The sequence below is a fragment of the Pistacia vera genome, unplaced genomic scaffold (genome assembly GCF_008641045.1).
Source record: "Pistacia vera cultivar Batoury unplaced genomic scaffold, PisVer_v2 Contig303, whole genome shotgun sequence".
In the NCBI taxonomy this organism is placed as follows: Eukaryota; Viridiplantae; Streptophyta; class Magnoliopsida; order Sapindales; family Anacardiaceae; genus Pistacia; species Pistacia vera.
Genome location: NW_022196117.1, coordinates 288997 through 350565, shown reverse-complemented (window position 1 = coordinate 350565; position 61569 = coordinate 288997). Strand labels below are relative to the sequence as shown.

Genomic DNA, 61569 nt, shown 5'->3' with positions numbered 1-61569 from the left:
TCTGTAATTTAACTATCTTATTATTGTTTATTTATGCAAGCCTATCTTATTGGAGATGAAGAGCTAGGATATGAACTTCAACTGGAGTAAGGCAACTAGTGATGGCTAATGTCTGTCTGTTTTTTTTTTCTATTTGATGAATAAATTCCCAGTGCACTTGTGATGGAATACTGTCTATTTTGTGTTTGTCTTAATTGTTCACTTAAACCTTTTTCGTTACAGGATTTTTTACTGTTTTTGTTAAGTAATGATGTTCAGTTAAACGTTTGTTGTTTTTTTTTAAGAAAAAACAACATATTCCCACCCAAGGTTTGACGAAATCCTAAGTTGGTACCACAGGTTCCATTTATTCCAGATTCTCACCCTTAAAGTAACGGGAAATGGTTAGATATAATGGCTCAGGGGTAAATCGGTCATTTCACAGAGGAGGCGCACATTAGCAGATCGTTGCCCCTAACAAAAATCCAGCGCACGTTAGCAACATCACCGCCGTCGTTTTTCACTCTTTTCCGGCTATTCTTCCACCCAAAAACACCATTGTCACCACCATTCGAACCTTCATCCTCCCCTCTACAAAACCATACCCTTGACAACCCCTCATCGCTCGCCGATCTCCAGCCACGACAGCAGCCACATGCGACTGGTTTTCGTCGGTGTCCACCGGTGAATGGCCACTAAACGGTTGCTGGGACTTAGGGGTTTTGTAGATTAGGAGACGCTGGTTGCAGTGGTGACATTGAATTAGATTTTCGTCGCCAGAATCCGGCGAAGAATGACGAAAACCTAAGCTTGACGACACCGGCGATCGGAGGGCCCAATGAGTCGGGAACCAGAGGGGTTTTGGATGACGGATGATGGGGAAGGTGATGGAGGTGACCAGGGGTTTCGTCGGCATCGAAAATACCCTAGATCTGGTGAAAACCGAGACGGTGCACAATCACTGAGGGTGTAATTGATGTAATTTCAAAATAAGATGGTTAATTTTATAATTTTAGTAATTTAGGGGTTAAAATATAATTTATTAATTTAGGGTTAAAGGGCATTATGGTAATTACACTTTCACTATCCTAAAAAATGTTAACAGTGTTATTTTAAGGGTGAGAATTTGGAATAAATGAAACCTGTGGTACCAACTTGGGATTTCGTTAAACCTTGGATGGGAATATGTCGTTTACTCATTTTTAATTTACACTATCCTTTAACTAACGTCCCTTGGACGTTACCGTTACTAACGTCTAATTAAATATTAGTTTGGTCTATCTTTATCCTATTAACATTCTTATTTGATATAGTATTACATGATATTTAAATTTTTCACTTCAAGCTTGTAGTAAGTCACTAATACATTAGTTCAACTCATTTAAGTGCGTCATGACGTCTTTGATGAGTTAAGCAGAAAGAGGCTAGAAGTTTTCAATATTTTAAAGCATCCATGACCATGAATATAGTCAAGCTCTGGCTCAGTCTCATCCTTGTCCTTTCGTGTGACATGCAGTTAATCATGGATCGAGATTTGGAGCGACTGGAGGAGCAGTTCTGCAGGTTGATGTCCCTTGGATATATCAAAATGGCCAATGTTTAAAGGTAATTCCATGGAGAGGAGTTTAAGACTTTTAAGGAAGTCATTAGCGACAAAAAGAATAAGGAGGAGCTAAAGTCAACAAGAACAAGGAACTAGACTGGCTAGAGAACGTGTAAAAGTTGGTTGATCGTGTGAAAGAAGATATTGGATGAGATTTGCTATCGGAGATACGTAGTGTTTCAAACTTTTTGGGTGGGAAATTTCTTAGATGTTTCCACCTTTCTTTATCAAACTCTCAATTATTTCTATTATTCTCTCATCACGCGCTTACCACCAACGGGAGAAATGTCTACGAAACCACGCCAAGTTACCAATGTGTTGGCTTGACTTCGGACCCTCACACCCCACGAGTAGCATCACATCAACACTTGATGGTTTCAATGAATCATGATGGACTACAAACACTTTGTCCCAAAACTCACATGGGGTGGGTGAGTGGGTCTACCATAGTGATCAATCATTCAATAGAGAAGCAGAAGTTTTTTCTTTTCCGATTCCCACCCCACAGTTGTTGACACTATCTACTTGTATTTTTTTCATTAATTACACAATCTATTATAATTACTCATTAATTGGTAATAATTAGCACATTTACAAATGTGGGTTTGATTTTAATGGACAAGTTACTGTTTACTTCATGACTTTATTGCCATTCACTCCTTCCTTATATAGAATAACTCTCCACCCATTTCTCTCGTAACTCTCTGGCTCTCCCTCAAAACTCTCTCAAATTTGATTTACTTTAAGGTGTTGAGGTACGTACATTACAAGTATTTACATGCAACTTTTATTTTCGGTTGATTTATTGGTTTATATTCTTGTATTTTTGTTCGGTTCAAATTTAGAGAAGCTATTAATCAATTTTAGTAGAGTATTTGAATTAACTAAACGGTGTTGCTGTTAAAAGACATACCAGTACAATCAAATCAATTTTAAAGTAGAATGCAGGAGATTGAGAGAGAGCAAGAGTAAAAGATTTGGTTAATACTTTATTTAGAATGCATTAATATATATGATGCGTTTGTTTTCCTATTTTTGTCATATCCTATTCTTATAATCAATGTTCTGAAAACCGGACTGGACCACCCGATCAGACCGGTTCAACCGGCAACCGACGGCAAATCCGGTCCGGTATATATAAAAAACCGCTATTTTGATTTAAACCGGATTGAACCGTGGTTGGACCGTCGGAATACTGCCGAATCGCAGTCCAATCGTAGCTAAACCCGCCGGATTCCGACATCTTTTGACGGAGAAAACACCCCTATTCTACGGACGGCATCTCCACAACCAAACCCATCCATTTTCAATCGCCGTCGTCCAGCCTTCGTCGATCGCCGTCCACCTAAAGTCTACGCGACGTCGAATTTCTTTTGTTGATTTCGGCGAGTTTCGACGCCAATGGAACTCCCTAGCACCACCATCGGAGTTGTCGGCACCTACACATCAAAAGCCCCAAGATTCCAGCTTCGATTGGCTGTCGATCGTCGCTGCCACCACCACTCACTAGAATCTTTGCTCGATAGGGGTGTTTTAGATATATTTCAAACCTTAAGGGAGTATTATAGGGGTGTTTTTGATGAATTTCAAACCTTCAGGGACTAAAAGAAGTTTACAAATTATGGTCCAACCGACCGATCCAACCGGTCAAACCGAAAACCGGACACTTGAATGGGTCATTGTTCGGTCCGGTTTTCAGAACATTGCTTATCATTTCCAAAATACACATTTGTTTCCTGATTCTAAAAATACTATTATATTTTCTTGAATTATTTTAAACCCCCTAAGTTTATTAATTAAACTAAACACCCCCAAAAAAGTTTATAAATTGATAAAAACACCTCCATCCACCCACATTTGCCAAATTCCGGCCACCAGTATCGAAAGATGGCCGGAATCTGGTGTAATGGTGCACTACCAGCTAGATCTAGCCGATAATGCGTCGATATAGCTTTTTCAAACCAAATCCGTCGTGAATCTGATCGGAAGAGGCCATATCTATGGCCAAAGATCTGGCTGTTAATAGTCAGATCTTTGGCTGTAGCTAATCGTCAACGATGGCCAAGATATGACCATTGTTGACTATCAACGACAGCCAAGATATGACCATTTTTTACCATCAATGATGGTCATATCTTTGGACGTCATTGACGATCAAACGCGACTAGATCTGGCTATCAATGGCTAGATCTAGCCGTGGATCTAGCTGGTGGTTGGCTGCCGATATTTATTGGGTGAGTGAGGGTGTTTTTGTAATTTTTAATGTTTTTATTATAGGGTGTTTAGTAAATTCACAAACCTAGGGGGTGTTTTTGTTCATTTTTAAATCCTATCTCGTTATTACCACCCAACTCATTCTTTTTCAAAAATACTACCCAAAATGCTAAAATAAATGCTCCCTCAAGTTTTCCAGTAAACGAGGAGTTCACTACTTGATTCCATTTTCCCAAGTTACTCTAGTTTCATTTACAACAATCCTATATTGTATTACAGCTACGTTCATGATCACAAGTAGCTTCCTTCACTACAACAAAAAGGGCTTTTAGCTACAATTTTGTTAGCGACGATTTCAAAATTCGTCGCCAAAGGTAACTATTAGCGACGAAATATGAAATTGGTTGCCAATAGTTTCGCGGAATTTCTAATCCTCGCATGAGATGGCGGGAAGCAAATTGGCGACGGACTTAGCGACGACATAATTCGTCATACAATGTTTTTGCCAACGAAAATAAAAAAAGCGACGCCCAAGTTTTTTCGCTACGGAACTATATGTCGCCGTGGATACTTTTAAGAGACGAAAATAATACAAAACATAGCCAAAAGTATTTAGCAACGCAAATGCATGGCGCCATAAAATGTTTTTGGCGACGAACATATATAAAGCGACGCCAACGAAGTTTAGCTACGCAACAAAATGCCCATCGTAATACCTTTTCGGCGATGAAAATATAAAAAACAAAGCAGAATCTATTTGGCTACGCAACAAATTGTGCATCGGGAAACGTTTTTGGCAACAAAAATATAAAAAATGACGCAAAATCCATTTGGCTACGCAACAAATTGTGTGTCGGGAAATGTGTTTGGCGACGAANATCTAAAGCAAGAAGGATATGAGTTTGTCCTTGGACATCAAGTGAGGGAATTGCAAGTCGTGGATCGAACATTTCCCTTAGAACTAAATTCATATTGGAAGATAATCACGACAACAAAAAGGGTTTTTAACTACAATTTTGTTAGTGACGATTTCAAAATTCGTCGCCAAATGTAACTATTAGCGATGAAATATGAAATTGGTTGCTAATAGTTTCGTGGAATTTCTAATCCTCTCACAAGATGGCGGGAAGCAAATTGACGACGGACTTAACGACGACATAATTCGTCATACAATGTTTTTGCCGACGAAAATAAAAAAAGCGACACCCAAGTTTTTTTGCGACATAACTATATGTCGCCGTAGATACTTTTAAGAGATGAAAATAATACAAAACATAGCCAAAAGTATTTAGCAACACAAATGCATGGCGCCATAAAATGTTTTTGATGACGAACATATATAAAGCGACGCCAACGAAGTTTAGCTACGCAACAAAAGGCCTGTCGTAATACCTTTTCGGCGAGGAAAATATAAAAAACAAAGCAGAATCCATCTGGCTACGCAATAAATTGTGCATCGGGAAATATTTTTGGCGACAAAAATATAAAAAATGACGCAAAATCCATCTGGCTACGCAACAAATTGTTTGTCGGGAAACATGTTTGGCGACAAAAATATAAACAATGATGTAAAATCCATCTAGCTATGCAACAAATTGTGCGTCAGGAATGATTTTTGGCGACGAAAATATAAAAATGACGCAAAATACATCTAGCTACGCAATAAATTGTGCATCGAGAAACGTGTTTGACGACGAAAATATAAAAAACAATGCCAAAAACGTATTGTTGTGAAAAAAATTTGGTGTCAATTTTCTTAAAATCATTGCCATTAGTTTGTTAAAATTTAATTTTTAATATAATTTTATATTTATATGACAATAACTGAAAACATAAAACTAATCAGTAATTAATAAAAGAAATCAAAATTATTATTATTATTATTTATTTTGTAAATACGAAAAGCACCATGGGGTAAATTGNAATGGAGCACCCGATGGACCGATCACTAGCAAAATAGGATTAGGAAAAATCTCAACAACCAATAGGAAGAGGGTAATCTCAAAAGTGAAAAGAGATAACATAAGGGGGGAAACCAAATTCAAAACTAACGGTAATAAGTCAACAACATTCCCGTCGGGAAAACAACCGAAAATGGCAGAAATCCGACAAACTCCAAAAACCAGAGATAGGAGAATGGAGGTGGAGAAAGGAGTGGGAGGGGGGAGGTGGCTGGTGGTGAGCAAGTTGAAATGCATGGAGGAATGTGAGGTGCTAAGTTTGATGATATGTGTGGAGGAAAGTGACGGATGAAGGTGAGAGGAGGAAGGTGGATAAGGTTGGATGGTAAAGATGGAGGACGGAGGTGAATGTAAGAATGATGGTGATGATTGAGGGGTGGCGAGTGGAAAAGGGTGAAGATGGTTACAGGTGAGGAAAGTGGAGTCAAAAGTGGCGGGTGGAAATGGTGTAAAGGTGAAAGTTGTTGGGTTAACTAATCCTTAAGAGAAAGGAAAGGAATTTCTCTCACTGGATTTACTAGTTTTACTTGTTCTTAGGTCACAGCTCTATCTATCTATGGTATATTATATGAACTAAATTAAGGGAAAGGGAGAGGATAGAAAAGTCAAATTAATAAAGTAGGTAAAATCCTAAAGTACAAGAAAAGATTTTATATAAGACTTTTTCATGAAAAAAATTGGTCTTTTTTTTTTTGGTTTTTTTTTAATTTTAGGCCTATCCTCAAGGTGGCTAGGTCCACCAGTGATTATCTTTATTTATGATTCTTGATCAGATTTTAAGAGAGTATTTTTTACAGTGGGTCTTAGAGCATCTCCAATGGTGCTTTTTATTTTAAAAAGCATATTTCATATAAATAAAGAACATCATTATTAACTTCTAAATATAAAGAATAAAATTTGTATTCAAATCCAATGGACTATTTAAATTAGATTTAATAAATATGAGAGAGACTTAATAGGAGGGGGAATTAATAATAAAATGCATAGAAACTTGTTATTTATTAAATAAAATTGTGATAAAGAGTGAGATTTGACTCTTTAGATGTAGAGAGTCAAACTCACTCTTTAATTTATATTTAAAGAATAAAGAGTTTATTGGACTCTTGTTTTTATTGACAAATTCTTCATAATAAAAAGTTTGGGTCAAATAAAAAGTTCTTTGGAGATGCTCTTACTGAAAAGCAGAATACCTTATGTTACTCTTGGTCTTTCAATCGATTGATATTACTTAAAACAGAATTATTTGGTTGTTATAAGTAATGAAGGTGATCCTGCTCACTTGTGAAATATGCATAAAAAATGGATGAAGTTAAATTGTTTGGGGTGTCAAAGAGTCTTTTTAGTAGAAGAGTAGAAATTGCTTTGAAATTGAAAGGTGTTGAATATGAATATATAAAAGAAGACCTATCTAACAAGAGGCCTTTGCTTCTCCAATACAACCTCGTTTATAAAAAAGTTCCTGTAATTGTTCACAATGGAAACCCAATCGTCGAGTCTTGTTTTATTCTTGAATACATTGATGAAACATGGAAAAACAATCCCACGCCTCCCACCATATGGACTAACTTTATGCTTGAAAATAGATGCATCACCAACTTTGTCATTTTCATCAAAATTACGATTTGGTCGGTTGACTTTAGTCTCAATATCATGAAGATATATAGAACAGAGTGTCAATGACTCATTAACAATGTATGCCTCGACAATAGAGCCTTCGGGTCTTGCTTTATTCTTTAAATAAGATTTATAAGTTCCTAAAACAATTTCAATTGGATACATCTATCGAAATCCAACTGGAATGAACAGCTACATGAACCATGATATCAAAAAAGGTCAGTGGAAAAATCCTTTCTAATTTACAAAGTATTAACACGATATGTTCCTCTAACTTGTGCAACACATCCTTTGTAATTGACTTTGCACAAATTTGTTGAAAAAAACAAGATAACTCCACCAGTGCAGTATAAATGTCACATGGCAAAAATTTCCTAATGCCAATGGGAAGAATTCGTCGAAGTAAAACATGACAATCGTGACTTTTAAGTGATCCAAGTTTACCATCTTTAACACTTACATTTTTTGATATGTTAGCTGCATAACCATCAGGAAATTTAATCGTCTTAAGAAAGTCACAAAAGTCTTTTCTATGTGGTTTAATGTATCTATCACCAATTTTCACCAAATGCAATTCCTTCCTCATGTTCATATCTTGCAAATCCATTTTAGCTTTATTAGTATCCTTTGATTTTCCATCAATGCACAAAATTTTCCCAACAACATTATCACAAATATTTTTCTCCACATGCATGACATCTATATTATGTCGTACTTTTAAAGAGGATCAATATTCCAATTCTAAGAAAATACTTTTTTTTATCCAATTCAATTATGCTAGTGTACGTTTTCGCTTTCTATCTTGATTACTTGTGTTGTTTCCCAATTTCACCATCTCAACACTTCTTAATTGATTCAGAATATTGATCCCTGATAACTCCCTCAGTGCCGCTCGAGTTTCTAGTTTATTATTGTGTAGTCAACTCCGTCTCCATGCATGCCCAGAATGTAAGAATGTCGATGATCTGTATAACATATCTTACTTCTCAACTGCGTAGATGAAGTCTCCTTGTTACATACTGGACATGCAATATAACCTTTAGTGCTCCAACCCGATAAAGTTACATATGCTGGAAAGTTGTTAATTGTCCATAAGAGAGCAACATGCATTTGAAAACTCTTGCTAGTTGAAAAATCAAATGTCAACGCACCAACTGACTATAACTCTTTGAGTTTTTCAATTAATGGACATAAAAACACATCAATTTCTCTACCAGGTGATTGTGGCCCTGGTATAAGAAGAGACATCATCAAGTATGACTCTTTCATACATTTCCACAGTGGTAGATTATAGGGTACAAGAATAACTGGCCACATGCTATATGAATTAGACATATTACCAAAATGATTAAAACCATCTGAAGCAAGTCGTAATCGAACATTTCATGCATCACTAGAAAATGATGGATATAAACTATCAAACTCTTTCCACTCCTCCCCATCAGCTGGATGTCGAAGCACACCATCATTAACTTGCTTCTCATTATGCCACCGTATATCAACCGATGTATGCCTCGACATAAACAATCTCTACAATTTCGACTTCAATGGAAAGTATCTAAGTACTTTATGTGGTATCTTTTTCCTAGTGCCATTATTCAATTTATAACGAGATTCATCACATACAGGATAATTTTCCAATTTCTCATTTTCTTTCCAAAACAATGCACAATCATATTTGCACGCATGAATCTTTTCACATCCAAGTCCCAGGTCATGTAACATTCTTTTAACACCATAGGTGTTTTTTAGCAAACTTGAACCTTCTACTAATACCTCATTCAACAGTGTAAGCAACATATCAAGTGACTTGTTGCTCCAAAGGTTGAGAACCTTCAAATGCATTAGCCTAACCACAAAAGTTAAAGCAGATAATTTACAACCCGGATACAACTTCTTCCCTGCCTCACTGTATAAATGATCAAAAGGTTCATGCTCATTATTACTATTTCCCTCATCAACTGCATCTGCTTCTACATTCATGTTATCGTGGTTGAAACTAGTGGAGGTAGCAGGGCGACAAACATCACTTAACACATTTAACATATCATCATTAACGTCTACACCATTTGAAGTTGGTTGGTCTATGTCAGTAGAGTGCATCAGATCGGTTGACTTTCTTACAACTTCAAATAGACCATCTCCATGAAAAATCCAATTTTCATATGTCCTTGAAAATCCATTCATAAAAAGATGTTTCTTAATAACACTGATTGACTTAAAGAAGGCATTAAGACACTTACGACACGGACAACATGTGTTCCCATCACTATTAACATGATTTCGAGCAATTTCAATAAATGTTCGCACACCGTTGGCATATTCAATTGACAATCTATTAGGATGATGAATCCAACTCTTATCCACCTATATCATACAATTAGAAAGATTATCAACTATCCACCATACATAGAGAACAAACTTGTTCAGCTTGATTAGAAAATATAAGACACGAAACAGAATAACCGTTCGCATATTGGGGGAGAAGACTGAAATAATATTTGGGGAATTTAAAGAACAATGAAGACATCTAATAATACTGATTTAAATTAATTAATGTTTAATTCCTACTGGAGGAAATTTATTAAGTTATTATCTAATCCACCATTGAAAGATACAAGACATAAACAAAAGCTAGCTTATTTTGTATGATAAGACTTCTGTTTATTTTGTGTAATACCAGCATTTATAATGTACTACAAGGACCTTTTTTTTTTTTTTTTTTTTTGGTGACTTTTCCAAAACGGTGATTCACACTAGTCTACTTCTGCATATATAGATTGGTAGTTCATGTGACAATCCCATGTTTGTTTGAGTTGATTGAGGCAAAGTAGGAAAGTGAGATATTTTCATGTATATACTATTCAATTAATGCCATTTACAGTTTTTTTTATTGCTAAAATTACTATATTCCTGACAGAAATAGCAAAAAAAAAAAAAAAAGGGCAAACAGTACTCCATCAGAATCAAGCAATTGTAAACATTTTGTGCATATACAAGACATAGCTCCACATTCAAATCTAAACATCTAAAACTTTGTATGCTTATATCTCAACCATTTTAATTGATAGAGTTTTCAAAGTGAAAATACATAAAGATATGTTCGTCAGGCTCTCAAAATATATGAAGAAAATGTGCATAAAAATCTAACCCAAGAACCCCGCTAACCTAACCAGCAAGAGAAGAAATAACAAGAGCCAAAAACTATAAATATACATATATGAGAAAGAAATTTTATACGCAGGGAGAGAGATTGAAGTTTCCTACCAGTGAAGTTTGGTCGATCTGTGCAGAGAAGAGATTGAAGTTTTGTGCATTAATGACAAAGCAATTTCATACACTGGAAGAGAGGCGTATAAGCAAAAGAGTTTTAGCAGAAGAAGGGTTTTTAGCAAAGGAAAGCTTGACTGGTTTTCTGCCCCCAAAATGGTGTAGTAGCATGTTTTGTAAATGCCAAGTGGATTCATTAAGAAAACCGTTATTCTATTTAGATTAGGAAAATGATTATTATTGGATCCAACCAAAATACAGGATAATATAATAATTTAAAAACTAATTATATTTATACCATTTTTTAAATAATTTAAATTATATTTCTACTATTTTTTAAAATAATTTATTGTATTTCAAATATATTGTAACACTATTTTAAAGTTATTGTAATTTATCATAATGCCTATATTACTCGTGACAAAATAACATTTGATAAAATTAATTTTGTCACAATATAATATATTTCTTGTAGTGATTATCACAATTATACAAATTAAATTTGGATGACAATAATAAATATTATTAATTCTCAACATCATTTTCAACTTATATATCTTTACTTTCAGTGGTACAATTTTCATCACTCATCTAATTTTCACTATCATCATTTATGAAATGAATATCATCATCACTAACTCTACTACTTGGCTCAACAAATTGAACAACCTCTAGTTCCACATCCACTCTACAATGTTCTTTGATCTTGTTCATTAACTTCCGCATCAATATCAAAAATAAATTTATCTGAATTACGCTCTGATCAGTTGAATTCGGTCTCAATATCATAAAGATACATAGAACATAATATCAACTCATTAACAATGTATGCCGTGGAAATAGAGCCTTCGAGTATTACTTAATTCTTTACATAAGATTTATAAGTTCTTAAAGTCATTTCAATTGAATACATCCATCGAAATCCAGCTGCAATTGCCAAGGTTTTAAAAACCCGGCCTGGACCAGTTGGTCGGTTCAACCGATTGAATCGGGAACCAGTGATCAAGCTGAGTCAGGTCGACTAAAAAACTGGAAATATTAAATGACCTAGTTTGAACCGCAGTTGAACTGATTTTTTTGCTACGAACCACTGATTCAACCCAGCAGCTGAACATCTTCATTTTTATTATTTTTTATTTTTTATGACGTAGAATGTCTAGCGGATGAATTCATAGAATGGGCTGAACGTCAAAAGTCCATGCGTAAAGCCCAAAGGGCTTAAATGAACATGCCTCATTCAAACGACCATTCTTTTGATCTGGGAAGAGTTACGAGGCATGTAAGATACCGTTGGAAAGCTTATTTTGAGCCTGTCGACATGGAAACCTGATTTAGCCGGTTGGAGGTCATTTTTGAGGTCAAAATTCACCGTTTTGGAAAAGTCACAAAAAAAAAAAAAAGGTTCTTTTTGTACATTATAAATGCTGGTATTACACAAAATAAATATAAGTCTTATCATACAAAATAAGCTAGCTTTTGTTTATGTCTTGTATCTTTCAACGGTAGATTAGAAAATAACTTAATAAATTTCCTCCAGTAGGAATTAAACATTAATTAATTTAAATCAGTATTATTAGATGTCTTTATTGTTCTTTAAATTCCCCAAATATTATTTCAGTCTTCTCCCCCAATATGTGAATGTTTATTCTATTTCGTGTCTTATATTTTCTAATCAAGTTGATCAGTTTGTTCTCTATGTATGGTGGATAGTTGATAATTTTTCTAATTGTATGATGTAGATGGATAAGAGTTGGATTCATCATCCTAATAGATTGTCAATTGAATATTCCAACGGTGTGCGCACATTTATTGAAATTGCTCAAAATCATGTTAATAGTGATGGGAACACATGTTGTCCTTGTCGTAAGTGTCTTAATGCCTTCTTTAAGTCAATCAGTGTTGCTAAGAAACATCTTTTTATGAATGGATTTTCAAGGACATATGAAAATTGGATTTTTCATGGAGATAGTCTATTTGAAGTTGTAAGAGAGTCAACCGATCTGATGCATTCTACTGACATAGACCAACCAACTTCTAATGGTGTAGACGTTAATGATGATATGTTAAATGTGTTAAGTGATGTCTGTCGCCCTGCTACCTCCACTAGTTTCAACCACGATAACATGAATGTAGAAGCAGATGCAGTTGATGAGGGAAATAGTAATAATGAGCATGAAACTTTTGATCATTCATATAGTGAGGCAGGGAAGAAGTTGTATCCGGGTTGTAAATTATCTGCTTTAACTTTTGTGGTTAGGCTAATGCATTTGAAGGTTCTCAACCTTTGGAGCAACAAGTCACTTGATATGTTGCTTACACTGTTGAATGAGGTACTACCAAAAGGTTCAAGTTTGCCAAAAAAACATCTATGGTGTTAAAAGAATGTTACATGACTTGGGACTTGGATGTGAAAAGATTCATGCATGCAAATATGATTGTGCATTGTTTTGGAAAGAAAATGAGAAATTGGAAAATTATCCTGTATGTGATGAATCTCGTTATAAGTTGAATAATGGCACTGGGAAAAAGATATCACATAAAGTACTTAGATACTTTCCATTGAAGCCGAGATTGTAAAGATTGTTCATGTCGAGGCATACATCGGTTGAGATACGGTGGCATAGTGAGAAGCAAGTTAATGATGGTGTGCTTCGACATCTAGCTGATGGGGAGGAGTGGAAAGAGTTTGATAGTTTATATCCATCATTTTCTAGTGATGCACGAAATGTTCGATTAGGACTTGCTTCAGATGGTTTTAATCCTTTTGGTAATATGTCTAATTCATATATCATGTGGCCAGTTATTCTTGTACCCTATAATCTACCATCGTGGAAATGTATGAAAGAGTCATACTTGATGATGTCTCTTCTTATACCAGGGCCACAATCACCTGGTAGAGAAATTGATGTGTTTTTACATNAATAACTTAATAAATTTCCTCCAGTAGGAATTAAACATTAATTAATTTAAATCAGTATTATTAGATGTCTTTATTGTTCTTTAAATTCCCCAAATATTATTTCAGTCTTCTCCCCCAATATGTGAATGTTTATTCTATTTCGTGTCTTATATTTTCTAATCAAGTTGATCAGTTTGTTCTCTATGTATGGTGGATAGTTGATAATTTTTCTAATTGTATGATGTAGATGGATAAGAGTTGGATTCATCATCCTAATAGATTGTCAATTGAATATTCCAACGGTGTGCGCACATTTATTGAAATTGCTCAAAATCATGTTAATAGTGATGGGAACACATGTTGTCCTTGTCGTAAGTGTCTTAATGCCTTCTTTAAGTCAATCAGTGTTGCTAAGAAACATCTTTTTATGAATGGATTTTCAAGGACATATGAAAATTGGATTTTTCATGGAGATAGTCTATTTGAAGTTGTAAGAGAGTCAACCGATCTGATGCATTCTACTGACATAGACCAACCAACTTCTAATGGTGTAGACGTTAATGATGATATGTTAAATGTGTTAAGTGATGTCTGTCGCCCTGCTACCTCCACTAGTTTCAACCACGATAACATGAATGTAGAAGCAGATGCAGTTGATGAGGGAAATAGTAATAATGAGCATGAAACTTTTGATCATTAATAAAGTGAGGCAGGGAAGAAGTTGTATCCGGGTTGTAAATTATCTGCTTTAACTTTTGTGGTTAGGCTAATGCATTTGAAGGTTCTCAACCTTTGGAGCAACAAGTCACTTGATATGTTGCTTACACTGTTGAATGAGGTACTACCAAAAGGTTCAAGTTTGCCAAAAAAACATCTATGGTGTTAAAAGAATGTTACATGACTTGGGACTTGGATGTGAAAAGATTCATGCATGCAAATATGATTGTGCATTGTTTTGGAAAGAAAATGAGAAATTGGAAAATTATCCTGTATGTGATGAATCTCGTTATAAGTTGAATAATGGCACTGGGAAAAAGATATCACATAAAGTACTTAGATACTTTCCATTGAAGCCGAGATTGTAAAGATTGTTCATGTCGAGGCATACATCGGTTGAGATACGGTGGCATAGTGAGAAGCAAGTTAATGATGGTGTGCTTCGACATCTAGCTGATGGGGAGGAGTGGAAAGAGTTTGATAGTTTATATCCATCATTTTCTAGTGATGCACGAAATGTTCGATTAGGACTTGCTTCAGATGGTTTTAATCCTTTTGGTAATATGTCTAATTCATATATCATGTGGCCAGTTATTCTTGTACCCTATAATCTACCATCGTGGAAATGTATGAAAGAGTCATACTTGATGATGTCTCTTCTTATACCAGGGCCACAATCACCTGGTAGAGAAATTGATGTGTTTTTACATCCATTAATTGAAGAACTCAGAGTTATGGTCGGTTGGTGCGTTGACATTTGATTTTTCAACTAGCAAGAGTTTTCAAATGCATGTTGCTCTCTTATGGACAATTTACGACTTTCCAGCATATGTAAATTTATCAGGTTGGAGCACTGAAGTTTATATGGCATGTCCAGTATGTAACAAGGAGACTTCATCTACGTGGTTGAGAAGTAAGATATGTTATAAAGATCATCGACGATTCTTACATTCTGGGCATGCATGGAGACAGAGTCAACCACACAATAATAAACTAGAAACTCGAGCAGCACCGAGGGAGTTATCAGGGGGTCGATATTCTGAATCAATTAAGAAGTGTTGAGATGGTGAAATTGGGAAAGAATCCAAGTAATCAAGATAGAAAGCGAAACGTACACCAGCAGAATTGAATTGGACGAAAAAAAAGTATTTTCTTCGAATTGGAATATTGATCCACTTTAAAAGTACGACATAATATAGATGTCATGCATGTGGAGAAAAATATTTGTGATAATGTTGTTGGGACAATTTTGTGCATTGATGGAAAATCAAAGGATACTGATAAAGCTCGAATGGATTTGCAAGATATGAACATGAGGAAGGAATTGCATTTGGTGAAAATTGGTGATAGATACATTAAACCATGTGCAGCATACACTTTGACACTATAAGAAAGAAAAGACTTTTATAACTTTCTTAAGACGATTAAATTTCCTGATGGTTATGCAGCTAACATATCAAAAAATATAAGTGTTAAAGATGGTAAACTTGGATCACTTAAAAGTCACGATTGTCATGTTTTACTTTGACGAATTCTTCCCATTGGCATTATGAAATTTTTGCCATGTGACATTTATACTGCACTGGTGGAGTTATCTTGTTTTTTTCAACAAATTTGTGCAAAGTCAATTACAAAGAATGTGTTGCACAAGTTGGAGGAACAGATCATGTTAATACTTTGTAAATTAGAAAGGATTTTTCCACCGGCCTTTTTTGATATCATGGTTCATGTAGCTGTTCATTTACCACATGAGGCAAGACTTGCAGGACCAGTTGGATTTCGATGGATGTATCCAATTAAAAGGGTTTTAGGAACTTATAAATCTTATGTAAAGAATAAAGCAAGACCCGAAGGCTCTATTGCCGAGGCATACATTGTTAATGAGTCATTGACATTCTGTTCTATGTATCTTCATGATATTGAGACTAAATTCAATCGACCAGAGCGTAATTTTGATGACAATGACAAAGTTGGTGATACATCTATTTTCAAGCATAAAGTTGGTCCATATGGTGGGAGGCAACTAAAGCAGTTACCACAAGCAGAAATTGATAAAATACATTGGTACATTCTTAATAATTGTGTGGAATTGAGTGATTATTTAGAGTAATTGATATTTTGCTAACCTTATGAATTTTTTGTTTTTGTGAGGTTTTTATTTTGTCATTTTATATGATATGTTCTAACTTTGTTTAATCTTTTGTTGTATCTTATGAAAAAATGTTTAGTGAGCACATGCTTGAATTAGCAAAAGAAAGTGAAGGCACTAATATTTCAGAGGTGGAAATATTGAAAAGGCAACAAAAAATGTTTCCTGATTGGCTTGAACATCGAGTATGTCGTCGAACATTTTGGAGTCTTATTATTATTATTATTATTATTTTTATGGTTTTCAACTTTTATATTGATCATATATTTTAATCAAATTTTTTTTTTTTTTTTTTTTTGATAAATGTAAGTGTTACATTCTCAAGGAGCAGTTGAGGCTATTGATGATTTATATTCATTAGTGTGTAAGGGTAATAGACGAGTGTCTAAATATACTGCTTGTATTGTTGATGGAGTACGATTCACTGTGAAAGATCACGATGATTGACTCACAACCCAAAATAGTGGTGTTTTAGTGTATGAGGAACTTGAAGATGATGATAATGGTGGTGCTGGTGGTGAGATGATGGAATTTTATGGAATTCTTGATTCAGTTGTTGAAGTGAATTATATTTATGACAGAAGTGTGATTTTGTTTAAATGCACTTGATTTGACACTGACCCTAAAAAGAAATGGATGCGAAGGGATTTTCACTTTACAAGCATCAATGTGAGTCACAAATAGTATGCCAATGATCTTTATGTGTTAGCATATCAAGCTAAACAAGTTTTCTACATCGATGATCCTAAGTTAGGGGCCAATTGGAAAGTTATACAGAAGGTGCAACATAAACATTGTGGAAGATCAATCGACAATGCATGATGCATATCAAGCCAATAATTCAGATGAATTTAGTCTTCATATTGATGCAGAAGTTAATGAACAAGAAGAACTTCATAGGGTGGATGTGGAACTAGAGGTTATTCAATTTGTGGAGCCAAGTAGTAGAGTTAGTGATGATGATACCGGTTTCATAAATGATGATAGTGAAAATGAGATGAGTGATGAAAGTGAAGATGGATAAGTTGAAGATGATATTGAGAATTAATAATATTTATTATTGTCATCCAAATTTAATTTGCATAATTGTGATGTGATTTTTCTTTGTGCATTAATTTTGATTTGTTTGCTTCATATTATTAATTTAATGTACTAAATTTAATATTTAAATATAAATATTAAATAATATTATAAAAAAATAATACTAAAAATAACCTAATAATAATAACAATAATAAATAATATGAAGCAGTAAGGCTCCGTTTGGTTGGTTTTTGGGAATACTATTATTAGTATTCCCAAAAAAGTTAAACAGTAAAATGCCCAAAAACTCACAATATTATCCAATATTATTCAACTTTTTTTAAACCCCCTAAATTTGTTAATTTAATGAAATACCCCTAAATATTTTTTTCAAAATTGCAAAAACACCCCTAAACCCACATTATACCAGATTTCAGCCACCACTGTCGGAAGTTGACCAGAATCTGATATAATGGTGCACTACCGGCTGAATCTTGCTGGTAATGTGCCGATCTAGCCTTTTTCCAGCCAGATCCACGATGGATCTGGCCGAAAAAGGCCAGATCTTTGGCCGCAACCAGACGTCAATGACGGCCAACATATGGTCGTCGTTGACCATCAATGACGACCCTATCTTTTGCCATCGTTGACGAGCAAATGGGGCCAAATCTGGCCGTCAATGGCCAGATCTAGCTGTAGATCTGGCCTTTGCCAGCCAGATCCATATCTTGCCGGTTGTGCACTGATATGGTCTTTGCCGGCCAGATCCACTATGGATCTGGCTGGCAAAGGCCATATCAGTGCACAACCGGCAAGATTCAGCCGATCATGCGTCGATACAGCAACTCCCAGCCACCCTCCGGCGGTGGTGGCCGGCTGTGATTATTCAATTGGTGGGTTGGGGGTGTTTTTGTTAACTTTCAAAGTTTTATTATAGGGATGTTTAGTAAATAAACAAACATAGGGGGTATTTTTATTAATTTCGAAATCATACATCGTAATACCCACACAATTCAACTTTTTTAAAAAAACTATTCTAAAAACTGCAAAAAAGTGAACCAAACGGAGCCAATGATTCTAAGCAGCAACAAACAAGTACCAAACTTAAGTTGCCAACAGTGGAAACCTGAAAAACAATTTACCCCATGGTGCTTTTCGTATTTACAAAATAAATAATAATTTTGATTTCTTTTATTAATTACTGATTAGTTTTACATTTTCAACTATTGTCATATAAATATAAAATTATATTAAAAATTAAATTCTAACAAACTAACGGCAATAATTTTAAGAAAATTAAAATTTTTTCACGACAAAACATAGATTAGAAAATTAAAATTTTTTCACGACAAAACATAGATTGCTTTGCAATACATTTTTGGCATTGTTTTTTATATTTGCGTCGCCAAAAACATTTCTCGACGAATAATTTGTTGCGTAGCCAGATGAATTTTGCATCCTTTTTTATATTTTCGTCGCCAAAAACGTTTCCCAACGAACAATTTGTTGCGTAGCCAGATGGATTTTGCGTCATTTTTTATATTTTCGTCGCCAAAAACCATTCTTGATGCACAATTTTTTGCGTAGCTAGATGGATTTTACATCGTTGTTTATATTTTCATCGCCAAAAACGTTTCCCAACGCACAATTTGTTGCGTAGCCAGATGGATTTTGCATCATTTTTTTATATTTTCGTCGCCAAAAACGTTTGCTGATGCACTACTTGTTGCGTAACTAGATGGATTTTCCGTTGTTGTTTATATTTTCGTCGCCAAAAACGTTTCCCGATGCATAATTTGTTGAGTAGCCAGATGGATTATACTTTGTTTTTTATATTTTCGTCGCCAAAAAAGTGTTACGATGGGCCTTTTGTTACGTAGCTAAACTTCGTTGGCGTCGCTTTATATATGTTCGTCGTCAAAAACATTTTATGGCGCCATGCATTTGGGTTGCTAAATACTTTTGGCTACGTTTTATATTATTTTCGTCTCTCAAAAGTATCCACGGCGACATATAGTTACGTCGTAAAACAACTTGGGCGTCGCTTTTTTTATTTTCGTCGGCAAAAACATTGTATCACGAATTATGTCGTCGCTAAGTCCGTCACCAATTTGCTTCCCGTCATCTCGTGCGAGGATTAGAAAGCCCGCGAAACTATTGGCAACCAATTTCATATTTCGTCGCTAATAGTTACTTTTGCCGACAAATTTTGAAATAGTCGCTAATAAAATCATAGCTAAAGGCCCTTTTTGTTGTAGTGGGTTTTTCGGAGGAGAGAAAATTGGGCTGGTAGATATTGTTGGAAACTACATAGCCTTCTGGCTCGGGGCCCTTGAAGAAGCTTCAACAGTAGAGCTGTTAACAGAGGAGAAGTTTCCCATATTGCATAAATAAGTTTATTAATTGCAGTGTTATGAAGGATAATCTGCCTCCAAGAGATGAGTTAATTGCATATTTAATATTTTCGAGCTCGTGGTGCAGCTTCTAAATAAAAATGTCTGTGGAGTTTATTAAATCGTCATGGTTTCTCAAATAATTAAATGCTAAAATCTACAGCATAACTGCAGATCATTGCATTCAATATAAAGAACGTTGCTTATGTTCTTGTATTTCAGGTATTTTTTATATATGTAACTCTGGCCTGGCGTCAGCTACTTCAAAAGGTTGGATGCATCAGAATCTGGTTGATCCCGAGAAGGCATCCATGAAACTGAGGAGTTCGTGCCTGCGTCGCATCTACCACATGTCGATATGTGGGAGTGGGAAAGAATCCTTGGAGCAAGCTTTTCAAGTCAGTGAAGTCGATGCAGACTCTCTTTACTCCCGTTCTTTTTCTTTACGACTACAATTTTGCCACCATTCGAGTTAGTGGACCTCTCTGATCATGCTGTTGCTTAGGAGCTTTTCAATCTCTTCATTGACATCCAGTTTCGCTCAGGTGTGAATTTCCTCCTCTCCTCTGCTGACTGGTGGGTGATCCGATCTGCCTTGAGCTGATGGACCCTTGCGTCTGGATTGATTCCGGCATGTCGGCGTGGGACCAGGCGAAGCAATCTTCATTCCGTTTGAGAAATTCTATCAGTTTCTCTCTGTCTCGGGTTCGAGGTGGGAGCCTATATGGTCTTTCTCTCGGGTCGTCCGGATGTATCTGCACTTCATCCAACTCCTCAATAGTCAGTTGGTCAGGCTCGGTTCGAGGGTTGGATGAGACTGTAATTGCTATGAGGAGTTTCCCTTGCCTTTGAAGGCGTTCTTGTAGCAATCCCTGGAAGCTTTAGGTCGCCCTTGATCTCCCGTACTCCCCACTTGGTTGGAAACCTGATCGTCTGGTGGAAGGTAGATGGGACTGCCCGCATGTCATGGATCCGGGGCGGCCCAAAATGAAGTTGTAGAGGGATGGGCAGTCGATCACCAGGAAAATTGTCTGTTTATTTACTCCGCTGGCATAGATAGGAAGGATGATCTCCCCGATAGTGTATTTCTGCTCGAGCTGAATCCAACCAGCAGTGTCGGTCGTCTATTGATATTTGCTTCTTCCAGCCCCATTGCTTTTACTACTTCGAGGAATAGGATATTGCTGACGAACCTCCATCTACGAACACCCTTTCACTAGGATGTTGGCTATTTGCAGGGAGAGGACTAAAGCATCGTGGTGAGGAGCGGCCAGGGTGACCGGTTCGTCATCTTCGAACTGAATTACTTGATGAGAGTATGACCTCGAGATTGGATGGATGGACTGGATTTCATGGTGGTTGCTCTAGCATACCGCTTGGCCATGAGTAACTTATCCCACTGATTTCTGATCTCCAGAGATGAGCGAGCAGAAACCCTTTGATGTGGGTTCTCCGGAGGGGGCAACAGTTGTTTGGAGCCCTTCTGGCTAATGGTGTTCTTCCCTTGTCAGTGATAGATCCTGGAGATGTCCCCTCTTCAGAAGTGCGGCAACCTCGAGCCGCAAGGCGATACAGTCTGCGGTTTGTGCCCTTGATCATTGTGGAACTCGCACCACTTGGTTGTGTCTCTCCTTGCCTCGGGATTGAGTTACTAGGCCACTTGACGGCAGATCCCATTCCTTTCATTATCGCTACGACCTAGGTTGGTTCGACATTGAGGTTGTACTCTGGTATTTTGTGCTGGTTCGATCCGAAATGTCTGTTATCATTTCTCGCGTTGGCGATCATAAGGTCTTCTGATTCTGCCCATATTACTGCTAGAGATTGGTAGCGGTGTTCTACCGGTCTAGGCTTCGCTTCCTGTCACTCCGCCTTGGTTCATATCTGGAATGGGCAGCTCAGTTCATCTCATCTTCCTCCCATCTTATCTGGATAACGGCTCGGGCCAGAGCTCTTCCATGGTGGTGCAGCCCAGCTTTGTAAGTTCTTTGTATAGTTCTCCATCCGGAGGAGGCCTTTTTGAAAGCGTCCACAGCAGTCTCGGGGTTACATGAGGGAATAGAGATCTTCTTTTGTTGAATCTGCTAACAAACTCTCTAATGCTCTCCCCTTCGTTGGTATACCACGGTACAAGTCGGCTGACAACTTCTCTAGCTTCTTGCAGCTGGCGAACTGTTCCACAAAGGTGTCGGTAAGCTGAGCGAATGAATCGATGGATCCGGTCGGGAGGTTCGTATACCATTGGAGTGCTGGGCTGGACAAACTAGAACTGAAACTTTTGCACATGCAGGCCTCTCTAAGCAGTCGGGGTATGGAGACATGAACATCCGCTGCTTGTATGAGGCTATGTGGTCATCGCGGTCGGTGGTACCGTCATATGGTTTCATGTTGGGATGGTGAATTTCTGGGCATGTCAGCCAAGGCGATCTCATCCACAAAGGGTGAATCGGCGTAACATTGGTCTGCTCTTCTTGCTTGGGACTGGCTGCCTGGAATGCGTCTTATTACTGCCTCAACGTCGGCCAGTCTCTTGGCCAGTAGTTGTTCCATAGGGGAAGGGGATACTATCGGGTCACGTCCTTGTACCAGGTCTGGTACATTTCGTTGGGTCATCCCTCGGGGGGTAGTCTGATAAATCATTATGTCGTTGCGTTCCTTGGTAGCATGGTCTTCGTTCATCCCTTCCGGTTGGACGACTCCCATGTCACTGTTCTATTATTCTTCCCTACATGAATGGTCAGGGGAGTCGTCTGGTAGTCGTCGTCGGTCCGTCAAGATGGATGGCTCAAGTGCTGGAGTTGGTTTGGTTGGCCGTTCAACCCGCGAGGGTGAGCCGAGCCAAGCCGGATGGGGTTTGTTTTGGGTTGACTAGAGGTGAAGTGGGATGTGGGGATGGTTTGATCCTGCGGGCTCTCTATTGCTGGATCGTTCTGATCATGGGTTGGATGGGTCGACTGGATAGCGCGCTGTTGGCATATCTTTATCTCCGTCTTAGAACGGAGTAGTCGGGCGCCAGTGCGCTTAACTGACACGACCCTTTACCAGAATCCGAGGGTCGATGCTCTGATGTGGAGAGAGGTTGCATGGATGGAATAGTGGTATGGAAACGATTGGGGGTGGCTTGGTCGGGCAGAAACTCGAGATCGTAGAATTGACTTACTTTCTCCTTTAGCAGCTGGTTCTCGACCTTGATGGATGGTTTTCGGCTTCCAGCGCGGCCACCTTGCCAATTTTGTTGCATGAGCACGGTCAAAGCCTCCAGTCTGGCCTCGAGGCCGGAGTTAACATCATCGGGATTGTCAGCCATGGAATATTCCTCCACTAGCAAGGTTCGTCGCCGAATGATTGCTAGAGGCCCCACGGTGGGCGCCAAACTGTAGATGTAAAAATCTACCTGTACGGAAAGAGAGGGTCTGATCCTGTAGGTTAGGGCCACTAGCGATTCTGCTGTACCTGCAACACGTAGAGAAACACACGCTTGAAGCGAACGGAAAACACCGGTGTGGTGTTTGCCGTAGGCACTCCGACGCTCAAGTCAGCAAGGCTAAAAGGCTAATATAGTGAGGGTTAGGGGGTAAGAGATTATCGAAGTCTAGTCGGGGACTGTGACTACAGTGATAAGCGAAACTCTCAAGTAAGAGCTCCGGGTGTGGAAGGTGTAATGTCCCTTGTGAGAGGGCTAGCCTCTGCTTATATAGTGACTGTCTAGTCCCCAATCCTGGTGGAGTAGGAGTCCTAGTAGACTCTAATGCAAACCCTAGAGAATTAGGGCCGTGGTGAGCTGTCTTACCAGTGTCCGAATAGGAAGTTGATTCTAATTAGGAGAGTAACTTCGAACAGGAAAGTGATCAGGAATGGGAAGTATTCTGAGGAGATCGTGGGCTTTATAATCATCCATGGACTTGGGGAATGGGCTGGGATTAGGAGGCTCTTGCCCACGTGTCTGGGCCGGCTACACATTGAACCGATGGGCCTCATCCGTAGGGTCATATCAGGATTGGGCTTGGCTTCTTCTTCAGTGTCGCGCCCATTTTCCTATTTGGGCCAAGGGAGATTTTGGCCCTAACAACCGGGGTCGATTTGAAGATAAGAACTTCTGAATAATACTTCATTAAATATTTGGCCATGAGGCCGACTATCTAAGAGGAGGTGGATAGGCCCACTCATCCTTTTAAAAATGAAAAGAAACGAAAAACAAATCCTCAAAAAAGACAAGGTTCACCTAGAAGTAGTAGCGTTTGAGATGAACGGCATTCCAATTGTTGTTGATGTCTTTGCCCTCAGTGGTCTAGAGTTTGTAAGCGCCCTTCCCTACTGCTTTGATTATCTTGTAGGGACCTTCCCAGGTGGGACCGAGTTTGCCAGAGTTGATCTCCTTGGTGTTTTGGAAGACCTTGCAGAGGACCCAGTCGCCTATCTTGAAAGCACGGATCCTCACGTTGCGGTTATAATGTCGGGAGGCCTGTTGCTGGTAAACTGCATTGCGGATGCTTGCCCGTTCCCGTAGCTCTTCCACAATGTCTAAGTTCTGGCAATGGTTGAGACTGTTTGATTCCTCGTCTGCCCATTGAAGCCTGGTGGACGGAATTGACACTTCAGCTGGAATGACTGCTTCGAAACCGTATGTCAGGGAGAACGGGGTTTCACCAGTTGATGATCGAGCCGTGGTTCGGTATGACCAGAGGACTTCGGGTAGTTCATCTGCCCATGCGCCTTTAGCTTTCTGCAGTCGTTTCTTCAATGTCTGTATAATGGTCTTGTTTGATGACTCGGCTTGGCCGTTAGACTGGGGGTTGCAGGGTGTTGAGAAACTCAACTTTATTCCCCACATGTCACAGAAATCCCTGAAGCCTGAACTAATGAACTGGGACCCATTATCGGTGACAATCTCCTTTGGTATTCCAAACCTGTAGATCACATTCTTCCAAATGAAAGCTTTCACCTCTCGGTCTCTGACTTGAGCGAAGGCTTCGGCTTCGATCCACTTGGTGAAGTAGTCTATCACAGCCAACATGAAGACTCGTTGCCCCGGTGCAGTAGGTAGCTTTCCCATGATGTCCATTCCCCACTTCATGAATGGCCACGGTGTGAGAATGGAATGGAGTCGTTCTGGTGGGAGGTGTGAGACGTGAGCAAACCTCTGACAGCTATCGCATGTCTTCGCGTAAGCGGTCGAATCGGTGCGTATGGTCGGCCAGTAGTATCCCGCGGTGATCACTCGGTGTGCCAGACTGCGTCCCCCCGCGTGGTTGTTGCATTCACCTTCATGGAGTTCGGCTAGAACACTTTGGGCTTCTTTTGGACTTATGCATTTCAGATAAGGGCCCGAAAATGACTTTCTGAGGAGTTAGCCCTCATGTATGGTGAATCTGGCGGCTCTTGCTTTTAGTCGGGCCCGATAATTCTTTTAGTCGCTAGGAAGGCTTCATATTTGACCTCGTTATTCATGCACTTGAACCCATACCGGATTGCTCGCTTGATGATGTCTCCCTCTAGTGCGATCAATACTATTCCGAGTCCGCTTCCATTGACATTACTCGATCTGTCTACTAGGAGAGTCCACTTTGAGGGTGGTGCGCCATTCATGCATAGTAATTCTCTTTCGGCCTGGGTGGTGGCGCTTGGTGTGAAGTCGGCAATGAAGTCTACTAGTGCCTAGGACTTGACGGCGGTACAAGATTGGTAGGCTATATCAAACTCACTAAGTTCTACCATCCATTACATGAGTCGGCCTGATAGTTCTGGTTTGTGTAGTATCTTCTTGAGTGGGAAAAAGGTGATTACAACAATGAGGTGGCATTGGAAGTATGGCTTGAGCTTCCTAGATGCATGGACGAGGGTGAGGGCCAGTTTCTCCAGTTGACTGTACCGCGTTTCTGCGTCGAGGAGCGACTTGCTCACATAGTAGACTGGTAATTGCTTTGATTCTTTTTCTCGAACTAGCACTGCTGATATGGCTGTCTCTGAGACAGCTAGGTAAGAGTAGAGCTTCTCCCCGTCCACAGGTTTGAAAAGAAGTAGGGGTGTGGTCAGATACCTCTTCAGCTGTTGTAAGGCTTCTTCGTAGGAAAGGTTCCAGTCGAACTTCTTGGACTTCTTAAGGGCATGGAAGAATAGGTGGCATTTATCAGCTGATCTGGAGATGAAACGGCTCAGGACGGCCACTCGTCCTACAAGGCGCTGGACATCTCTGATCCAAGTCGGTGATGGTATGTTGAGGACCGCTCTGATCTGGTCGGGGTTTGCTTCTATCCCTCGCTGAGTAACCATATAGCCCAAGAATTTACCTGATGAGCCGCCGAATGAGCACTTGTCTGGATTCAGCTTCATGTTGTACTTCCGGAGAACGGCGAATGCTTGGCTAAGGTGGTCAAGGTGTTGTTCGGCGATCAGGGACTTGACGAGCATGTCATCGATGTACATCTCCATGGTCTTCCCTAAGTGGTCAGAGAACATTTTGTTGACCAGACGTTGGTAGGTGGCCCCGGCATTTTCAGTCCAAACGACATCACTTTGTAACAGTAGGTTCCCCTCTCTGTGATGAAGGTTGTCTTCTCCTAGTCGTCCGGATGCATCAGAATCTGGTTGTATCCCGAGAAGGCATCCATGAAACTGAGGAGTTCGTGCCCTGCGGTCGCATCTACCATCATGTCGATATGTGGGAGTGGGAAAGAATCCTTGGAGCAAGCTTTGTTCAAGTCAGTGAAGTCGATGCAGACTCTCTACTTCCCGTTCTTTTTCTTTACGACTACAATGTTTGCCAACCATTCGAGTTAGTGGACCTCTCTGATCATGCTGTTGCTTAGGAGCTTTTCAATCTCTTCATTGACGATCCAGTTTCGCTCAGGTGTGAATTTCCTCCTCCTCTGCTTGACTGGTGGGTGATCCGGATCTGCCTTGAGCTGATGGACCCTTGCGTCTGGATTGATTCCGGTCATGTCGGCGTGGGACCAGGCGAAGCAATCTTCATTCCGTTTGAGAAATTCTATCAGTTTCTCTCTTGTCTCGGGTTCGAGGTGGGAGCCTATATGTGTCTTTCTCTCCGGGTCGTCCGGATGTATCTGCACTTCATCCAACTCCTCAATAGTCAGTTGGTCAGGCTCGGTTCGAGGGGTTGGATGAGACTGTAATTGCTATGAGGAGTTTCCCTTGCCTTTGAAGGCGTTCTTGTAGCAATCCCTGGAAGCTTTAGGGTCGCCCTTGATCTCCCGTACTCCCCACTTGGTTGGAAACCTGATCGTCTGGTGGAAGGTAGATGGGACTGCCCGCATGTCATGGATCCAGGGGCGGCCCAAAATGAAGTTGTAGAGGGATGGGCAGTCGATCACCAGGAAAATTGTCTGTTTATTTACTCCGCTGGCATAGATAGGAAGGATGATCTCCCCGATAGTGTATTTCTGCTCCGAGCTGAATCCAACCAGCAGTGTCGGTCGTCTATTGATATTTGCTTCTTCCAGCCCCATTGCTTTTACTACTTCGAGGAATAGGATATTTGCTGACGAACCTCCATCTACGAACACCCTTTTCACTAGGATGTTGGCTATTTGCAGGGAGAGGACTAAAGCATCGTGGTGAGGAGCGGCCAGGGTGACCGGTTCGTCATCTTCGAACTGAATTACTTGATGAGAGTATGACCTCGAGATTGGATGGATGGACTGGATTTCATGGTGGTTGGCTCTAGCATACCGCTTGGCCGATGAGTAACTTATCCCACTGATTTCTGATCTCCAGAGATGAGCGAGCAGAAACCCTTTGATGTGGGTTCTCGCGGAGGGGGCAACAGTTGTTTGGAGCCCTTCTGGCTAATGGTGTTCTTCCCCTTGTCAGTGAGTAGATCCTGGAGATGTCCCCTCTTCAGAAGTGCGGCAACCTCGAGCCGCAAGGCGATACAGTCTGCGGTGTTGTGCCCTTGATCATTGTGGAACTCGCACCACTTGGTTGTGTCTCTCCTTGCCTCGGGATTGAGCTTACTAGGCCACTTGACGGCAGATCCCATTCCTTTCATTATCGCTACGACCTAGGTTGGTTCGACATTGAGGTTGTACTCTGGTATTTTGTGCTGGTTCGATCCGAAATGTCTGTTATCATTTCTCGCGGGTTGGCGATCATAAGGTCTTCTGATTCTGCCCATATTACGTGCTAGAGATTGGTAGCGGTGTTCTACCGGTCTAGGCTCTGGCTTCCTGTCACTCCGCCTTGGTTCATATCTGGAATGGGCAGCTCAGTTCATCTCATCTTCCTCCCATCTTATCTGGATAACGGCTCGGGCCAGAGCGTCTTCCATTGTGGTGCAGCCCAGCTTTGTAAGTTCTTTGTATAGTTCTCCATCCGGGAGGAGGCCTTTTTTGAAAGCGTCCACAGCAGTCTCGGGGTTACATGAGGGAATAGAGATCTTCTCTTTGTTGAATCTGCTAACAAACTCTCTTAATGGCTCTCCCCTTCGTTGGTATACACGGTACAAGTCGGCTGACAACTTCTCTAGCTTCTTGCAGCTGGCGAACTGTTCCACAAAGGTGTCGGTAAGCTGAGCGAATGAATCGATGGATCCGGTCGGGAGGTTCGTATACCATTGGAGTGCTGGGCTGGACAAACTAGAACTGAAACTTTTGCACATGCAGGCCTCTCTAAGCAGTCGGGGTATGGAGACAGTGAACATCCGCTGCTTGTATGAGGCTATGTGGTCATCCGGGTCGGTGGTACCGTCATATGGTTTCATGTTGGGGATGGTGAATTTCTGGGGCATGTCAGCCAAGGCGATCTCATCCACAAAGGGTGAATCGGCGTAACAATTTGGTCTGCTCTTCTTGCTTGGGACTGGCATGCCTGGAATGCGTCTTATTACTGCCTCAACGTCGGCCAGTCTCTTGGCCAGTAGTTGTTCCATAGGGGAAGGGGATACTATCGGGTCATCCCGTCTTACCAGGTCTGGTACATTTCGTTGGGTCATCCCTCGGGGGGTAGTCTGATAAATCATTATGTCGTGCGTTCCTTGGTAGCATGGGTCTTCGTTCATCCCTTCCGGTTGGACGACTCCCATTGTCACTGTTCTATTATTCTTCCCTACATGAATGGTCAGGGGAGTCGTCTGGTAGTCGTTCGGTCCGTCAAGATGGATGGGCTCAAGTGCTGGAGTTGGTTTGGTTTGGCCGTTCAACCCGCGAGGGTGAGCCGAGCCAAGCCGGATGGGGTTTGTGTTTGGGTTGACTAGAGGTGAAGTGGGATGGTGGGGATGGTTTGATCCTGCGGGCTCTCTATTGCTGGATCGTTCTGATCATGAGGTTGGATGGGTCGACTGGATAGCGCGCTGTTGGCATATCTTTATCTCCGTCAGTTAGAACGGAGTAGTCGGGCGCCAGTGCGCTTAACTGACACGACCCTTTACCAGAATCCGAGGGTCGATGCTCTGATGTGGAGAGAGGTTGCATGGATGGAATAGTGGTATGGAAACGATTGGGGGGTGCTTGGTCGGGCAGAAACTCGAGATCGTAGAATTGACTTACTTTCTCCTTTAGCGACTGGTTCTCGACCTTGATGGAGGTGTTTTCGGCTTCCAGCGCGGCCACCTTGTCCAAATTTTGTTGCATGAGCACGGTCAAAGCCTCCAGTCTGGCCTCGAGGCCGGAGTTAACATCATCGGGATTGTCAGCCATGGAATATTCCTCCACGTAGCAAGGTTCGTCAAGCCGAATGATTGCTAGAGGCCCCACGGTGGGCGCCAAACTGTAGATGTAAAAATCTACCTGTACGGAAAGAGAGGGTCTGATCCTGTGAGGTTGAGGCCACTAGCGATCTGCTGTACCTGCACACGTAGAGAAACACACGCGTGAAGCGAACGGAAAACACCGGTGTGGTGTTTGCCGTAGGCACTCCGACGCTCAAGTCAGCAAGGCTAAAAGGCTAATATAGTGAGGGTTAGGGGGTAAGAGATTATCGGAAGTCTAGTCGGGGACTGTGACTACAGTGATGAAGCGAAACTCTCAAGTAAGAGCTCCGGGTGTGAAGGTGTAATGTCCCTTGTGAGAGGGCTAGCCTCTGCTTATATAGTGACTGTCTAGTCTCCCAATCCTGGTGGAAGTAGGAGTCCTAGTATGACTCTAATGCAAACCCTAGAAGAATTAGGGCCGTGGTGAGCTGTCTTACCAGTGTCCGAATAGGAAGTTGATTCTAATTAGGAGAGTAACTTCGAACAGGAAAGTGATCAGGAATGGGAAGTATTCTGAGGAGATCGTGGGCTTTATAATCATCCATGGACTTGGGGAATGGGCTGGGATTAGGAGGCTCGTGCCCACGTGGTCTGGGCCGGCTACACATTGAACCGAATGGGCCTCATCCGGTAGGGTCATATCAGGATTGGGCTTGGCTTCTTCTTCAGTGTCGCGCCCATTTTCCTATTTGGGCCAAGGGAGATTTTTGGCCCTAACAAGCTGTTAACAAAGGAGAAGTTTCCCATATTGCATAAATGGAGAAATAAGTTTATTAATTGCAGTGTTATGAAGGATAATCTGCCTCCAAGAGATGAGTTAATTGCATATTTTCGAGCTCGTGGTGCAGCTTCTAAATAAAAATGTCTGTGGAGTTTATTAAATCGTCATGGTTTCTCAAATAATTAAATGCTAAAATCTACAGCATAACTGCAGATCATTGCATTCAATATAAGGAACGTTGCTTATGTTCTTGTATTTCAGGTATTTTTTATATATGTAACTCTGGCCTGGCGTCAGCTACTTCAAAAGGTTTTGGAAAAAGAATGTGTCATGGGCTAATTGCTCTTCTTTTGTGGTTTCAAAAAGCCTTTGATCAGTATGAATGTGGAGAATATTTGTCACCTCTAAATATAGATTCTACAGACCTCAATTAATTTGATATTATAGCTCCTATTCGTTGAATTCATTCATGTGGTGATTCTCCATGAACAACTATGTATGGATGTACGTATCTCGATTCATTAAATAGTTTACAGATTTTTAACCTACCGATTTTATGTATAGACTCACCTCATAATAATTTGTACAATTTATTGGATGGATATAGTACGCACTTCTCTAAATACATATTAATTAAGAATATATTTCCAGATTTATCTCATTATACTATTAATTGACAACATAGTTGAGACGTTGACTGAACTCTTTCTCTCTGAAATTGTACGATCTCAAGAGTCTAATAATTTTTTAGTCTAACGTAGGATGTAGTGTTACCTACAATGTATTACATTAATTTAGTCATATGATTTCATGGATCCGAAGACAAATTAAAATGATACTAGGACCTGAGACTCGGTTGATAAATATTGATAAACATTACACTAGAAAGAAAACTCAAGCATCTGAATTTTATCTCTTCTGAGTTCAAGAAGGGATAAAAAAAAAAAAAATGTAAAAGTAGAAGGACCGAGTGAAATTGATTGGGGGGGTTTTAAAGGCCTTCTAGTTAAAGTGTAGAGATGTTGCCTTCAAAACCAAAAGGTGTTAAATACGAATTCATATAAGTAATAATTAATTTCTTCTCAAAAGATTTTTATTTCTTCTTTATTGTTCATTCTTTTAAGTACTCTAATTAAACCTATTGGTTGTGTGCTTGATCAAAAATATTCTGCAACAAAGAGTTGGTTCGCTTCTCCAACACAATCTCGTTTACAAGAAATTAAATTCCAGTGCATCTTCACAAAGGAAAGCCAATGGGTAGTACATTACTAATATTATTGAATATTATGTAATTGATATTTGATAGTACATTGTCCTGTGTACAAGTGAATTTTATTATAATATTATTAGAGGATAAGAAAAAAGGAAAAGTAAATTCCTATAACATTGCATTTTAGTATTTTACGTTTTTTTGTTGACCAAGGGTGTTTAGACTCGTTTGCGTGTATCTCAATTAATCATTTAGGGTTTTAAAGTTAACAGTCAGATAAATCCTCTCAATGATCACTCTTATTAGTGTTTTGAATGACTCAAACTCAGAAACTCATGTTGGATCTCTTTGCTCTTTTATTATTAAGCCACCTAATGGTGGTTATATTTTACAATTGTTTTCCTTAGATATGCATTCTTAAAGTGCTAGATGAAGTTGCACTAGGAGTCTTCCATATCATGTAATTAGTCATTATTAATTTCTGCTATGAAGTTGAAGCCTGAACAGGCTGCTCTAAAAGTGTTTTCAGATCCAATCAAGTTAGAGCGAATTGCAGCCTTGTCCAGTTTATAAAGGTCAATCCAATTTTATTCGTAGAGATCGGGCAACAATGGTCGCGGGAACCAGTTACCCAATTAAGCAGACAACGGGCTTCAATTTTGGGGCAACTAAATATCTGTGTCTATGTTTATTACACTATTTTGAATCATTATCTGTTATCCTATTTGGATTAAAAGATATAGATATGTGTTTGTTTGCTTATGGGGTTAATCCAATTTGAAAATTAATCCAACTCAAATAAAATTCTTTTATCTAAAAATGAAGAGAGAGTGGGACTTGTTTTTAGATTATTCAACTCTATTCAACCGAAAATATTTTTCTTTCTCTCATTCTCATTTTTCTCTCCTCCTAATCTGAAAATTAATCTACCCAAGGCCACCACCGCTTGCCAATATCCACTGCCAATCACGGTCGCTACCGTTGGTCGATGTGGCCAAAAAGGCACACGATCGATCAAATCTAGTCGATCATACATCGATCTGGCCATTAACAACATCTAGAATTTGGCTGTCAGCGGCTAGATTCTAGCCACAGACCTGGTCATTTCCGATCATATTAGCGCATGATCAGCCAAATTCAGCTAGTCTTGTGCTGTTCTAATGACTGTCGGCTACATCCAACGGTGACAATCGGCTGTCCTCTTAGGTGATTGAGGTGCTTTAGTTAATTTTTAAACTTTTATTGTGAGGGTATTTAGCTAAATTAACAAATGTAGAAAGTTAAAAAATTAATCTAAATATTTTCAGAAAATTTACCAAACAACTATTCTGTCTTAAAAACCTTTTTAAAAAAATATACCAAATAATTATTCAGCATTTTATCAAACTCTGATATAATTTTTAGATATTTTACCAAACACATTTTCAGATTCAAATCCAATTCAATTTGATTCTAACTTAACTCAACTTAAAATACTTTTTCAGCATTACATTTAAAAAAAAGTGTAACAATCAGCCCTAAGTTTGGACCTTGTCCTTTTCCAGTGATGCACCACTCAATACAAGAGTATGAATATGAATACCTGACGAGGGTTCAGTTCAGTCTTGAAGAAATATCCAATAATTTCGATCGACTTTAAATCTATTGACTTTTCAAAGGACTTTATTACTTTTATTGGGAGTATGACTCGGATATTCAAAGGGCAAAAACAAAAAGTTTAATAAAAAAGTCAGTAGTATGTTATTTTTTTACTCGTACAATTTGATTGATTGTCTCAATATAATCATACCAGCAGCTGAAAGATAATTAAGTAAATTTTTTTTTTTTAGTACAAGAAGTGATTGAAGAAAGAGTAAAAATGGGTGAAGTGAAGTTGTTTGGGTGTGGGGGAGTCCCTTTGTGTAGAATTGAGAGTGCTTTGAAAACTGAAAGGTGTTGATACGAATACATAGAGAAGATCTTGTTAGCAAGAGCACTTTGCTTCTTCAATACAACCCCATTCACAAGAAAATTCTTGTGCTTGTTCACAATGGAAAACCAATAGCGAGTCTTCTGTATTCTTGAATACATTGACGATACTTGGAAAACCAACCCTTCTTTCCCAAGATCCTGGAAAGCCATGGCACGTTTCTGGGTAAATTCAGGAAGAAAAGGTAAATATAAAGGGACTCACTTTTGTTTAAATTCTATGTTATATATTTAATTAGATGTCTAAAAATTTCAGCTTTTTAAATTTATGTGTTTATTAGTGCGTGAGTGCGCTACGGAAAGCTTGCTGGGGCGAAGACAAGGATCGGAAGGAGGCCATGGAAGAAGCATGGGGCACTAAAAACGTTAGAAAATGAGCTAAAAAATAGGTCTTTGGCAGAGAAGATCGGCGTGGTTGACATTGTTGCTAACTTCATAGGCTTCTGGCTTGGATGCATTAAGAGGCTTCAGGAGTGGCGATTCTTACTGAAGAGAATTCCCGAAATTACATAAATGGAGTGGTGAGTTTGTTAGTGCGATGTTGTCAAGGAAAATCTGCCACCAGATACAATATAATTGCGTGTCTCCGTTCTCGTTTGGAGCTTCTAATAAAATATCGATCCACGACATAATCAAACCTGAAGGTAACATAAACGTTATATCTTAATATTATCAATCATTGCAATGTTCCAGCATTTATATTGGATCACGGTGATAAACTTTGAACTACATCAATGGCCGCAAGGAACTAACATCCCTGGAATGTAAGGTAGTAGACCCCTTATAAATCATGGTGATTTCTGAAATAATCTTGTATCGTCTGGTGTCGGCTACTTTTACCGCAAGTGGAAAATAAGGATCAAGCAACATGGGCGGATTGGCTTTGTTTATCGTTTGAAATTAAATAATACAAGCTTCAGTTTATCATTTTGTTTTGTTTTCGGGTTCACTTTTGATGAGTGTTAGTACAATCTTTCAATAAAAAATGTCTGTGGCTATACATAGAATGTAAAATACTTGATGAACCAATTAAAAATAAAAATTAAGATTAAAACTTTAAATATACAATAAAATTTTTTATAATATAATAGGAATCAAACTAATTTGATTAATTAAGAAATATAACTTATATAAGTACCGCTTAGAGGATCTTTTATATTATTATGAATAAAATATTAATTGAAGTACTCATGTTAGGATAGAATAAGGGATTCTTTCGGTTCCTTCTCCAAGGATTGAATCTCTCATTCCTCCTTTCAAGGAATGGGCATTCCCATTACTTAAAAAACACACATAACCTTATCTAGATGGAAATAGAATTATCAAGTTTCAGGTGTGTAGCAGGGGGAAAATGTATCTAGCTACATTGTCAAAAAATAATATATTGGTTTCATTTAGCATCAAATCAGGGAAAGTTATTAGTAAATCCATTTGGTTTAAATTTTTTTTTGAAGAAATTTTGACAGAATTTCATTATAAGAAAAGGTCATATTAGTTAAAAAAATAATGTCAAATATACCTCCTCAAGGTTTGAGATAAGTACAAACATACCTATAAGCTGGTTCCTTAACCATATAAGGACTACAATATCCTCTTTTCGGTTTATTTCTCAATTTTTGCTTTAAATATATAAAATTTGAAGAAATGAAAACTGACAAATCGGAAACATTGCTTCAAAAAATACTTTAGTTATTCATATGTTTACTTTACACTCCCATTTTATTTTATTCAATTTTTAAATGGAATTTAATAAATTTAGGGTTTATAATTAACAAAGGATTATGGTAAAATAATACATATTTGGGTGCATTGTTATTATCCAAAACCCTTGAATGTGTTTGTTGCTTTCCTAAACTTGAGGAGGAAAGTTAGTATTATTAGATATTGTTAATATTTATAATTTATATTATAAATATTAATAATTGTTGATCGTGATTTTGACAACCACAATTACACATGCAAATTGTTACTAATCTAGTGAGGTGTGTATGGGAGTGTTTGTGATGCAATAATGATAGATGTTTAAGAAAAAAAAAAAAAAAAGAGATAAGAGAGATTTGTATGGTTCGGATGTGTAAGTAAGTCCTACGTCCATTTTTATTATTTTATTCTTAACGTTTTCTGATATGCCTGTGAGGCATACAAAGATAGAGTAATGTTTTGTTATAGAAAAAAATAATGGCTTAAACTCAATGTATGCCTAGCCTCGTTATGCATTCATTCTCTTCTCTTTTATAGGCTCTTGATCCTCTTAACACGGAGAGTACAACAATCCAAATATTTACTTGATAGGTAAGTTAAGATGGAGTTGTTATCAAGGTGAGTTATGATAGCTTGTATTTCTCGGCTTTTGCTGTTGTTGGATCCTAATTCATGACTGAGCTTTCTGTGATTGGTAACTGATTTGGCACAACATAAATAAAAAATTATTATAAACAAAAAGACAAAAAATATCATTTAGGCACAATAAATTTAAGAAATTGAATCTCTTTCATCTGATTTAAACTAATTTTAATTGTATGTAACTTAACATGATCATGTACTTCTTCTTCATTTGATAATATGTACTGTATAAAACTCTTCGCTCACCGAGTTTACAACAATAATGATCAACATAATAAAATGTAGAGATGAAATTATATGAAAGATTACAACTTGGAAATAATGGATAAACAGAGAGTAAAGATATGGCGTTTCAGTGGAAATAATAATAATCTATAACAGTAACAAATGGAATTGGAACGGGCTGTTTGAGCCTATATTTAGTTTAGGCGAATGGCAGCCCTGTCCAATTTATGAAGGTAATCCGATTTCTCTCTATAGATTGATTGGGCTATAGTGATGAGGGGCTGCGGACTAGTGGGCCGTGAGAGGCAAACGGGTTCAACGTGGTAAATAAGTACTATTATAATATAGTTGGATCCAATTAAATTTCGGCAATGTTTACGGCCCCAAATCTCCTTCCACAGTTGTTTGGATTAGGCTGTTTGAATTTTAGTTATGGCTTCATATGGATGTTTTTATTTCATGGAATGTTTTGTGTGTTGTGGGATAGATGTTTCATTCTGAAAAAAAAAATAGATCTTATCTCTTTTACCAATCAGTAGCACCAATGAGATGAAATACCACAAAGCTCACTTCAGTTGATGAGTACCAATACTCAACTACCTACCCAGATAAATAAATATAACTGATAAAATTTCGTAATAGCGTACATCATTGACTATGAATCCTGATTTTTTAAAATCTTTATTTATGTCAATGTCATTGGGAGCATCAGTATGAGAAAGAAAAACGTTATCAAAGTCAGTTGTATGTGATTTTACTCATTCACATCTTATTGATCAATTTACATTAATAATACCAGAAGCTGAAATTTGGTTGACAAGTAGCATTCGTGTTAGGTGATCATCCCCAATAAATAGGACAGCCTCCACAAAGAAAATTATAAGTAGTTTTTTAGAACAAGAAGTGGGTGAAGAGAAAATAAAAAATGGGTGAAGGAGAATTGTTGGGGGCATGGGGAAGTCCGTTCAGTCGCAGAATAGAGATTGCTTTGAAACTGAAAGGCGTTGAATACGAATACATAGAACGGATCTGGTAACAAAGTGCTTTGCTTCTCCAATACAACCCCGTTCACAGTTAATTCCTGTGCTTCACAAAGGAAAGCCGATAGCAGAGTCTGATGTTATTCTTGATACATCGGTGAGACCTGGAAAAACAATCCCATCTTGCCCCAAGATCCATATGAGCGGCCATGGCACGTTTTTTTGGGTTAAGTTCATCGACGAAAAGGTAATAATATAAGGGATCATTTACCCTTTTGTTTAAATTTTCTATGTTATTGTTTATATATCCAGGAAGAAACGATACATTCTGGTTTTATTTGTGGTTTATATATGTAATAGTGCGTGCGTTCAATTGGAAAGCTTGCTGGGTTCCAGAGATATCCGAAAGGAGGCGTGGAAGAAGCATAGGGCACCTGAAACACTAGAAAATGAGCTTAAAGATAAGAAATCTTTGGAGGAGAGAAGATCGGATGGTTGATTGTTGGTAGCTTTGTAGCTTCTGGGTTGGTTGCATTCAAGAAGCTTCAGGAGTGGGATTTTTAACAGGAGAAATTCCAATATTACATAATGGAGGGGGAGTTTCTTAATTGCGATATCAAGGAGAATTTGCACAAAGAGACAAATTAATTGCTTTTTCCGAGCCGGTTTATAACCACGGAATGGTTAGATATTAATAAAGGTAACGTTACACCTTATCTTAGTATTATCGTTTATCCTTGGAGTAAAATAATGTATCATGCACAGGGGCGATTGGCTTGGTTTTTTTCTGGTTTAAAATAAATAATACAATGCTCAATTGTCTGGTTCAGTTTTTGTTTTCTGGGTGGATTTCAATTTGATGGTGTGTAAAGTAAAACTAAAATAAAATCTGGGGCAGGCCAAGCTTTGCCTAATCGGACGTGTTTGATAGCCTCCATCACATAGCATTCAAGGACTTTTCTGTTTGCTTTAAACTTAAAATAACTTCCAAGGAAATAATGAAGCTAATAGGGAGATGAAAAATTGTTTTTTTTTTTTTTTTTTTTTTTCCCCGTTTATGCATACTATTATGGCCAAAAATCATTCCCGGCCCAAATGAGAAAATGGGCCCAACAATGGGGAAAAGACTAGGCCCAATCCCTATGTGGTCCAATCCAAAACTCACCGAATCAGACCCATTTGATACGAAGTACAATCGGCCCAAGCCGTCCGAATACAAGCCTCCTAGTCCCAGTTCACTTCCTGGATTTAGGAACGAATTCAGAGCCCATGGCCACTCACAGATCACATTCCTATCCAAACATAGGTAAAGTAGCCCACTACAACTTCAACTCCTCCAAGGTCCGTATCAGAGTCATACTTGGACTCCTCTTCACGTCGGGATAATGGGACCAGAAGATTTATCCCGAGAGGGAACGGATCACCACGAGGACTCCCAATCTCACCAGGATTGGGAGACCAGACAGTCACTATTTAAATAGAGGCCAGCCCTCTCACAAGACAGATTACATTACACCTACAAACCCCAGAGTTCTAGCTTGAGAACTTCACATCAAAGCCGTAGTCACAGTCCTCGACTAGACTTCTGGTAACCTCTCTACTCCTTAGCCCTCACTAAATCAGCATTTCAGCCTTGCTGACTTGAGCATCGGAGTGGTAGATCGCTAGTGACCTCAACCTCACGGGATCAGACCCTCTTTCCATACAGGTGGATTTTTACGTCTACACGTACCTCAACTAATTCTTCGGGACCCTAAAACTAAGGGTCGAATAAGAGCTTTAATGACTACCTATATTAGCACCTAAAGAAAAACTTGAATTCAAGACCTCTTAAGTAATACACCCAAAAGTCCTTATGAAACTACTTAATCACCCAAAAAGTAATTAATGAAAAATTGTTACTGGACATTTAATAATATAATAATAAGAGATAACAACATAAATTGTTACTGAACCATGGAAGAAGCATGTGGACACCTGAGAACGCTGGAAAATGAGCTTAAAGATAACAAGTTTTTTTGGAGGAGAGAAGATCGGAGTGGTTGATATTGTCGCTAACTTCATAGGCTTCTGGGTTGGTTGCATTAAAGAGGCTTCAGGAGTGGAAATTCTTACAGAAGAGAAATTCCCAAAATTACATAAATGGAGTGGTGAGTTTGTTAATTGCAATGTTGTCAAGGAGAGTCTGCCACCAAGAGACAAATTAGTTGCATTTTTCCGATCTCATGTCTATAACCACGGAATGCAACGTTACACCTTATCTCAATATAATCAACATATTGTTCTAGTTTTTATATGGGTCGATTGGCTTTGTATGTCGCTTCACATCAAATAATACACTCTTCAATTTTATCAGTTTGTTTATGTAATTATGTTTTCGTGTGTGAGGCAAGCTAAAATAAAAATTGGGCCAGGCCTANAAATTGTTACTGAACCATGGAAGAAGCATGTGGACACCTGAGAACGCTGGAAAATGAGCTTAAAGATAACAAGTTTTTTTGGAGGAGAGAAGATCGGAGTGGTTGATATTGTCGCTAACTTCATAGGCTTCTGGGTTGGTTGCATTAAAGAGGCTTCAGGAGTGGAAATTCTTACAGAAGAGAAATTCCCAAAATTACATAAATGGAGTGGTGAGTTTGTTAATTGCAATGTTGTCAAGGAGAATCTGCCACCAAGAGACAAATTAGTTGCATTTTTCCGATCTCATGTCTATAACCACGGAATGCAACGTTACACCTTATCTCAATATAATCAACATATTGTTCTAGTTTTTATATGGGTCGATTGGCTTTGTATGTCGCTTCACATCAAATAATACACTCTTCAATTTTATCAGTTTGTTTATGTAATTATGTTTTCGTGTGTGAGGCAAGCTAAAATAAAAATTGGGCCAGGCCTAGCTTAGCTTGATTGCACCTGTTTGACAGACTGTCTCATGTCCTTATCCAGAATTAGCAAAAATGCACCAAGCTCTTTTTGATCATTCAAATAATCACAATCTAGAGACAGATAATGTCGTAAATGGGTAAAGTACTCAAATTGCTCATGAAATGTCTCATATTTGGAACTTGCTTTAGATTCTTCCTCATCGTCTTGCACACGAAAATATAAACTAAGCAGCATGTGCCATCACAAAGTTGCTTACACTCCCCAATAGTATCCTAATTCGTTTTCATCGAACACAATTGATCCTTTTGTATGAAAGAACAATAACTCTTCAGATAAATAGATTAAAAAATAACAAAATCACCCGTGATTAAGAAAAAAGAGAGAGAATTTGCACACCTCTGGACAGCAGTCACATAACAGAAGATTCTAGTTTCAGATCTTTCATTCAACCATGTCTGACGCATCTACTCAGTTTTAGAAAATTAACTCTTCAAATTTCGTCATAGCTTACATCATCTTTGACGTTTCCCCTTAGAATTTTTCAAATTCTTTTTAGTAAAGATGCTAGAGCGTTAAAGATTCAAAGAAAGAAATTGCAGTTAATGAAAAGTCGGTATCAAATCTGATTGGTCGACTTAATAAATACTAGTATAATGATAGTAGGTGAGAGTGAGACTTGGTTGCTAAGTAACAAACCTGATATCAGGAATAAGTAGGCGAAAGCACAAGAACAAAATCCAACATCTCTTTTTAGTCCCATTGGTGATCGAAGAAATTAAACCCTAAAAATGGTTGAAGTGAAAGTGTTTGGGGTGTGGGCAAGTCCATTTAGTCGCAGAGTAGAGATTGCTTTGAATCTGAAAGGCGTCGAATACGAATACATAGAAGAGGATATTGCCAACAAGAGTCCTTTGCTTCTCCAATACAACCCCGTTCACAAGAAAGTTCCGGTCATTCTCCACAAAGGGAAGCCGCTGGCGGAGTCTGCTGTTATTCTTGAATACATTGATGAGACCTGGAAAAGCAATCCCATCTTGCCTCAAGATCCTTTTGGGCGAGCCATGGCACGTTTCTGGGTTAAGTTCATTGATGAAAAAGTAAGTATATACAACACTTATTAGCTCGGGACTCACCCTTTTTTGTTTATCTTGAAAAAAATTGATGTAACATCGCACTAAAAAACTGGTTCTTTATTTGTGGTTTTTTTATACAGTGTAATCCGGCACTATGGAAAGCTCTCTGGAGCGAAGAGAATGACCGAAAGGAGGCTGTGGAAGAAGCATGTGAGCACCTAAAAACACTAGAAAATGAGCTTAAAGATAAGAAGTTCTTCGGAGGAGAGAATATTGGAATTGTTGATATTGCCGCCAACTTCATAGGCTTATGGGTTGGGGTCATTGAAGAAGCTTCAGGATATGCTGTGAAGTTTTTTACAGAAGAGAAATTTCCAATATTACATAAATGGAGTAATGAGTTTTTGAATTGCGATGTTGTGAAGGAAAAATTGCCAGCAAGAGAACAATTAATCGCCCTCTTTGGTGCCCGTTTCGCAGCTTCTTCGTAGAATGCGTATATCTATATATGAAACTGTTTGCTTATACTGTTACTGAATTTTGCAGTCGTTGGATTATGATGGTCAACCCCTTGACTATAATCCAAGGGCTACCAAGAAGAAGGTAACATTACCTAGTGTCATAAATAGTCGTGGTTTCTGAAATAATTTCCAGCTTGTGGAAAAAAACGTATCATGTTTATGCCGTCATTGACCCGTTGGCTTTGTTTTTGGTTTCAAATTAAATAATATAATGCTGAATATTATGATTTTGTTTTGTTTTCCTGGCTTCAATTGATAATATGTTAAGTAAACAAAAATAAATGTTGGGGCAGGCTAAGTTTAACTGGAATTTATCTTTTTGACATAGTTATCCAAATATTAGCTGAAAAATTATGTCCCAGGTCTCTTTAGTGGGTTTCTTTGTTAAAATACCTGTGTACCATCCCACAGTGACCCATAGACTAATTCTCAGTGTACTATCTTACAGTAATCCATTGTCACAAGCTTAGGTAAATCATGGTCAAAAATATTATCTTTGCATCTAACAAAAAAATCGAATTTGGGACTATAAGTTCAACACGTTTACAACTCCTTTGGTTTACCCTTACCGATGGGCTACCATGGATGGGTTATTACTATATATTTGAAAGAGCTTGAAACGAGCAATGATTCGTAAATGACCCGAAGTCCTGGCAATCGATGTTATTATTAATTTAAGGCATGAACTTTGCTTTGATACCCGGATATCATAATGGCGAATAAGCAATGTGTCTTTCTTTATCCAGAAAAGTCAGTCATGTCCTACCCTTCCATGTAAGGCTAAATTATGTCTTTCACATTAGTGGCTTCAAGCCTTCAACATCACTAATGTAAGAATGAAACTGATGATTCCCATGTAGCATTATTAAATGACAAATTTCTTTTAATAGACAAAACTTATTTTGATTCCGAATAAACTTTAAAAAAGGATATTTAAAACTGACAGAAAAATCCACCCACCTCTTTTCGATTATTCAAATGATCAAAATCTAGACAGCAACAAAGTATTCAATGTTGCGCATGAAATGACTCGTATTTCATTAGCTGTGGGCCTAAGTTGTTTTAGTATACTCAAAAATATATGAACTTACGTTATCAGAAATGGTAATACTACTTTTAAAACAAAGATATTTCTGAACCCAATGAATTAAATAGAGAATAAGTTATCCTTATTTAAGAGGACATGTATGATGTACCCCAATACACAATCCATTTTTCTGCAAATATTCCCTCATTTGGTTCAAGACATAAATTAATACTCAATACAAACACGAAAGCTGAAATCCAGAAAACATAACTTGAAATTCAAGCACTTATCAGATAAACATTTTTATTACACTTTTTTATGACAGAAAAGCCCAAAGTGCCATCAGTGCTTACTGGAGCTGAGATCCTTGACAACGGTGACGGGGCAAGGTGCGTGTGTCATCACGAAGTTGCTCACACTCCCCAAAAGAATCCTATTTCCATCAACCCACCAAAATAAACATTTTTATTACACTTTTTATGACAGAAAAATCACTGATTTCTTATCAAAATCACAAATAAATAGAAAAAAAAAAAAAAGTTGATACTTATTTCTTACCTTTTACCAGATCATAGCACCAATGAAGATACGAATACCAGTCAAATGCTCACTTCAGTCTTGATGAAGTATCCAATAATTCCAACTACCTACCCAGATAATAAAATAATAACTGATAAAATTTCGTAATAGCGTACATCATTGACTATGAATCTCTTGATTTTTTAAAACTCTCTTTATTTATGTCAATGTCATTGGGAGCATCAGTATGAGAAAAGAAATAACGTTTATCAAAAGTCTTTGTATGTGATTTTACTCGTTCACCTTATTGATCAATTTACATTAATAATACCAGAAGCTGAAATTTGGTTGACAAGTAGCTTCGTGTTAGGTGATCATCACCCAATAAATAGGCACAGCCTCCACAAAGAAAATTATTAAGTAGTTTTTTAGAACAAGTGGTTGAAGAAGAATAAAAATGGGTGAAGTGAAATGTGTTGGGGGCATGGGGAAGTCCGTTCAGTCGCGAATAGAGTTGCTTTGAAACTGAAAGGCGTTGAATACGAATACATAGAACAGGATCGTGTAACAAAAGTGCTTTGCTTCTCCAATACAACCCCGTTCACAAGTTAATTCCTGTGCTTGTCCACAAAGAAAGCCGATAGCAGAGTCTGAGTTATTCTTGAAATCATCGTGAGACCTGGAAAAAACAATCCCATCTTGCCCCAAGATCCATTAGCGAGCCATGGCACGTTTTTGGGTTAAGTTCTCGACGAAAAGGTATTAATATAAGGGATCATTTACCCTTTTGTTTAAATTTCTATGTTATTGTTTTATATATCCAGAGAAACTGATACATTCTGGCTTTTTTTTGTGGTTTATCATATGTATATAGTGCGTGCGTTCCTTTGGAAAGCTTGCTGGGTTCCAGAGAATATCCGAAAGGAGCCGTGGAAGAAGCATATGGGCACCTGAAAACACGAGAAATGAGCTTAAAGATAAGAAATTCTTTGGGAGAGAGAAGATCGGAATGTGTGATATTGTTGGTAGCTTTGTAGCCTTCTGGTTGGTTGCATTCAAGAAGCTTCAGGAGTGGGATTTTTACACAGAGAAATTTCCAATATTACATAAATGGAAGGGTGAGTTTCTTAATTGCGATATCATCAAGGAAATTTGCCACAAAGAGACAAATAATTGCCTTTTTCCGAGCCCGTGTTTATAACCACGGAATGGTTAGATATAATAAAGGTAACGTTACACCTATCTTAGTATTATCGTGTATCCTTGGAGTAAAATAATGTATCATGCCAACAGGGGTCGATTGGCTTGGTTTTTTTCTGGTTTCAAAATAAATAATACAATGCTCAATTTTCTGGTTCAGTTTTTGTTTTCTGGGTGGATTTCAATTTGATGGTGTGTAAAGTAAAACTAAAATAAAATCTGGGGCAGGCCAAGCTTTGCCTAATCGCACGTGTTTGATAGCCTCCATCACATAGCATTCAGGACTTTTCTGTTTGCTTTAAACTTAAAATAACTTCCAGGAATAATGAAGCTAATAGGGAGATAAAAATTGTTTTTTTTTTTTTTTTTTTTTTTTTTTGTTTCCCCGTTTATGCATACTATTAGGTCCAAAAATCATTCCCGGCCCAAGGAGAAATGGGCCCAACAATGGGGAAAAGACTAGGCCCAATCCCTATGTGGTCCAATCCAAAACTCACCGAATCAGACCCATTTGATACGAAGTACAATCGGCCCAAGCCGTCCGAATACAAGCCTCCTAGTCCCAGTTCACTTCCTGGATTTAGGAACAATTCAGAGCCCATGGCCACTCACAATCACATTCCTATCAAACATAGGTAAGTAGCCCACTACAACTTCAACTCCTCCAAGGTCCGTATCAGAGTCATACTTGGACTCCTCTTCCGTCGGATAATGGGACCAGAAGATTTATCCCGAGAGGGAACGATCACCACGAGGACTCCCAATCTCACCAGATTGGGAGACCAGACAGTCACTATTTAAATAGAGGCCAGCCCTCTCACAAGACAGATTACATTACACCTACAAACCCCAGAGTTCTAGCTTGAGAACTTCACATCAAAGCCGTAGTCACAGTCCTCGACTAGACTTCTGGTAACCTCTCTACTCCTTAGCCCTCACTAAATCAGCATTTCGCCTTGCTGACTTGAGCATCGGAGTGGTAGATCGCTAGTGACCTCAACCTCACGGGATCAGACCCTCTTTCCATCAGGTGGATTTTTTACTTCTACACGTACCTCACTAATTCTTCGGACCCTAAAACTAAGGGTCGATAAGAGCTTTAATGACTACCTATATTAGCACCTAAAGAAAACTTGAATTCAAGACCTCTTAAGTAATACACCCAAAAGTCCTTATGAAACTACTTAATCACCCAAAAAGTAATTAATGAAAATTGTTACTGACATTTAATAAATATATATAAGAGATAACAACATAAATTGTTACTGAACCATGGAAGAAGCATGTGGACACCTGAGAACGCTGGAAAATGAGCTTAAGGAAAACAGTTTTTGGAGGAGAGAATATCGGAGTGGTTGATATTGTGGTTGTATTGTCGCTAACTTCATAGGCTTCTGGGTTGTTGCATTCGAGGCTTCAGGAGTGGAGATTCTTACAGAAGAGAAATTCCCAAAATTACATAAATGGAGTGGTGAGTTTGTTAATTGCAATGTTGTCAAGGAGAGTCTGCCACCAGAGACAAATTAGTTGCATTTTTAAGATCTCATGTCTATAACCACAGGAATGCTTAGATATTAAAGGCAACGTTACACCTTATCTCAATATAATCAACATATTGTTCTAGTTTTCATATTTGGATATATAATGAAAAAAAAAACACTGCTAGTTTACAAAGACATAATGCTCTCATGTGGAGCCCCACAGCATGGACCAGGGCTTCAAGCAGATCACCTTATCCCCAGGCAGTTGACTGGTTATAAATCATGGTGATTCCTGTTATCTGTCTGACGTCGCTACTTTAAGAGCCTCTGGAAAAATAATATGTATCAAGCCATTATTGGGTCGACTGGCTTTGTATGTCGCTTCACATCAAATAATACACTCTTCAATTTATCATTTTGTTTATGTAATTATGTTTTCGGGTTTCAATTTCATTATCTGTGAGCAAGCTGAAATAAAAATTGGGCCAGGCCTAGCTTAGCTTGATTGCACCTGTTTGACCGACTGTCTCATGTACTAATCACAATCTAGAGACAGATAATGTCGTAAATGGGTAAAGTACTCAAATGCCATGAAATGTCTCTATTTGGAACTTGCTTTAGATTCTTCCTCATCGTCTTGCACACGAAAATATAAACCAAGCAGCATGTGCCATCACAAAGTTGCTTACACTCCCCAATAGTATCCTAATTCGTTTTCATCGAACACAATTGATCCTTTTTATGAAAGAACAATAACTCTTCAGATAATATATTAAAAATAACAAATGGGTAAGTACCAAATTGCTCATGAAATGTCTCATATTTGGAACTTGCTTTAGATTCTTCCTCATCGTCTTGCCACAACGAAAATTAACCAAGCAGCATGTGCCATCACAGAGTTGCTTACACTCCCCAATAGACCTAATTCGTTTTCATCGAACACAATTGATCCTTGTTGTATGAAAGAACAATAACTCTTCAGATAATATATTAAAAAATAACAAATCACCCTTGATTAAGAAAAAAGAGAGATAATCTGCACACCTCTGGACAGCAGTCACATAACAGAAGATTCTAGTTTCAGATCTTCATTCAACCATGTCTGACGCATCTACCCAGTTTTAGAAAATTGACTCTTCAAATTTCGTCATAGCTTACATCATCTTTGACGTTTCCCCTTAGAATTTTCAAATTCTTTTTAGTAATGTGCTAGAGCTTTAAAGATTCAAAGAAAAAATTGCAGTTAATGAAAGGTCGGTATCAAATCTGATTGGTCGACTTAATAAATACTAGTATACGGATAACCTTATCCCTGTAATGTAAGGTAGTAGACCCCTTATAAATCATGGTGATTCCTGAAATAATCTTGTAAGTCTGTCTGGTGTCGGCTACTTTTACAGCAAGTGGAAAATAATGGATCAAGCCAACATGGGCGGATTGGCTTTGTTTATCGTTTGAAATTAAATAATACAAGCTTCAGTTTTATCATTTTGTTTTTGTTTTCGGGTTTCACTTTTGATGATGTCTAGTACAATCTTTCAATAAAAATATGTCTGTGGCTATACATTAGAATGTAAATTACTTGATGAAACCAACATAAAAATAAATAATTAAAGATATTATAAACTTTAAATATACAATAAAATATATTTATAATAATAATAGTGGAATCAAACTAATTTGATTACTATAAAGAAATTATGACTTATATAAAGTACCTATAGCATCTTTTTGTATATTATTAATGAATAAAATTATAATTGAAGTACTCATGTTAGGAATAGAATAAGGGATTCTTTTCGGTTTCCTTCTCCAAGGATTGAATCTCTCATTCCTCCATTTTCAAGGAATGGGCATTCCCCATTACTTAAAAAACACACATAACCTTAATCTAGATGGAAATAGAATTATCAAGTTTCAGGTGATTAGCAGGGGAAAAAATGTATCTAGCTACATTGTCAAAAAAATAATATAATTTGGTTTCATTTAGCATCAAATCAGGGAAAGTTATTAGTAAATCTCATTTGGTTTAAATTTTTTTTTGAAGAAATTTTGACAGAATTTCATTATAAAGAAAAAGGTCATAATTAGATTAAAAAAATAATTGTCAAAATAATTACCTCCTCAAGGTTTGAGATAAGTACAAACATACCCTATAAGCTGGTTCCTTAACCATATAAGGACTACAATATCCTTTCTTTTCGGTTTTTATTTCTTCAATTTTTGATTTAAATATATAAAATTTGAAGAAATGAAAACTGACAAGAATCGGAAACATTGCTTCAAAAAATACTTTAGTATTCATATATTGTTATACTTTACACTCCCATTTTATTTTATTCAATTTGTAAATGGAATTTAATTAAATATAGGGTTTATAATTAAACAAAGGATACTATGGTAAAATAATCAATATTTCGGGTGCATTTGGTATTATCCAAAACCCTTGAATGTGTTTGTTGCTTTCCTCAAACTTGAGGAGGAAATTGTTAGATATTATTAGTTATATTTGTTAATTATTTATAATTTTAATATTATAATATTAATAAATTGTTGATGCGTGATTTTGACACTAACAAAATTAACACATGCAAACTGCTACTAATCTACATGTGAGGTGTTATGGGAGTGTTTGTGATGCAATAATGATAGATGTTTAAGAAAAAAAAAAAAAAAAAAGATTGATAAGAGAGATTTTAGTATGGTTCGGATGTTGTAAGTAAGTCCTACGTCCATTGTTATTTTATGATTCTCTAACTGTTTTCCTGATATCGCCTGTGACGCATACAAAGATGGAGTAATGTTTTGTTTACAGAGAAAAATAATGGCTTAAGCTCAAATGTATGCCTAGCCTCGTTATGCATTCATTCTCCTTCTCTTTCATAGGCTCTTGATCCTGTTATAACACGTGGAGAGTATCAACAATCTAAATATTTACTTGATAGTTAAGTTAAGATGGATGTTGATTATCAATGTGACTTTATGATAGCTTGTATTTCTCTGGCTCTTGCTGTTGTTGGATCCTAATTCATGACTGATGCCTTTCTGTGATTGGTAACTGATTTTGGCACAACATAAATAAAAAATTATTATAAAACAAAGACAAAAAATATCATTTAGGCACAATAAATTTAAGAAATTGAATCTCTTTCAATCCTGATTTAAACTAATTTTTAATTGTATGTATACTTAACATGATACATGTACTTCTTCTTCTCATTTGATATATATGTACTGTATAAAACTCTTCGCTCACCGAAGTTTACAACAATAATGATCAAACATAATAAAATGTTAGAGATGAAAATTATATGAAAGATTACAACTTAGGAAATAATGGAGATAACAGAGAGTAAAGATGATGGCGTTTCAGTGGAATAAATAATAATATCTATAACAGTAACAAATTGGAACGGGCTGGTTTGAGCCTATTATTTCAGTTTAGGGCGAATGGCAGCCCTGTCCAATTTATGAAGGTAAATCCGATTTTCTTCCTATAGATTGATCGGGCTATAGTGATGAGGGCTGCGGACTAGTTGGGCCGTGAAGAGGCAAACGGGCTTCAACTGTGGTAAATCAAGTACTATCTATATATATAGTTGGATCCAATTAAATTTCAGCAATGTTTATGGACCCCAAATCTCCTTCCACAGTTGTTTGGATTAGGCTGTTTGATTTTTAGTTTATGACTCTATGGTTTTCATATGTACGTTGTTGTCTTATTGGAATGTTTTGTTTGTTGTGGAATAGATGTTTCATTCTGGCAAAAAATACCCTTTTACCAAATACAGTAGCACCAATGAAGATATGAATACCAGTCAAATGCTCACTTCAGTCTTGATGAAGTATCCAATAATTCCAACTACCTACCCAGATAAATAAATAAATAACTGATAAAATTTCGTAATAGCGTACATCATTGACTATGAATCTCTTGATTTTTTCAAAATCTCTTTATTTATGTCAATGTCATTGGGAGCATCAGTCGAAGAAATAAAATAGCGTTTATCAAAAGTCAGTTGTATGTGATTTTACTCATTCACTCTTATTGATCAATTTACATTAATAATACCAGAAGCTGAAATTTGGTTGACAAGTAGCATTCGTGTTAGGTGATCATCACTCAATAAATAGGAACAGCCTCCACAAAGAAAATTATTAAGTAGTTTTTTAGAACAAGAAGTGGGTGAAGAAGAAAATAAAAAATGGGTGAAGTGAAATTGTTGGGGGCATGGGGAAGTCCTTTCAGTCGCAGAATAGAGATTGCTTTGAAACTGAAAGGCGTTGAATACGAATACATAGAACAGGATCTTGGTAACAAAAGTGCTTTGCTTCTCCAATACAACCCCGTTCACAAGTTAATTCCTGTGCTTGTTCACAAAGGAAAGCCGATAGCAGAGTCTGATGTTATTCTTGAATACATCGATGAGACCTGGAAAAACAATCCCATCTTGCCCGAAGATCCATATGAACGAGCCATGGCACGTTTCTGGGTTAAGTTCATCGACGAAAAGGTAATTAATATAAGGGATTCATTTACCCTTTTGTTTAAATTTTCTATGTTATTGTTTATATATCCAGGAAGAAACTGATACATTCTGGCTTTTTATTTGTGGTTTATTATATGTATATAGTGCGTGCGTTCACTTTGGAAAGCTTGCTGGGTTCCAGAGAATATCCGAAAGGAGGCCGTGGAAGAAGCATATGGGCACCTGAAAACACTAGAAAATGAGTTAAAACGATACAGAAACTCTTTGGAGGAGAGAAGATCGGAATGGTTGATATTGTTGGTAGCTTTGTAGGCTTCTGGGTTGGTTGCATTCAGAAGCTTCAGGAGGGAGATTTTACAGAGAGAAATTTCCAATATTACATAAATGGAAGGTGAGTTTCTTAATTGCGATATCATCAAGGAGAATTTGCCACAAAGAGACAAATTATGTGTCTTTTTCCGAGCTCGTGTTTATAACCACGGAATGGTTAGATATTAATAAGGTAACGTTACACCTTATCTAGTAGTATCGTTATATCCTTGGAGTAAAATAATTATCATGCCAAAAGGGGTCGATTGGCTTGGTTTTTTTCTGGTTTCAAAGTAAATAATACAATGCGCAATTTTCTGGTTCAGTTTTTGTTTCGGTGGATTTCATTTGATGGTGTGTAAAGTAAACTAAAATAAAATCTGGGGCAGGCCAAGCTTGCCTAATCGGACGTGTTTGATAGCCTCCATACTAGCATTCAAGGACTTTTCGTTTGCTTTAAACTTAAAATAAACTTCCAAGGAAATAATGAAGCTAATACGGAGATGAAAAATTGTTTTTTTTTTTTTTTTGATCGCTTATGCGTATCTCAATTAATTTTTCGGGACCTAAAACTAAAAGTCGAATAAGAGTTCAATGGCTATCTTTATTAGCATTCAAAGAGAAACTTGAATTCAGGATCTAAATAATATACTTAAAAGTCTTTATCGAACCCTTGATCACCCAAAAAGTAATTAATGAAAAATATTACTGAACATTAATAATATAATAATAAGAGATAACAACATAAATTGTTACTGAACCATGGAAGAAGCATGTGGAACCTGAGAACGCTGGAAAATGAGCTTAAAGATAAACAAGTTTTTTTGGAGGAGAGAAATCGGAGTGGTTGATATTGTCGCTAACTTCATAGGCTTCTGGGTTGGTTGCATTAAAGAGGCTTCAGGAGTGGAAATTCTTACAGAAGAGAAATTCCCAAAATTACATAAATGGAGTGGTGGAGTTTGTTAATTGCAATGTTGTCAGGAGAATCTGCCACCAAGAGACAAATTAGTTGCATTTTTTTTCCGATCTCATGTCTATAACCACGGAATGCAACGTTACACCTTATCTCAATATAATCAACATATTGTTCTAGTTTTATAGGGTCGATTGGCTTTTGTAGTCGCTTCACATCAAATAATACACTCTCAATTTTATCAGTTTGTTTTTATGTAATTAGTTTTCGTGTGTGAGGCAAGCTAAATAAAAATTGGGCCAGGCCTAGCTTAGCTTGATTGCACCTGTTTGACAGACTGCTCATGTCCTTATCCAGAATTAGCAAAAAATGCCCAAGCTCTTTTTGATCATTCAAATAATACAATCTGAGACAGATAATGTCGTAAATGGGTAAAGTACTCAAATTGCTCATGAAATGTTATATTTGGAACTTGCTTTAGATTCTCCTCATCGTCTTGCACACGAAAATATAAAACTAAGCCGCATGTGCCATCACAAATTGCTTACACTCCCCAATAGTATCCTAATTCGTTTTCATCGAACACAATTGATCCTTTTGTATGAAAGAACATAACTTTCAGATATATAGATTAAAAAATACAAAATCACCCGTGATAAGAAAAAAGAGAGAGAATTTGCACACCTCGGACAGCAGTCACTAACAGAAGATTCTAGTTTCAGATCTTTCATTCAACCATGTCTGACGCACTACTCGTTTTAGAAAATTAACTCTTCAAATTTCGTCATAGCTTACATCATCTTTGAAGTTTCCCCTTAGAATTTTTCAAATTCTTATTTTTTAGTAAGATGCTAGAGCGTTAAAGATTCAAAGAAAGAAATTGCAGTTAATGAAAAGTGGTATCAAATCTGATTGGTCGACTTAATAAATACTAGTATAATGATAGTAGGTGAGAGTGAGGCTTGGTTGCTAAGTAACAAACCTGATATCAGGATAAGTAGGCGAAAGCACAGAAAACAAAATCCAACATCTCTTTTTAGTCCCATTGGTGATCGAAGAAATTAAAACCCTAAAAATGGTTGAAGTGAAAGTGTTTGGGTGTGGGCAAGTCCATTTAGTCGCAGAGTAGAGATTGCTTTGAATCTGAAAGGCGTTGAATACGAATACATAGAAGGGATATTGCCAAAAAAGATCCTTTGCTCTCCAATACACCCCGTTCACAAGAAAGTTCCGGTCATTCTCCACAAAAGGGAAGCCGCTAGCGGAGTCTGCTGTATTCTTGAATACATTGATGAGACCTGGAAAGCAATCCATCTTGCCTCAAGACTCTTTGGGCGAGCCATGGCACGTTTCTGGGTTAAGTTCATCGATGAAAAAGTAAGTATATACAACACTTGTCAGCTCAGGGACTCGCCTTTTTTTGTTTATTTGAAACAAATTGATGTAAAACGCACTAAAAAACTGCTTCCTTATTGTGGGTTTTTTTATACAGGTGATGGCAGTATGGAAAGTCTCTGGAGCGAAGAGAAGACCGAAAGGAGGCTGTGGAAGAAGCATGTGAGCACCTAAAAACACTAGAAAATGAGCTTAAAGTAAGAAGTTCTTTGGAGGAGAGAATTTTGGAATTGTTGATATTGCTGCCATCTCATAGGTTATGGGTTGGGGTCATTGAAGAAGCTTCAGGATATGCTGTGAAGTTTTTTACAGAAGAGAAATTTCCATATTACATAAATGGAGTAATGAGTTTTTGAATTGCGATGTTGTGAAGGAAAAATTGCCAGCAAGAGAACAATTAATCGCTTTTTGGAGCCCGTTTTGCAGCTTCTTCGTAGAATGTCTATCTATATATGAAACTGTTTGCTTATAAACGTAACGTTATGTTACTGAATTTTGTAGTCGTTGGATTATGAGGTCAACCCCTTGACTATAATCCAAGGGCTACCGAAGAAGGGTAACATTATCTAGTGTCATAAATAGTCGTGGTTTCTGAAATAATTTCCGCTGTGGAAAACAAACGATCTAGTTTATGCCGTCATGACCCGTTGGTGTTTTGGTTTCAAATTAAATAATATAATGCTGAATATATGATTGTGTTTGTTTTTCTGGTTTCAATTTGATAAGTGTTAAGTAAACAAAAAAAATGTTGGGGCAGGCTATTTAACGGGATTTATCTTTTTGACATAGTTACCAAATATTAGCCGAAAAATTATGCCAGGTCTCTTTAGTGGGTTTCTTTGTTAAAATACCTGTGTACCATCCCACAGTGACCCATAGACTAATTCTATGTACTATCTTACAGTAATCCATGTCACAAGCTTAGGTAAATCATGGTCAAAAATATTATCTTTGCATCTAACAAAAAAATCGAATTTGGGACTATAAGGTCAACACTGACAACTCCTTTGGTTTACCCTTACCGATGGGCTACCATGGATGGTTATTACAGTATACTTGAAAGAGCTTGAAACGAGCATGATTCGTAGATGACCCGAAGTCCTGGCAATCGATGTTATTATTAATTTAAGGCATGAACTTTGCTTTGAACCCGGATATCATAATGGGAATAAGCAATGTTGTCTTCTTTATCCAGAAAAGTCAGTCATGTCCTACCCTTCCATGTAAGGCTAAATTTGTCTTTCACATTAGTGGCTTCAAGCCTTCAACATCACTAATGTAAGAATGAAACTGATGATTCCCATGTAGCATTATTAAATGAAAAATTGCTTTTAATAAACAAAACTTATTTTTGATTCCGAATAAACTTAAAAAAAGGATATTTCAACTGATAGAAAAATCACCCCTCTTTGATTATTCAAATTATCAAAATCTAGACAGCAAAAAGTCGACAAGGTAAAGATTCAATGTTGCCATGAAATGACTCGTATTTCATTAGCTGTGGGCTAAGTTGTTTTAGTATACTCAAAAATATATGAACTTACGTTATCAGAAATGGTAATACTACTTTTAAAACAAAGATATTTTGAACCAATGAATTAAATAGAGAATAAGTTATCCTTATTTAAGAGGACATGTATGATGTACCCCAATACACAACATTTTTCTGCAAATATTCCCTCATTGGTTCAAGACATAAATTAATACTCAATACAAACACGAAAGCTGAAATCCAGAAAACATAACTTGAAATTCAAGCACTTCTCAGATAATCAGATTAATGTAAATCAAAGCCCAACAAAGTGCCATCAGTGCTTACTGGGCTGAGATCCTTGAACGGTGACGGGGCAAGGTGCGTGTGTCATCACGAAGTTGCTACACCCCCCAAAAGAATCCTATTTCCATCAACCCACCAAAATAAACATTTTTATTACACTTTTTATGACAGAAAAATCAGATTTCTTATCAAAATCACAAATAAATAGAAAAATGAGAATAAATTCCATACCTTTGAACAGTACCAGTCCTCTGCTTCCCATAACAAGAGAGTCCAGTTCAGGTCTTCAATAGCTTCAAGTATCCTGTCTCTGGCGTCTCCCCAGTAAATCTTGGTCACAACTTTCACTACAATCACGTATCAAACAAATAAGAATAATTAGATCTTATGTTGATTTTTTATTTCTTTTTTCACTTAAATCGATTTGAACAGTGCTGGCCATCCGGACCATGACCATAATATGCAAAACATTTAAACAAAAAAAAAGGGACTCAGTCGGTACAGCACCGGATCCATATTCATCCGGTAGATTGACATCATGAAATGGTGATTATCAATCTCATAACGTACCGTAATAACCAAAAAATCATAAATCATAGATCATTCATATTAAAAAAAAAAAAAAAAAAAAAAAAAACCTCTTCTGTCTGGAAGCAGTGTCGAGCGTGTCAAGCACATCGATGTCAGTTTAACACCGTACTTCTTCATAATCTCAGGCTCTCTGAATCGGTCAAAGGAATAAGAGCTGCAAAATCCAAGATCAAATCATCAAAACAATTACAGATCATGAAAATATGTTTTTTTTTTTCAGTCATAACAATAAAAAGATACGTACGGGAACCAGATTTGGCCCAGAGTCCATTGTGAGATTCTTAATAGAATGGGGGTTGATGTGGATGATATACAACGTCTCAGCCTTATCTGCCAAATTATCAATCGCCCATTTGAGAGCGTTCTTGCTGCTCTTTGAGAAGTCCATGGCCACCAACCTTTTTATCCCGACATTGTCGCTCTCTCGCTTTAGTTTTCTTCTTCTTCTCTGTAGATGATGTTGATGTTTTGATCTCGCCCTCGTTTTCAGTCAATAAAAACAAGCTTCTCTATGAAGGTTAAGATATAAAAGCCAAATTTCTCTGAACTGAAAATGGGTTTATAAGCCGGATAGCCTTATGGAAATCTCTGGTCTGCTACACCTGTATTTATTTAAAAGAAGACAAAATATGGTATAATCCGGTGTTGCTTTTGTAGCAAGTCACACTGATAAATTAATCTCACGTCCACGTATACATTTGAATAATTAGCGGTAGATTCGGGAGTTATTTACTTAATTACCTGATAATGTTTGCGTATAGGGCCACGCAATAGGTCCACTTCTATAGAATAATAACTTAATGAAAAGTTTAGTTCATTCATTTTACAACGCAATTTGAAGGAAAAAATCAAAGAGAGTAGGAAGCTGCTCTGCACCTTCCCTTGTCTTTGTCATGTTCATATTGATGTATTATTTTTATTATAGGATAAGTGCAGGTATGAAATCGCAGTCGCTTACGCATTATTCTCACAAAACAAATTAACTTTAAGACATATAATAAAAACAATTATTGCTGACAGATTATGATAAGGGTGGTTATGGGTTCTTGGATTCTTATTAGTCCAAATAAGGCAACTGATCATCCAAGGAGATCGTGAAGAGAAAAATAATTGTGAGATAAATAATATAGGAATAAAATAATACTACATTAAGATATAAGATATTTATGTGGTTTGATATAACTAATTTATAATTATAAATAAGAGAAATTTATTATAGTTTAATGAACATAATATATAAGAATATACAACACCATAAAACTAATATATAAAACAAAGCAAAAACATGTTAAGGTCCGTTTGTTTCGTTATTTCATATCCTATTTTTAATCATATTCTCAAGATAACTATTTGTTTTGTTAACCTCAAAATATTATTATATTTTCTTCAACCATATTTTAAATCCCTTAAGTTTATTAATTTAACTAAACACCCTCAGAAAAAAAGTTTAAAAATTAACAAAAACACCCTCATCCACTCACATTTGTCAAATTTCAGCCACTACTATTGGAAGGTGGTCGGAATCTAGTATAATAGTATACTACCGACTGGATCTGGCCAGTAGTATGCCGATCTATCATTTTCTAGCCAGATCCACGGCCAAAGATCTGGCTATAGCTGGTCGTCAACGACAGCCATATCTTTGGCCATCACTGATGGCCAGAAATGGCCAAAAAAGGCCATATCGGCACACAAATGGCTAGATCCGATCAGTCGTGTGCCGTCACGCCAGATTCCGACAGTGGTGGTCAGAATCTGGCAACTGTGGATAGGGGTGTTTTTGTTATTTTACAAAATTTTTATATATTGGGGTATTTCATGAATTAGCAAACATAGATGGGTGTTTTTGTTAATTTTCAAATCCTACCTCGTTATTCCCACCCAACTCTAAAAATATAAAAAATCATATCCAAAATACTAAAACAAACGGACCTTAGTTTCTAACTGACCTCAACCCAGTATCTTAAGTGGAAACAATCACAGTTTCTAAGATACTTTTCCCATGGTGTTTAATAACCTTTACATCAAATACCTCATGTTCTCACATTCTCTCATAACCTTATTTTTATAAGTAGGATATGAGATATTCTTTTCCTAATATGATTCATCTTCTAATTCCTAATAGGACTCTCAAATTATATTTCTATTTACAATTGTATTCTTTATTAAATAGTTTTCTAAAGATATACAATTTCACAAAACAACAAAAAGAAAAACGAGTCAAAAATATCCCAACAGATTATTGAGCAAAAAATTTCGAAACTGAGTTTTAATATTCGTATTAAGGGTATTTTTCAGTTCAATTTGGGTACGAAGATAGTAGTACTGTTTTGACCCGCATGTTACAGTGATACCATGAGTTTTGAAAGATAAAAAAGCCCAGGGCCTCTGGATTCATGGCTATGGAACACAAAGCCCACCAAATTCAATGGATTCGGGTGATCCTTAATGAACTCCCCTAGCTGGGCCGTTCATAAAACAAGTTTGGATTGTATCATTCTCAATTTAAGTAATGACAAAAATTTTCAATAAAGGTTGATTCTTAATATAATCTTATAAAATTTTTCTCATAACCTCGATATAATAATTCGTAATTAGGCAGGTGAAATCCATTGTGAGCTAGTCGTGAAATAAAGTTTGTAAGATTGAATTGTAAATGTAATATTGCCTTTTACCCTTTTTTTTTTTTTTTTAATTAATGCTACCACATAACTTGGGTGTTTATTCAATATGGGTCTCAGCAATGGAGATAACTTAGTTCATTCGGTTGCACATGCTGAAAGTAAATCATAAAGCTTTCTAGGAATGAAGCTCAAAGCACTCGACCAAAGTTTTTCTTTTGTGCATCCCGCAAATTTTGCTGATATTTAAGATTGAGAAACAGAATTTTCAATTAGACCCAAATAAAATTTTGAGTTAGGCTTCTTTCACTAACTTCCCAGTCAATCTGCCAGTTCATATTTTCAGTTTTCTTTACACTATATTACTGGATTGAAACTTGAAAATTCAATGCAATGGTGAAGCCAATGAGGTACATTCTTCTTATTGGCAGTCAATCTGTTAATGAACATGATTTTCAAAACTTTGAGTTAGGCTTCTTTCACTGACTTCCCAGTCAATCTGCCAGTTCATATTTTCAGTTTTCTTTACACTATATTACTGGATTGAAACTTGAAAATTCAATGCAATGATCAAGCCAATGAGGTACATTCTTCTTATTGGCAGTCACCGATGATGAACATGATTTTCAAAACTTGCTGAGATACTGTCAAAAATCCCAGTTGAATTCTCCAGTACTAATTTTGTCAACTGTTACTCCATCTTGTGAATTGACCCCAGTAACTTTAACCTACTAAAAACTTTGAAACAAAGCGTTCATTCTACTCTTCTATCTTTAACTTTTGTCACCCAGGAGGGCCAAGACCACCTCCATTGTGACCCACGTGTTCATCTTCAAATGGCCCACCGATACTACTTAATTAATAGAATTTAACCAAGAGTTTGGTTCACAACTGGTTAACACTTGGGGGGGGATTTGGTGAGTGTGATTTCATATTATGAGTCAAACTGTCAGAGAGATAGCTGCAAATAGCGGGGGACAGATGGTCAAACTTTTCCGAAAAGAATCTACCAAAACTATTTTTATGGACAGTGAGAAACTCACACCATTAAAAGATATACGACAAGTTACAGGCACAAAACACAATAACCCATTCCTCTCCCCGCTAATCAAGGTGACATGTTCCTCGATATTCTCCTTCCCCCATACTTATAAAAAGCTTTTCTTTCTTTAATCATTGATAATTACTCTTTATTCTCACTTAATCTCCATGATTTAACGTTTTTAAGCTTCTACAGCTGTTCTCCTACCCCCGTCATTACCTGCACTTCATCCGTTCATTCCCATCAATTTTTAGACTCTTTTTATCCCATTGCTTATCCAAGTCCAGATAAATTATTGGTGGGTATCATAGATTTGACACCTTGCATGTCTTAGTAATGAAGCAAAATCTACAAGCATTTAGCCCCACGAGCACAGACTCCCGTCTTTTCACTTGTTTTAGAATGGTCGTATTGCTGATAATTTGATAACCTTAAAAGAGCTTCTAAAAAGTATAATTAGTGATAAGATGATCGGCTACTTTTGACGAACATTGAAAGAACCCATGTGCATATCTTATTGGGTTCTTGACAAAACGACACAGCACAAGACTATTAAAAAAGAAGAAGAACAAAAAAAGATTTGAATTAAATAGGTGCCAACAATGTGTAAAGTACATGACAGAAGATTTTCCCACCACTCGGAAGATGAACATTGAAAACTTAAAACCGCAGAAAGCTTTTACTGTGCTTTGGTTTGACTCAAGCGTCACTCTTTTTTCTTTTTGCCTCCCAATAGGCAATAACCCATTATTGTGAGTGATGATTTCCATTTGATTGAAATCCACCATGCACACAGGATAATATATATATTATTTATTATTTGATCATATATTCTTTTAACGGTTCTGATTAAATCGTCACTTATTGGTAAGCTACTAAGCTTCCTTAGTGAAAACAACTGGACATGTCAGTCCTAAAATCAATTATCATGTGAGGGTTTGGCTGTTTATTCTCTTCATAAATTTTGTTAGTATCTAACCATGTGAGGTTCGGGGCCTACACCTAACCTTTTTCTGGTGAGAATTTGGACTAATCAAACTATCATAAATACACTTAATTTCGGATAAGATTACATTTTTATGTATCTAATTAGAATTCTAATATTTTGAGGATCCAACCCAAATGTTGAAATAATAATAAAGTGGATATGAAACCTTAAGGGATTAACCTGTCGGTTAAAGAGGTTTGCTCTCGTCCTTTAGTTCATAAGTTTAAATCTTGAGGCCACCTATCACAATAATACTGTAACTTATCTTATTTTTTGGACTGTTTAATAGATCTCGAAGATTAATTGAGATGCGCATAAACTGGTTCAGACAACTAGATTACCAAAAAAAAAAAAAAAAAAAGTGGATATGGAAGATGACCTAACAAAAAGTTACAAGGGGGCAAGGGTTGAAAAGCAATAAAGAAAAAGGGAGACAAAGGATATAATGCGAGCAAGCTTAAGGATCACTCAAAAGAATCCTATAAATAATTAGGTATAGATAACACAATTACTTACATATTGATGGATATTGAAATAGAAGAGTATCAAGTAAAGACCCACTCAATATCTGGACTCCACTCACTCGGTTGTTTCTATTGAATCTCAATATCCCATCACTCACGGCTTCAATTATAAACCCACCACAACATGTTTTGTCAAATTATTATTAGTGTCACGTTACCAAAGATCTGATACAGAAAAAGACCTTCGCTTTTTATTTATCTTTCCCCTTTCGTTTTTATCAAAATAAATATGTAAAATGTAAGATTCACGCACCACCAAGGAGACATGGCAATGGCATGCCCAATGGCCCCATAAATAAACTACGATTAAACCAATTTTTTATTTTTATTTTCTCTGTTGAAATTGGAAGGTAATCTTAAGAAACAAGGCAAAATGGGGGAGCAAGTGAGGACAATAATTGTTCAATAATAATAATAATAATAAAAAAAAAGAAATGGTAAAGACTTAGAAGAGGGATTTTGTATATAAAAATGGTGAGTGAATTAGAGCAATGAAAGGTCCTTCAGATAGTTTGGTCGACCAAGGATGAAGCAGGATTTGGGTCCACCCCACCACTACTACCACTATGGATCAAGATCAAAATGCCAATTTTAACGATGAAGAAGAGACACGATCCGACCGCATGCCAAACCCAATTTTTTTAATTTGCAATGAATTACAAGACTGCCTCGTAACAGTTAGTGCAATTATATGTGTCTAACTAAACCAATTATTTTGTATTGTTTTAATTTATAATTTCCGAATCTAATTGAAATTTGACTTGTCATGTTAATGTGGTTACACACTCAACAAAACAGACAATAATAAGACATGTTACCCAGAAATGAGGGGCAAAATCACAGCCGCTCTTTGTTGTTGTGTGATGGTGTTTATATTCCTTTTTTAAAGTATAAAGAATGTTTGCGGATCAAACCGAAAGATCGAGAGACAATATTTTGTCCAAGTCGTAACGTTTCTTAAATCGGATTTATTTTATTTATTGACTTGTAAATGTAATCATCCTACTCACTTATCCCACGTTAGGGTATTTGCAAATTTTGCTACTGCATGCGCCGCCCTGCCGCCCATCTCTAAACATATTCTTCTTCTTTGTTTTTACGTAAACAAAGGGAATTCAATTGAACACGGCCCTGCCATACCATAAATAATCAAAGATTCTCTGTTGGTTCATTTCATATATTTATCATTATTCTTTCTGTCATTTTATAAAACTTTAATACAAAGTTTTGGGTAT

At 37.3% G+C, this 61569-nt stretch overlaps 3 protein-coding genes and 2 pseudogenes across 4 annotated transcripts; 4 read left to right on the top strand and 1 right to left on the bottom strand.

Moving 5' to 3' along the window:
• The first annotated feature begins 33313 nt into the window (after window positions 1-33313).
• Window positions 33314-33936, top strand: LOC116135812 (annotated as a pseudogene).
• A 6615-nt stretch (window positions 33937-40551) lies between these two features.
• LOC116135779 (probable glutathione S-transferase) lies at window positions 40552-53365 on the top strand. 2 transcript variants are annotated; one of them, XM_031421493.1, is made up of 3 exons: window positions 40552-40957; window positions 41074-41439; window positions 53242-53365. In XM_031421493.1, exons 1-2 carry the CDS (start codon window positions 40649-40651, stop codon window positions 41422-41424), a joined length of 660 nt encoding a protein of 219 aa, XP_031277353.1. In that variant the 5' UTR covers window positions 40552-40648; the 3' UTR covers window positions 41425-41439; window positions 53242-53365. The 2 variants fall into 2 exon arrangements, with proteins under 2 accessions (XP_031277353.1, XP_031277352.1); XM_031421492.1 differs by lacking the exon at window positions 53242-53365 and having other exon boundaries at window positions 41074-41691.
• Window positions 42648-55567, bottom strand: LOC116135781 (annotated as a pseudogene).
• Window positions 49731-51449, top strand: LOC116135780 (glutathione S-transferase U8-like). The gene is made up of 3 exons (XM_031421494.1): window positions 49731-50195; window positions 50316-50413; window positions 51284-51449. The coding sequence occupies exons 1-3, from the start codon at window positions 49887-49889 to the stop codon at window positions 51447-51449; spliced, it is 573 nt and encodes a 190-aa protein (XP_031277354.1). The 5' UTR covers window positions 49731-49886.
• Window positions 52738-53147, top strand: LOC116135811 (probable glutathione S-transferase). Its single transcript, XM_031421528.1, has 2 exons — window positions 52738-52773; window positions 52899-53147. The coding sequence occupies exons 1-2, from the start codon at window positions 52738-52740 to the stop codon at window positions 53145-53147; spliced, it is 285 nt and encodes a 94-aa protein (XP_031277388.1).
• Window positions 55568-61569: the final 6002 nt, after the last annotated feature.

What these genes read in the sequence shown, in the direction of transcription:
- LOC116135780 (XM_031421494.1), top strand. Translation starts at nt 49,887, where the DNA reads ATGGGTGAAGTGAAATTGTTGGGGGCATGGGGAAGTCCTTTCAGTCGC. An exon ending in TTAAGTTCATCGACGAAAAG is followed by an intron (nt 50,196 to 50,315) that starts GTAATTAATATA and finishes ATATGTATATAG; the next exon opens with TGCGTGCGTTCACTTTGGAA. An exon ending in CTGAAAACACTAGAAAATGA is followed by an intron (nt 50,414 to 51,283) that starts GTTAAAACGATA and finishes CTGGAAAATGAG; the next exon opens with CTTAAAGATAAACAAGTTTT.
- LOC116135811 (XM_031421528.1), top strand. Translation starts at nt 52,738, where the DNA reads ATGGCACGTTTCTGGGTTAAGTTCATCGATGAAAAA. An exon ending in TTAAGTTCATCGATGAAAAA is followed by an intron (nt 52,774 to 52,898) that starts GTAAGTATATAC and finishes AGGTGATGGCAG; the next exon opens with TATGGAAAGTCTCTGGAGCG.
- LOC116135779 (XM_031421493.1), top strand. Translation starts at nt 40,649, where the DNA reads ATGGTTGAAGTGAAAGTGTTTGGGGTGTGGGCAAGTCCATTTAGTCGC. An exon ending in TTAAGTTCATTGATGAAAAA is followed by an intron (nt 40,958 to 41,073) that starts GTAAGTATATAC and finishes TTTTTTATACAG; the next exon opens with TGTAATCCGGCACTATGGAA.